Source organism: Rana temporaria, chromosome 2 (genome assembly GCF_905171775.1).
Source record: "Rana temporaria chromosome 2, aRanTem1.1, whole genome shotgun sequence".
Classification (NCBI taxonomy): Eukaryota; Metazoa; Chordata; class Amphibia; order Anura; family Ranidae; genus Rana; species Rana temporaria.
This window is the reverse complement of record NC_053490.1, coordinates 434,274,075-434,335,022: the sequence shown is the minus strand read 5'-3', so window position 1 is coordinate 434,335,022 and position 60,948 is coordinate 434,274,075. Positions and strand designations below refer to the sequence as shown.

The 60,948-nt window shown below is 42.7% G+C and overlaps 1 protein-coding gene across 2 annotated transcripts; it reads right to left on the bottom strand.

Annotated features, from left to right (window-relative positions):
• Positions 1-886: 886 nt before the first annotated feature.
• On the bottom strand, positions 887-55,852 carry NCBP3 (nuclear cap binding subunit 3). Of its 2 annotated transcripts, none has more exons than XM_040338348.1 (13): positions 55,462-55,851; positions 44,707-44,772; positions 43,144-43,249; positions 36,076-36,201; positions 23,469-23,588; positions 22,179-22,282; positions 18,706-18,814; positions 17,106-17,205; positions 16,830-16,927; positions 13,096-13,372; positions 7,089-7,261; positions 2,171-2,341; positions 887-1,320 (listed from the first exon to the last, which is right to left on the bottom strand). In XM_040338348.1, the coding sequence occupies exons 1-13, from the start codon at positions 55,675-55,677 to the stop codon at positions 1,085-1,087; spliced, it is 1,902 nt and encodes a 633-aa protein (XP_040194282.1). In that variant the 5' UTR covers positions 55,678-55,851; the 3' UTR covers positions 887-1,084. The 2 variants fall into 2 exon arrangements, with proteins under 2 accessions (XP_040194282.1, XP_040194283.1); XM_040338349.1 differs by having other exon boundaries at positions 888-1,320; positions 13,096-13,354; positions 55,462-55,852.
• Between the last annotated feature and the right edge of the window lie 5,096 nt (positions 55,853-60,948).

Here is a 60,948-nt window from a genome sequence, read left to right as displayed (position 1 = left end):
GAATATACATTAGGCCACACCCCCACCACTGCCCCCCCCCCCATACATCATGAGAAGTGAGGGGCACAGAAATAAGTTCCTGCCTGTGTAAAACCCATCCACCTGCTCCTCCCTCCTCTGTTTGCAGGTCTGTCCTCTGCTCTGTCACTGTGTGCAGACAGTTCAGCTGATGGCTCGTGAAGTGTAGCTGTCCTACATGGAGAGGATCCAATCATCACACTGCTCCATCCAACTCCACCAAGCCTGCAGCCTGTCCTGACTGAGCAGCTTCACACATCCCTTCTCTAGCCCCTCCCTCCTTGCTTGTGTGTTGTCTGTAAAGGAGGTGGGCGGGAAAAAAAGCAGACAAACACTGCTATACTACTGAATGAGCCAGAGAGCCCCCAGGAGAGTGTGAGTGTGTGCACTTCTCACCAACCCCCTCTATTCTCTCTCTCTTCCTAAACCCAGCTCAGCATAAAGAACATCTTTTAGAAAATCACCCTTTGCAGGGATAACGAAGTTGGCTCATTTCCAGGAGCACATATTCAGGGACAGTCTCTCCTCCTTTCTGTGTGCATGTTTACAACCTTTTCCTCCACTCTTCATCACTAAGGAGTAGCACAAAATCATTTGAAACAATGCATTTCCCTGTGCTGTGCAGAGCTGTACAGAGTACACTGATCTATGATATGCAATTTCTCTTCCTGCAGGCAGCCAGTGACTATCTTTGCAGCAAAGTGGACTGTGTTTTTAATTAAATTAAATGTTATTCATTAATGGCAATGTTCAGGCTGCATTTCATAGGCACTGGTAAATATTAAGGTACACCATTTGGTTCTGAATTTTTTGCGTCTTATGGTGCGAAAAATACGGTATATTAAAAAAAATAAAAAAAACACACTCATAATAACCAATACACATTGTTTAATCCCCAGTAACCCAACACATGAATTTCTGATAGGCTTGTTGAGAGCACTGCAGCCACTAATGGTGTCTCAACGTCGGTATAAAACAATTACTGTGTGAAAGGCAAGGGGCAGCACATTGTCAAGTTGCTGCCATGCTACTGGAAGCCATTGTCCCAAGATCTGTGGATCTGTCATCAGGAGTCAGTGTCCGAACCAGAACTGCTTTCCCGGCTAATTTCAATCTGTAAGGAAGGGAGGTTGTCCAAGCGGCTCTTCTTCTGTCGGATCTCTTCCTTCTCCTTTATTAAGGCTCCCCAGGCCTGCTGTAGTACAGAGTCGTCCTCTTCTGGGGCCGCACTGCTCTTTTCTTCCTTCTCTGCTGCTCGCTCCTTTTCTTTTGGTGCTGTTCCCAAACGATTCCATAAGCCCCCTAATCGAGCAGAAACAGGAAGAGTTATAAAATATATGTCTAACAAAGGACAAAACATTCCTAATTGTTCATTATTTTGCAATGTTTGATTAGGCGAATTTCTTATGACACTGACCAAAAGCATACTTGAATTGTAAAAGAAGACATTAAAAAAAAAAAAAACATGTTATACTCATCTGCTCTGTGCAGTGGTTTTGCACCATGATCTTTCTGCTCTTGGGTCCCCCGCTGAGCAAGCCGCTTGCTGTGGGGGCACATGTGCGTGCTCGCTCCTGACACGGCTCTGTGTCCATAAGAGACAGAGTGCGGTTCAGCCTCTCCCCCCACCTTATTGGCTGAGATGCAGGAGCCATTGGCTTCCGCTGCTGTCGATCAGCAGGAAGAGACCCGGGAGAGCCTCGGGTCTTGTGTACATCTCTGGATTGGGCTTAGGGTATTAGAGGGGGCTGAGGGGGAGCTGCACACTGAAGGTTTTTTACCATCATGCATAGAATACATTAAGGTAAAAAAAAATTCAGTCTTACCAACCACATAAAAAAACACACACACACACACACACACACACACACACACACACACACACACACACACACACGGTATTAGAAAAACCATTTTACCAGACCATTAATTTCAGCAAAAGATACCCAATGTGTGTTGTGCAATTGTTATTTATGTGCGTGTGTGCATCCTATGTACAAGAGTGTGTGCATGTTGGAATTTTTTTTTTTTTTTTATGTTAAAAATCTTTATTTTCTCTCAACTTGATTACAAGGTCTTTATGTTACAGCACTTTTCAGGTGCATGGTTGTCTCTTTGGAGACAGTCTATATTCTGGTAATGTGCAACTGACCTGTTTTCTTTTCCTTGGTGTCAGAATAAAGACCTTTTCCTTCCAATTGTTTTGGCAAACCCAGCCGACTATGCACGTCAGATACGGGTTCTCTGCGAGGTGTAGGAATGTGACTTGACACTTTTCTGACTTCTGGCGAATGTGGTCTTTTTCCAAGCCTCTGCCGCACATCTGCATAGGGGGGAAAAAAAGAAAAGTTATTAGGCCATACCTAAAAACTGTCAGTTTTTTTTTAAACTATTCAACACAGCCTTTTCTGACACTTTGCTTACATGTAACAACCAGCACTTTTTCTTATAGAAAATATCTTAGAATATTTATATCCACACTATATATATATATATATATATATATATATATATATTAATATATATATATATATATATATATATATATATATATATATATATTTATTACACACACACAGAGTTGTGCTCACAAGTTTACATACCCTTGGCCATTTTTCAGAGAACATGGATAACACAAACATTTTTCACTCATGGTTAGTGTTTTGCTGAAGCCATTTATTATCAATCAACTGTTTACTAAATCATAACAAAAACAACCCAAATGACACTGATCAAAAGTTTACATACCCTGGTGATTTTGGCCTGATAACATGCACACAAGTTGACACAAAGGTGTTTGAATGGCTATTACAAAGGTAACCATCCTCACCTGTGATCTGTTTGCTTGTAAATTAGTGTGTGTATACAAAAGTGTCTGCACTCCTGACAAACCCTTGCATCTTTCATCCAGTGCTGCACAGATGATTCTGAGTCATGGGGAAAGCAAAAGAATTGTCAAAGAATCTGCAGGAAAAGGTAGTTGAACTGTATAAAACAGGAAAGGGATATAAAAAGATATCCAAGGAATGGAGAATACCAATCATCAGTGTTCAAACTAATCAAGAAGTGGAAAATAAGGGGTTCTGTTGAAACCAAACCACGGTGAGGTAGACCAACCAAAATGTCAGCCACAACTGGCAGGAAAATTGTTCGGTATGCAAAGAAAACCCCACAAATAACTTCAGATGAAATACAAGACTCTCTGAAAATATATGGTGTGGCTGTTTCAAGATGCACAATATGCACAATAACGAGACACTTGAAGAAAGATGGGCTGCATGGCATTCGAGTCACCAGAAGAAAGCCATTACTACGCAAATGCCACAAAGTACCCTACTTACACTACGCAAAACAGCACAGACAACCCTCAAACCTTCTGGCATAAAGTCATTTGGAGTGATGAGACCAAAATTTTGCTTTTTGGCCAAAACCATAAATGCTTTATTTGGAGAGGAGTCAACAAGGCCTGTACTGAAAGGTACATCATTCCTACTGTAAAACACGGAGGTGGATCGCTGATGTTTTGGGGATGTGTGAGCTACAAAGGCACAGGAAATTTGGTCAAAATTGATGGCAAGATGAATGCAATGTTATCTAAAAATACTGGAGGAACATTTGCATTCATCAGCCATGAAGCTGCACATGGGACGTATTTGGACATTCCAACATGACAATGATCCAAAACACAAGGCCAAGTCGACCTGTCATTGGTTACAGCAGAATAAAGTGAAGGTTCTGGAGTGGTCATCTTAGTCTCCTGACCTCAATATCATTAACCACTTGGGATCCGCCTGCCGTCAATTGACGGCTACAGTGCGGATCCCAATTGCCAAACTGCCGTCAATTGACGTCCGCCCCTTAGGGCGGTCCCCGCGCGCGCTCCAGAGCGCGCTGCGGGGAAAATCTGTGTTGGCCGTGTCCCTCGGACACAGCCAATTACAGATCGCCGCGAACTGCCAATCAGAGTGGCCGTTCGCGAGGCGATCTGTGCGGCCAATGAGAGAGGATCTTATATGTAAACATATGAGATCATCTCTCATTGCCGTTTTACACAGAGACAGCGGTGCTGTCTCTGGAGAGGAGACCGATCTGTGTCTCTTGTACATAGAGACACAGATCGGTCACCCCCCCCAGTCACCCCCCCCTCCACCTACAGTTAGAACACTAAGCAGGGATACATTTAACCCCTTCCTCACCCCCTAGTGTTAACCCCTTCAATGCCAGTCACATTTATACTGTAATTAGTGCATATTTATAGCACTGATCGCAGTATAAATGTGAATGGCGCCAAAAATGTGTCCGATGTGTCCGCCATAACGTCGCAGTCCCATTAAAAATCGCAGATCGCCGCCATTTCTAGTAAAAAAAAATAATCAAAAAAAAAAAATTCTGTCCCCTATTTTGTAAGCGCTATAACTTTTGCGCAAACCAGTCGCTTATTGCGATTTTTTTTTTTTTTTTACCAAAAATATGTAGAAGAGTACGTATCGGCCTAAACTGAGAAAAAAAAATGTTTTTTTTTTTTTTAAACTGGGATATTTATTATAGCAAGAAGTAAAAAATATTGTATTTTTTTCAAAATTGTCTCACTTTTTTGTTTATAGCACAAAAAATAAAAAACGCACAGGCGATCAAATACCACCAAAAGAAAGCTCTACTTGTGGGGAAAAAAGGACGTCAATTTTGTTTGGGAGCCACGTCGCACGACCGCGCAATTGTTAGTTAAAGCGATGCAGTGCCGAAAGCTGAAATTTCACCTGGGCAGGAGGGGGGTATATGTGCCCAGTAAGCAAGTGGTTAATCCACTCTGGGGAGATCTCAAATGCACAGTTCATGCAAGACAGCCCAAGAAATTACAGGAACTGGAGGCTTTTTGCCAAGAGGAATGAATGGGCAGCTTTACCATCTGAGAAGATAAAAAGAGCCTCATCCACAAATACCACAAAAGACTTCAAACTGTCATTGATGTTAAAGGGAGAAATACACGGTATTAAGAACTGGGGTATGTAAACTTATGATCGAGGTCATTTGGGTAGTTGCTGTTTTTTACGATTTAAAAAGAGTAAACACAGTTGATTGATAATAAATGGCTTCAGCCAAACACTAACCATGAGTGAAAGAAAAGTTTTTGTGTTATTATACATATTCTCAGAAAAATGGCTAAGAAATCATAAATGCTGCCAGGATATGTAAACTTATGAGCACAACTGCATACTATATAAATATATACATACGCACATATATATTATACACACTACATATTTAAATGTTATTGTTTTTTTTTTTTTTTTTAAAAGCAGAGGCCTTAAAGAATAAATTGGTGGGTTTTGCAAAAAAATGCATTTTATTTTAAAATAAACTTTTTTGAATTTTAATGCAAAAACCCCCCCAAAGAATCCATAATAAAAATGTTGGTACAATATTAAAGGATGTTACGCCGATAGCAAACATGTCCTGCTTTAAAACTGTGCACGCCCGTGCAACAGCGACAAACATAAGAGGTCTGGTGCTGGAATTACTGCCCATGATCTGACGATCGTAGTAATACCTCACATCTCTGGGACAATCGCTGTTAGCGTGTGGGTAGGACCGACATGGGCTTTTGCAGAAAGCACAGGGGGGACAGGGGCACTTAATTATATATTTTTTTCAACTAAATTTTTATAGCTGTGACAACGAATGAAAACATCCCTTGTGACAGCAAAAGGCATGTGACAGATACTCTTTATGGAAAGATCTGGGGTCTACAAGACCCCAAATTCCCTGCTCTGCACTTAAAAGCATTTGAGCACACCAAGATCAGTAAAACCATGTTTCACCCAAAATAGGTGAAGGAACTTGGCCTTGAATATCAACCTCCTGTAATCCTCTGAGAAGGATTCCAAATGGTAGGGGGGAGGAACAGCATTCAAAGCCAGTCAGGGTTCTATCACTTTGCATAGTGTTGGCAATCTCCATTCCTGAATGTGCTTACAGAAGGGGAAGAGAACCTGATCAGTCTGTTGCTGTTCCCTCATTGCTTAACCATTTCCATACCGCGCCTATTCTGGCACTTTTCTCCTTCATGTAAAAATCATTTTTTTTTTTTACTAGAAAATTACTCAGAACCCCCAAACATATGAATTTTTTAGCAGACACCCTAGGAAATAAAGTTGCAACTTTTTATCTTGCACGGTATTTGCGCAACAATTGTGGGCGGGACTTGCGTGCGTGTTCGCTTCTGAGCGTGAGCTACTGTGGACAGGGACGTTTTATTAATTTTTTTTATATATTTAAATTAATTTTACTTAATTTTTTTCTGCACTTTTTTTGATCACTTTTATTCCTATTACAAGGAATGTAAACATCCCTTGTAATAGAAATAGTGTGTCACATGTCCTTTATGGAGAGATGCGGGGTCAACAAGACCCAACATCTCTCTCCTAGGCTGGAAAGCATGAGATCAGGAAAAACAATTCACTGATCTCATGCTTTCAGCCGCGATTGAGGCTTTGTTTACTTCTGGGTACTGGGGTGTGACGTCATAACGTCACGCCCAGGCTCCCGTCGGTCATAGAGATGACCGGTGACCATTTGGTCACTGGTCATCTCTATGCTCTTCATTCGGCGGCGGCAGATTCGTTTTCCGGGCCTCCGATGGCACGGGAGAGCCCGGAGAAGCACCGGATGGCGGCAGGAGGGGGGAATGTCCCATCCCGCCGCCGGTAAGAATGATCATGATTGCCACTATGATCGTTCTTATGGTGCGCAGAATCGCCGCCTGAAAAAAAAAAAAAAAAGGATATCTGAATGATGCCTGTAGCTGCAGGCATCATTCAGATATCCCCCACTGAAGTCCAGGCTGTCATATTACGTCCTACGGTACAGAAGTGGTTAGTCACAGGCTGGAGAGGGCTGGAAACCAAGCTACATTGCTTATCACAAGAGAAAACTGAGGTCGTCCATGATGTCGGTCAGCTCAGCCGAGACCACACAAGTGGATGAACAGAATTACAAATATTTTGGCAGGCACGCAAACATATATACTGTATAGTTTAACTGGATATTTAGTTAAATACTATTCTTAATACCAGATTTTGTTCCAGTTGCTGTCCCTGTGCCAGTTCCTGTTCCAGTCTGTCTGCTTGCTGTACTCTGCCTTTTCTCCTCAAGTAACAATCGGATATCTGCAGGCTTCTCAGAATGGGATTTACTACCAATACGATTTTTCACACTGCTTCCAGAGTCAGATCTCATTGAGTGCCTGGAAAACAAACAGATATTTGATTACTTACAGCTATGTTGGCCTAAACAACCCTACACGACAATACTATGGTACCTGAACAAACTACAGTGAGCTCTACGGCAACTCTGCTGTTTGTCAAAGTAACCCTATAGCCAGGCAATGCACAATGAATAGTATTCGATATATTGAATATAAATAGATGTATAATGTGATAGAATCTTGTTTTAATGTATATTTTTTGTATATGAGAAAAAGATTAATAACAAATAAATTGAAAATGAAGTAACCCTATAGCCTTATCTAACAGGTAAAATGAATAGCATTGTTCATTACCCAATATTACATGTCCTAAAGCCAGACAGAGACAGTTTGAATCTTGGCTGGTTTAAGAGGAACTGGCTGAGATTCAAGCCATGTATGGGAAGGTTGATTGTACCCAAGTTGATCAATTAACTTGGGTACAACCAGCCTGCCTGATTTTTACATGCAACTGATTATTGCCAGCAGCTGTTATGAGCCCTAAGCAAGTTAAGAGAAATTTGGGGGAAAAAAAGCTAAAAGCAAAAGTAGTGAGCTACTAATGTCAAGCATACAGTACAACAGCGCCAGAAAGTTTATTCAATTCACTTTATCAGAGTTCTCTGTATTTCTCCTGTCAGTTCACAAGCGACCACAAGCTATATGTACTCCCTGAATCCTGTTGTGTAGTTGCCATTCAAGCTTTCACAATCAGGACTAGATGGGATTGGTGACTGTAAGAACTTAATTTTGCTAAATTTTATATTAAGCCGTCTCTGTAGGGAAGACAGCTGAAATCTGCAGTGGGTGTTTAACTTTCTACTGCATCTAAAGCACGGGTCCTCAGATCACAGACAAAAATTAATGGGGTGGGATGGTGCACTGTTGCAATACCTGGATGAATAGAAGAAGTACTGAAGAGGAAGGCAACCCCCATTTTATGTATCAAATTTGAATTGTTTGTTTTGGCAGGGCTGTTAAAAAGACACATAGTCCCCAGCAGCGAGTTAAAACGCAACCAACTGGTTTCCCCCAGAGTATTATGGAATTGTGAACGGAGATGGGTTGACTGTCCTTTTTCCCCACAAATAGAGCTTTCTTTTAGTGGTATTTTATCATCTCTGCGCGTTATTTACTTTTTTTTTTTTAAATGCAGACAATTTTGAAAATATATATATTTTTTTACATGGTTATAAAACCTATCCAATAAATAAAAAAAAAAATGTCCTCATCAATTCAGGCCAATATGTATTCTGCTACATTATTTTTATGGCGAGTTGCATTTCTTTCAAACAGCCTTCTGTCCCCCCGCCCCACATATCTGACGCGTTTCGTGATTGGCTCACGTCTTCAGAGGGCCAGAAGACGTGAGCCAATCACGAAACACGTCAGCGCGTGGCTACGTGACGCATCGTTCACACAGGAATAGGCTGTACCCGGGACTCACCAGCTGGAGCTGTGCTGAGAAGTACAACAGTCTGAGTGAGCTACGGTTTTATCTTCTGATGTGCAAGTTTTAATCTTTTACCTTGTAAGCATATTTGTATTGCAGGGGATTATTTTTCAATTAAATACAGTTTTACACTATGTCCTGCCCCTCTGCTCTTTTCTATGACTGGTCATATAACATCATGCACTCATCCCATTGATCCAACATCCCCTGTGAGGTGTGCTCTGGACGCCGAGCTGAACTGGAGATAGGAGGCGAGAGGCTGGTGATCCATGATTGAGAGGAGATCGTAAGGCACTATATATCACTATCATCTGGTGAGTAGAAAACCAAGAGGGGGGCTGAGTCGTATAGGACTGCTTACTTGTCATACCAGGATTGATCAACATCACCTGTCAGCATTAAGGAATCAACTTTTTTACTAAAGACTGTATGCTGTTCAAACATCATTTAGGATTCCCTGAGGACTGCTTATGATCAATATTAATTTTATCTCTAATAATTGTATCACTAATTATTTTAGTTTGATGTTGGATTTATGGAACGTACCCCTTTGGATCACTGCATCATTCTCCAGCAGATTGTGGACTTTTGGTTCATTTGAATCTTATTGGTATTCATGTAGCGCTGTTAGTGTCTCTTTTGACACATTTTTTTCATTTAAAATGTACAATAGAAAACACCCAGCTTATCATATAGTAAGCTTGTGGCAATCTGGTTACACATTTAGGTTTTTCAGAAAATAAGCTCTGCATTAGGGACTCCTCTTTGCTAACATTTATTGACTTCAATGGGGAAACTCGCTTTGATATGCTAGTACTTCGGATTACGAGCATTCTGCTGGAACGGATTATGTTCGTAATCCAAGGTTCCACTGTAAATTTTTATGTTTAAATACACTTCAAATACATACCCTTTTCCCAAAGTATATGCATTTCATTCAATTCTGATATAGCCCTGCCAGATAACTGCAATACAGAAAAGTCAGGGTATCAGTCTGTTTTTCTGCAACAAGGTCTTGTCACGGCTCCCAGAAGAAAATGCAGCATACCAATCAGCCCCTCTCTCTGTCACTCCTATCATGTAATTGTTAGCACATGAACACACAATGGACTGGCTCCTTGTGCCGCTCTGCTCTCCACTCGCCCAGATTGAGCTCTGCAGTGCAGTGAACTGCAAATGACTGATGGCATGTCAAATTCAGATATTTACAACTGCATCCATTTGAAGATTAAATGCGGAGCTACCTTAATTTGTCTTTTTTCTGATTTCAGTTTTGGGCGAATATACAGCCCAATAAGTTTTTAAAGCATCACTTTTTTTGTGTTGCTGAAGCAATGACCAATGCACAGTACTGAAGGTCAAACCTCTACTGTCTGCAGGTCAACGTTGGAGATCAAAGGCCTTATAACATAAAACCAATGGTGAATGGGACTATTGATAAAAAGCTTGCAATGGAAAGGTAATTTACAGCAGTCCATCACAGGGGTCGATGTGGATGTTTCCCAGGTAGCATTGCTAAAGGCTTTATACTCATACTAAGCCTAAAATCAAACTCACTACAGCCATCAAGTTCAACAGTGACATCTGCTGGCCAGAGTGCACCATAACAATATAAGTAGTACAAGCCAAACTAAGGGAAACCTAAAAACTCTCCCTTGCACTGGAACTTTGCCCACACTACAGGACCACCTGCAGGTTTAGTCTAGGGCATGGTTTCTCAACTTCAGTCCTCAAGTACCACCAACAGGTCATGTTTTCAGGATTTCGCTCATATGAAATAGCTGTGGTAAATTGGATCCGACTTTGCCCTGCGACTTGAAGTTCGACATCCATGAACAGGGTTTCGACTTGGATGCCGACAATGACAGGCACTTTGTCTGGTATGAATCTTTAGTGGGAACTCCACACACAAAAAAAAAAAAACATGGACATGGGTTCCCCCTATAAGAGCATACCAGGCCCTTCGGTCCGGCATGGATTTTAAGCTTCTGGTATGGATTTTGGGGCAGACCCCACTCCGTTCTTCGGCGTGGGGTCTGCCATAACCGCTTGCCGACCGCCCACCGTGGTTTTACGGCGGCAGGTCGGCTGCGCAAAATCACGTAATATAACGTGATTTTGCATTGCGGCCACTAGGGGCGCTCGCTCCCTGCTCGCCCCTGGTGTGAGTGGCCGGCGGACGCGATCACTGCCGGGCACCCGCGATTGCTCGTTACAGAGCGAGAACTGGGAGCTGTGTGTGTAAACACACAGCTCCTGGTTCTTTCATGGGGAGAAATTACTGATCGTATGTTCATACAATATATGAACAGCAATCTAATTTCCCCTAGTCAGTCCCATCCCCCCTTCAGTTAGAACACAATGAGGGAACATAATGAACCCCTTGATCGCTCCCTAGTGTTAACCCCTTCCCCACCAGTGACATTTGTACAGTAATCAATGCATTTTTATAGCACTATAAAAATGCCAATGGTCCCAAAAATGTGTCAAAAGTGTCCGAAGTGTCTGCCATAAGGTCGCAGTACCGATAAAAATCGCTGATCGTCGACATTACTAGTAAAAAAAATACAAATTCCATAAACCTATCCCCTATTTTGTAGACGCTATAACTTTTGTGCAAACCAATCAATAAACGCTTATTTTTACGAAAAATATGAAGAATACGTATCGGCCTAAACTGAGAAAAAAATAGTTTATATATTTTTGGGGGATATTTATTATAGCAAAAAATTTGTGGGAAAAAAAAAGGATGCCAATTTTGTTTGGGAGCCACTTCGCACGACCGCGCAATTGTCAGTTAAATCAACGCAGTGCCGAATCGCAAAAAGTGGCCTGGTCATTGACCAGCAAAATGGTCCGGGGCTGAAGTGGTTTAAAATGCATACCAGAAGCTTATTTGTTTTTTGTTTGTTTTTTGGCATATGATTTGGTCTTCACATGACAAATTGCTCCAATATGAACCTAGGCTAAACCAAAATCTGGTCCACTAAAAACCGACAGATAGGGATCAGTCCCCCATCCTTTTAGCAGGTCGGATAGAAATTGACAAGCAGTCCACTTCAATCCAACCACCCAATAGAGAAGAGCGGGCTGTCTGCTCTGCATAGCGGAGTGGACACAAACATGTCTCCCGCCTACTCAGCAAGGGATTAGTGGTCAGATTCCTCGCTGACCAGGTGGATCTGCTTCCACCTGGAAGGGGGCTTACGGATCTGAAAGCAGCTCATGTTTATGCACTTGTGTGAACAGCTCCAGTGCAAACAATGCAGCTGCATGCAAATCTGAAATTTAAAAACACTTGTATATGTTTTTTTACAGCCGTGTGAATGAGGTTTTTTAAATATCTGGACGCTAGGTCAACCTTCAGGCCTCTTGCACATGGATATAAAAATGTAATGTCATTTATATTCAGGATCTTCTAGAAAGAAAGATCCTGAGTAAAATGATTTGTAAAGGCGTTGCGTTAAATGCATGAAAAACTTGTACACATTTGTTAAAACTCTTTATCCTCTTCTAGTTGCCAGTGTTGCAATATATGCATGCATACATGTAAAAAAATGTTTAACTCCGATATGTGCAAGATGCCATAAAGCTTTCTTTACCTTAGTGCACTCCTTCACTTACCTCATCCTTCGATTTTTATTTTAAATGTCCTCATTTCTTCTGAGAAATCCTCACTTCCTGTTCTTCTGTCTGTAACTCCACACAGAAATGCAAGGCTTTTTCCCTGGTGTGGAGTGTCGTGCTCGTCCCCTCCCTTGAGGGGGTGAGTAGGAGAGTCAGGACGCCCACGAACACAGTTTCTTTTCTCTATCTGCAACGTAGAGAGCGTCCTGACTCTCCTGCTTGCCCCCTCAAGAGAGGGGGCGAGCACGACACTCCACACCAGGGTGAAAGCCTTGCATTACTGTGTGGAGTACTGCACTAAGGTAAAGGAAGCTATTTAGGAAAAACATTTATCTTTACAACCCCTTTAAACTGAAGCCTAATCTGGTGATATGTTGCCTTCCCCGGTTCCTCCTGAAGGTATGGCTGAACTTCAGCTTTACCCTTTCATCTTGCACAAGTGTAGAGGCTCTTTCCTCTACTGAATTTGTTTACTGTGATTTTACTGTATATTGTTTGATTCTCACAGTGTGCATTAAAAGCTGTTGCACAGATAAGACCCTGTCCAGCATAATCTAACCTCTTTTCTCCACAGCTTGCTTGTCCCTCTGGCCCACCTCTTTCATTCGATTCCAGTTTTTAATTATGGAATCCAAGCATCACTGTTACCCTGGGTGTCTGCCATTTTCAGGAAACTATGTACAGCGCCTTGCTGAGCACTCCCATAATAAGTATCCAACAAGTACTGAACGGCACTTTCCATGGAGCAGCTTACCTGATAGTCTTCAGCTGTGATTCTACCTCATCAGCGTACATGGTCATCTTCATGCTTTTTTTTGGAGAGGGTGTAGAGATCATTTTCAGCTCCAAGTCATAGTCCATTTCATCAGAGTCTTCTGAAGTGCTGGCTGCAGAGCGCCGTGCCCCCTCCCTTTCTCTTTTAAAGGCTTGCAGTTCATCTCTGTATTCCACCACTACACGGTCATCCTCATCCATATCCTCTTCATCCTCCTCCTCCTCTTCTATTGGCTCCTCTGGAACATTCACCAGGCCTACATATCAGGCAAATATTCAACTCATCAGCAAACCACAGAGGCCAAAGGCCACTCACCCCTGTAACATTCCTACTAAATACACAGGTTCTAAAAGGGTAAAGCCCAACTCCAACCAATGCTTTTGTCTTTTGGATGGAGTGAGAATTAAGTCACATTCAGACAGTTGAATATGTACAGCTAGTTTGCTGCATTCAGAGGAGGTAAAAGGCCACACCTTGTGTTATGGCTGCATATAAACTGGATGATTCCCTGTAGCCAGTTAGTGTGCCGCCAAAACTCCAACCCTGGATGCACACTGGCTGGGTCCAGGGTTGGTATTTGCTTGCAATTGCTTTGAAGAGCAGTTACATGCCAACAGCAGCGGTTCCTGCCATTGAATTTTACAGAGTAAATAACCCAGAGTGCGCCTCTGGCTGTACATATTCGGCCATCTGAAAGTAGCCTTAGAATCTCAGGGTGAAGAGGTCAGCACTCCATGTAAATCATAGCTATTTTACTGCCAACAAGCAATCATTGTTTGGACCGGGTGCTGGCCCTCTTTGTCAAAGTGGGAGGACCTGCATGCCCCAGAAACGTACATTGGCGATTGGTGTTGGCAGTAAAAGAGTTAGAGCCTACATAGGGCGCTGCCCTTTTTTGTCAAATCTCTAGAAGTACCATCGCTGGACATGCACTGACACCCCCAAAGTTTTGAGGCAAGAAGTTTGTAACAAATCCCCCTTTGTCACAGGGGATTGTCTTTGTAGTTAAAATTGAAGACTAAATCAGAAATACCTGATATCTAGAATAATATTGTTATCAACACACATCAAACAGCCATACTCCAGTTTTTTTATTGCATCATGCGGTCAATAACTGGGATTCAATCAATAGAGTTTTCACACAATTAGGTGGACTGATTATGCCTGGACAAGTGACTAGGGCTCTAACCTGCTACTGTGAGGTGAAGAGACACCATCTAAAATCTTGATAGAGATATTTAAATTGTAACAAACTTACAATGGGGCGGGAGGTGCGGTGGCAGTAAAGTACCGCTATTTTTAGCGGCACTTTACTGCTAATTTCACGGCACTCTTTTCGCCCGCTAGTGGAGCGGTTTTACCACCCGCTAGCGTCCGAAAAAGGGTTAAAAAAAAAACACTGCAAAGCGACTCTACAGAGGCGCGTCACCAGCGGTATAGCCGCGGTGTCCAATTGCTTTCAATGGGCAGGAGCGGTGGAGGAGCGGTATACACAGCGCTCTTTCACCACTCCAAAGATGTGACTAGCGGGCCTTTTTTTCCGTCCTACCTTGGGCTTTCACACTGGAGAAACAGCAGCCGCTGTTTTGGGTCGGTTTGCAGGCACTATTTTTAGCGCAATAGCGCCTACAAACTGCCCCAGTGTGAAAGGGGTCTTAAATATACCATTAAAATATCAGTTTTAGAGTTAAAAAAAAAAATATTGACAGGAATTTTAAGCTGTCTTGCATCCTCTGCACACTTACTGTAGTCTCAAAGACTATTTAGCCATCCTCTGTACTACAAGTCAGTTAGTGCCTATGTTTTCGAAATCAAGACAGTGGGATGGATAGAGTAGTTTAGCAAAATAAAATTGGGCAGGGCTGACACCACTCAGTCCTCCAAATGCTGTGAGTTGAAGGGCTGAGTGTACTTCTTGCAGACCAACGTGTAAAACTTCTGTAAAAGTTAACCTGGAGTTAGGATTTAAGCACTCTAGCTGTTAACTATAGATGCATTTAAAATTAAGAAAGAACAAAACAAGGGGTAAGAACTAGCAAACTAAAATGTGCACAATGTTAGCTCCACTCTGTTCAGTCTAAGTGGAAAGGAGTATAGCAAGACAATTATGTAAATATCTTAATAGAAAAATATATAGTGTAGCGCAACATTCATAAATCCTAAAAATCAATACATATATCACTTCTAAAAAATGAATATTTAAATTATAAATCAAATAAAAGGGTAACGAAGTCCGGTATTAATAATGTAACGAAAGTCCATTGTTTATAATTAATGAAAAATAACACCAAAGCGTCTTCAATATAAAAATTCATACTTCTGTGCACATCCATCACCAGGTGAAGGATCTGCTCACCTCAAAAGGAACACACACACACACACACACACACATATACTCTATATTCCCCAAAGCTTTGATTCCACAGAGACAAGCTCCTTAATCCTCCGATTCTTCTGAAGTGCTCACACATCCACATACGATTCATAAACAATATAAAAGGCACAAGCATAGTGTACTCTGCTTAACATGTTTATTTGTTACCCCACACAGCAAAAAACAAGCTTTGACAGCGGTTAAAATGCATCAGTCACCTCACCACCTCGGCAGGAGATCGATGTGACGTCACAGGCTCGGCTCCTCCCTCCTAGACGCATTTCCCCCCCGTGATTGGGCTTTTTCAGTCTGACTAGGGGGGAGAAGCCGAGCCTATGACGTCATGCCGCTCTCCTGCCAAGGTGGAGAGGCGGCTGGTGACCGATACATTTTAGAGCTGTGAAAGCTTGTTTTTAGTAAGTGCATTTGCTGTGTGGGGGAACAAATAAACATGTTAAGCATTGTACACTATGATTTTGCCTTATATTTTTTATTAATCGTATGTGGATGTGTGAGCACTTCAGGAGGAATCAGAGGAGGAGACAATCCTGAGCAAACTGAGGATTAAGGAGCTGGTCTCTGTAGAATCAAAGCTCTGTGGAATATAGAGTACTGTATATGAATGTTTTTTTATTCCTTGGGGAGGTGAGCAGGTCTTTCATCTGGTGATTGATTTGCAAAGAATTTATGTTGAAGACACTTGGGTGTTTTCTTCCCCCCCATCCAATATAGACACTGGACTTTGGTTACATTGATACCGGACTTTGTTGATATACTTTTAGATAATTTACAATTTAAATATTCATTTTTTTTAGAGGTGATATATGTATTGATTTTTAGGATTTAGGAGTGTTGTGCTACACTATATGTTTTTGTATTAGGTTATGCATATTGGTGGGGGGGGGGGGAAATCACAGTTTTAGTGTCTTAGAACGCAACACACACTATTAGTATTTTAAATTTAATTTGTGGTAGTCATTAGTTGCACCGATTGTTTTTGGTTCACTTGATTATGTAAATATGACTTGCCACCAAACCTTCAGTTCTGCACCATACACTGCTGCATTTGGACTGCCTGTAGTGGCAAATCCCCCAGAATTTAAAGTAGACCCCTGTATCAGGCAAGTACAAGAGAAAGAACTGAACGATAGCCAAACCCAGAAATGCACAGGACATAAGAATTATTTGTAAAATGGTGGCTCACGAGTGCAAGATTTACAAATAGGGCTCTGTTTAGCTCCTCTCACTTAAGGCTAGTGACTGGATTTCCCTTTAATTTGAGGACCGATTTTTCTTTTTTTCCATTCCTGGCTACAGCAAATGTCAGTTCTGCTGTTACCTGAATGAAGGTGCTGGTATGCAGGGGCATCATCTCCAATAAATGTCCCTTTCTTCGTGACATCTCGCTGGACACGGCGAGAATTGTACCTTCTCTTCCTGTTGAAAAATTAAAGAGGCCCATTAAAATCAAGACTACCCACTATTTTTAGTAGATCTCTTAACAAAATGACTGAAAACCATTTAAATTAACTGCTCTATGACCAGAACTGCTAATTTGCATTTTTTGTATATGAAAGCGTTTGACTGGCAAATTGAAAAAAAGAATAACATTTACCAGGAGTTGCTAAGGATTCCTTTCATGCCACCATAGTTTGGATTTCCGTACTTCATGTAGTACTGACTTTTCCGTGACGCTCCAAGTTCTTTCTTGTCATCTAGTAAACCATAAAAAAAAAAAAAAAACTTTAAACAAAATCCAGTAAGGGCGCATTCACACTTGTGCAGAGACTGGCTTTTTCTGCACTAGAAAAATGCCAGTCTCTGCAACTGTTTTCTGGGAGTCCTGACAATAGAACGTATGCTGCAATTGTGTAGAAAAATGCAATATGTACTTTTTCTGCAACACCTTGCTTTTCTAAGCACCTCAGCTGGAAATGAAACAGTGCCTTGCACAAGACATCACCACCTAAAACCAGTCCAGCACAGAAAAATGGAATGGCTTCCTGTTCAAGCTGCACGATTCTGGATAAAACGAGAATCACGATTTTTACTTAGATCACAATTCTCTCACGATTCTCGTCGTAACATCTTTCAAATTATACAAAAAAAATTGGGCTAACTTTACTGTTTAGTTTTTTAATTCATTGAAGTGTATTTCTTACTAAAAAATTGCGTTTGAAAGACAGCTGCGCAAATACAGTGACAAAATATAACGAATATATTATATTCTCTAGGGTCTCTGGGGGGACAGATAAACGGAAGTTTCACCTTTAGGTGGAACTCCGCTTTAAAGGGTTTGCTAACCCACAATTTACTTTATATAATCCGCTCTGTCTTCTAATGATATGTCCCCATGTGCCTGATGTATTTAAAAAAGCCCTATATACACACACCTTATCCGAGTGCTGATCAGCGGTCAGCCGACGCGTCACATCTCTCCTTTCCCCCCGTCTCACAGATGCAGTGGGAGGGGCCGAGATTCCCCCGCTGAAGTGGAAGAGCAGGAGGGCCGGAGATACAGCACGTCAAGTGAACACTGATCAGCGCTCACAGATAAGGTCAAGTTAAAGTGAAGCAGTGCCAAATTGTAAAAAGTGCTCTGGTCAGGAAGGGGGTAAAATCTTCCTGAAGTGGTTAAATAAGTAGATAGAACGGTATAAGGCTCAGCTTGGCATGTCCTTTCTTGGCTTCCAGATTAATATAAGGGCCTCAGTCATGAAGCCAGATAGGGCACCAGTGTCAAAAGCTTTGAAGTAAATTTCATGCAAAAGGGAAGAGAGATGGCCACATAAAATGTTGTTCCATTCCGCTGGTAACCCATCCAGGCCAGGGGTCTTATAAGGAAGAAGGGAACCAATAGCTGTGGATATCTCATCTGGTGTAATAGGACCAGCCAGCATCTGTCCTTGAACTGGGGTTACAGAGAGAAGGGGAATTAACCCTGGATTGTCTTCATATAAAAGGTTTGTGAAAGTGTGCAAAAGCAGCATTGATCTGCAGAGGACTAGAAACCAACGATCCCACAGGGCCAATAACATCGGAGATAAAGGACTTGGGGGGGGGGGGGGGGTGGTTGTCTAAATGGAAAGCCAAGCAAAGGCTTTTCCATCTTTCTTACCACCATGTTCAGCTATCCAGGCAGATTAATCCTGAAAAAATCGCAGGGTATCAAACTAGAAACAAGAGCAAAAAGACAAGGGTATAGCACTGCTTACCTTTGTAAGCATATCTCATTTGCAACTGGTTTTCCTTGAACAATTTCATGGCGGGACGAAGATCATTTCTCATTAAAGACTCTTGTTCTGCCTCAGACAGAGTATCCATCTGCACATAAAAAAACAAAACAACGAGAATAAGCAAATAACCAAGATATTACAGAATCTGCGCTATATTAAGATTACCAATGTGATATGACACATATAAAATGCAATGTTTAATCTTCACTCATTCCAGTGCATAAATATTGTCAAATCCTTTAGTAAACCAGCCTATATCAGGAACCGTTTTCATGACCATCAGAGCCAATAAAGTGACAATAAAAAACCCTTGTTTGAAAGAACTACAAAACAAAAATCCTAAATATAAAATGTTACATTAAAAATTATGTGAAGGTTGCAAATGTACTACATTAGCATTTTATTTTAAATGTCAAAGATGGATCTACAACCCCATATCCAAAATACTGTGTAAAATCTACATAAAAACAGAATGCAATGATTTGCAAAATCTTAACCCATATTTATTCACAATAGAAAATATATCAAATGTTTAAACTGAGAAAAATGTATTTTAACCACTTAAGCCCCGGACCAATATGCAGCCTAAAGACCCAAGGTGTTTTTACAGTTCGGGACTGCGTCGCTTTAACAGACAATTGCGCGGTCGTGCGACGTGGCTCCCAAACAAAATTGGCGTCCTTTTTTCCCCACAAATAGAGCTTTCTTTTGGTGGTATTTGATCACATCTGCGGTTTTTAGTTTTTGCGCTATAAACAAAAATAGAGCGACAATTTTGAAAAAAAAGCAATATTTTTTACTTTTTGCTGTAATAAATATCCCCCAAAAACATATATAAAAACATTTTTTTTCCTCAGTTTAGGCCGATACGTATTCTTCTACCTATTTTTAGTAAAAAAAATCGCAATAAGCGTTTATCGATTGGTTTGCGCAAAATTTATAGTGTTTACAAAATAGGGGATAGTTTTATTGCATTTTTATTTTTTATTTTTTTTTTACTACTAATGGCGGCGATCAGCAATTTTTTTCGTGACTGCGACATTATGGCGGACACTTCGGACAATTTTGACACATTTTTGGGACAATTGTCATTTTCACAGCAAAAAATGCATTTAAATTGCATTCTTTATTGTGAAAATGACAGTTGCAGTTTGGGAGTTAACCACAGGTGGCGCTGTAGGAGTTAGGGTGCACCTAGTATGTGTTTACAACTGTTTGGGGGTGTGGCTGTAGGAATGACGTCATCGATCGTGTCTTCCCTATAAAGGGAATGACGCGATCGATGCGCCGCCATAGTGAAGGACGGGGAAGCCGTGTTTACACACGGCTCTCCTCGTTCTTCAGCTCCGGGGAGCGATCGCGACGGAGCGGCTATAAACAAATAGCCGCGCCGTGGTCCCGGATCGCTCCCCGAGCGGACCCGACCTCCGCATGTAGCGGGGGGGGTCCCGATCGGACCCCCCACCCGCTAATAGGCGAGGACGTACCTATACGCCCATGTGCCTGTACGTGCCATATTGTGGACGTATATGTACATGGGGTGGTCCTTAAGTGGTTAAGTGGTTGTAACCCAATAATAAATGATCCTAATTCTTTAACCACTTAAAAGGAGTTGTAAAGGAAAAATAGATAAAAATCCATCATATAATGTACCTCTAGTTTCGTTTTTGCATCTAGTTTCGTTTTTGCATGTTATCCTGCCTCTGTGCTAGACAGAGCCATAGAGCAGTGATGGTTTGGAAAACGAAACTAGAATCTCCCAGTACTGTGGTCATCAGGAAACAGACAACCAGGAAGTGTCCAGAACAGAGAAGAATTACAGCAACATCAGAGCAAAAACGAACAATGAGGACATGAAACCAGGACTGCAGTAAGGTAAAGGAAGCCATTTAGCTAAAAAAAAAATGTTTTTTTTTAGTGACCCTTTAAGGACCCCTTTATGCCGATACACATCGGCAGAAGGGCACAGGCACGTACCTGTACGTTGCCTGTAAGAGCCCAGCAGCGGGGTCGTGAGCGCACCGCTGGCGATGCGCTCGCGACCCGGTCCGAAGCTCCGTGCCCGCGGGACCCACGGACCCGATTGCCGCCGGTGTTCCGCGATTGGTCACAGGAGCTGAAAAACGGGGAGAGGCGTGTGTAAACTCACCTTCCCCGTTCTTCTGCGTGTCAGTGAGACTCATCTGTACCCTGATATAGGAAACGACGATCAGTGACGTCACGCCTACAGCCACGCCCCCCTACAGTAAGAATCAATCCCTTAGCGTCCCCTAGTGGTTAACTCCTTCATTGCCAGTGTAATTTTCACAGTAATCAGTGCATTTTTATAGCACTTTTCGCTGTGACAATGACAATGGTCCCAAAAGTGTCCGATGTGTCCGCCTTAATGTCGCAGTCACGTAAAAAAAAAAAAGATGATCGCCACCATTACTAGTAAAAAAAATAATAAAAATGCCATAAAACTATCCGCTATTTTGTAAACGTTGTAAATTTTGCGCAAACCAATCGATAAACGCTTATTGCAATTTTTTTTTTTACCAAAAATAGGTAGAAGAATACGTATCGGCCTAAACTGAGGAAAAAACTTTTTTTTATATCTTTTTTGGGGATATTATAGCAAAGAGTTAAAAATATTGCAAATCTGATTTGTATCTTAGTGCAGACCTGTGGGAAAATCAATAAGCCAATCACACAAGCATTAAATGATGTTTCTGGAGAGCGTTCTGTACACTGTGTGTACAGAATGCCTCCAGGTAGCCATATTGCATTTGACAGAAAATTACAGAGCTGCAGATTGAAAAGGAACATTCAATTACAATATGATTTGAGTTGTAATTGTACGCACCATATATTTTTTTTTGTCAATTTTTTCCCCCATAAGAGTGGAGCTACCATTTAAAGGCCCCTTTCACACGGTCATTGATCCGCCCCTTGAACCTCCGCTTGCTCAGCGGGGAACCTCCGCTTGCTCAGCGGCGGATGACAGGACGGTCCCCGCAATTTTTAGAAACATTTTTTCACAGATTGGCCATCTTTACTTCTGAAGCACTAGGACTCTCTTTACACCCAATCACGTTACTAACTTGCTGCCAATTAACCTATTTAAGCTGCAAAATGTTCTTCCAGCTCTTCCTTCCTCTGCCAGCTTTTTGTTGCCCTGACACCCAACTTTTTTGGGATGTGTTGCTGCCATCAATTAAAAATGTAATCTTAATTTTTTCTTAAAATGGTACGTTGTCTCAGTTTAAACATTTGAAATGTTTTCTTTTGTGAAAAAAATATGGGTTTATGAGATTTGAAAATCATTGCCTTCTGTTTTTATGTAGATTTTGCACAGCATCCCAACTTTTTTGGAATTGCAGTTGTACATCTAAAAATATCCCACCTCCAATTCACATTGCTTGTAAACAAAATCTAAAATGGTTGACCATCACTGAACACTCATCTCTTACTGTATTCAAGGTGATTTTGTTGGGCTCTTTTTCAGCATCACTAGGATTATCTTCATCCACTTCACCTTCTTCAGTTTCATCGCCAGAGCTGTCATTGAATCGATCTAGAAGGAGAGCAGGAAAACATTCACAGACTGCTTGGTCCTACAGCAGTATCAAGATTTTAAAGAGAACACCACCTTAGGATGGCCATTTATGGCACAATTTTTCTAACATCATGATTGTCCAGAGCATTTATGGCTGGGCAGACTTTAGAGCAGGAGTTAACAAGGTAGGAGACAATTCTGTGATGCAGATCTTTGGTCATGACTGAAAATCTCAGCAAGTAATTTAACCACCACCCGCCCTACAGTTACAGTGTGGGCTCACATTGTCGCTCCCTGCGGCAGGGATCTGTGATCGATGTGTCCTTCGGATCTCAGATCGGGGTAAAGAGCCAATCAACGTGTAAACAGGATTTGCCGGTTATGGGCAGTCCTCTCCTCACATTGAGGGCATGCGAGGAGAGCAGATAACCGGCAAATTCACACAGACATGTACACTGATAATCAGTGCACCCCAACAGTGCCCATCAGCACGCCGCCCCAACAGTGCCCATCAATGAAGGAGAAAAATTACATTTAGCGTGGGACCCCAGAGGAGGCGTTTTGGGGCTGCTCTGTGCAACAAAACCATTGCACAGAGCAGGCGAGTAGAACATGTTCATTATTTTAATAAAAAACAAATAACTTTTGTAACACTAACAGAGCTATATTATGGATCTTGCTGGGATGAGTAAATACAGGAGTCTATAAATACCATTTCTGGAAAGAAAAAAAAAAACACTCTAGGTTGTCTTCACTACTAGCCACATATCTAAAGGCCAAGAACAGGAATAAGCAACCTTGGCACTGCATCACTGGTAAAACTACAAATACCATCAAGCCTCTGCCTCTGGGTGACATGCCTTTGGCTGTGAGCCTTGCAATGCATCATGGGACTTTTAGTTCAGCACTAGACACTTGGTCATGATATCTATGGTGAGTTCAGCCGATCATCTCCTTCTGCAGAGAGCAAATTCCAAAAGCTTGGAATCTAGGTCTCCCTATAGGTGGTTAGGTGTTGTTTCTGAAGCAATACTTTATTCCAGAGAGAAATTTGACTTGTTGCACACTATCCACTCCAGATAATCTAGCATTATGTTCACATTTTATTTCATATATTGTGGTAAGATTATTAAGAAGTGGTATACCATTAAAAAAAAAAAACACACTATACCCAGTTTTTGAGCACACAAAGTAGACTGGTTACCTGCTTTGGATTTTGTAGAGGTGCTTTCTTCATCTTTTTTATCCTTCGTATCTACTGGCATAGTGGTCAGATTTAGCAGTGCACGAGCTGCAGTCACTTCATCAAGCCAGACCACATTGCCTACAAGAAAGATTTTTTCGAAATGAATACATTTGCGACAACAGTAAGCTTACACTATTTTGAGTGCAGTAAACAAAATTAAGGAAAAGTTAACTTTTACAAAAAGTGCGGGGCCGGTGCATTTGTAACATGTAAGGCAGGCCATACATGGTGCAAATACCTTTTCTTCAACCACAGGTTCCAGGAAAGACATTCACACAATTCTCCCATCAACACAGACCGTATTAAAGCGGAGGTCAACCTAAAAAAAAAAATTATATATATATATATATATATATATATATATATATATATATATATATATATATATATATATATATATATATATATATATATATATATATATATATATATATATATATATATATATATATATTTATATTTTTATATATATTTAAAGCCAGCAGCTACAAATACTGCAGCTGCTGACTTTTAATAAATGGACACTTACCTGTCAAGCAGGTAAACGATGTCAGCAGCCAAAGCTGTTCAATCGCTCGGCTCTCGTCTGCCCCCTGCCTCCATCCTCGGTGAGGGAATCAGGAAGTGAAGCGCTGCGGCTTCACTTCCCAGTTCCCTACTGAGCATGCGCGTCCTAACGGGTCCACGTTGTCTTCTGGGACCTGTGTGTTTCCCAGAAGACAGCAGGGGGGGGGAGGGGTGTAACCCAGCAAGAGTCTACGCCCAGAAGTTGGTGCAAATACCTGTATTATACAGATATCTGCACCCCCTCCCCCCTGAAAGGTGCCAAATGTGACTCCAGAGGGGGGAGGGTTCCAAAAAGCGGAGGTTCCATTTTTGTGTGGCCCTCTGCTTTAACAGGGGAATCAGCAATTATGTTCTCCCGCTGAAGGCAAGCGAGGGAAGCCATCCCCACATGCACCAATTTTTTTTACAATTAAACATTTGTGTGTTACCTTTGTAATCAGATATGTAAAATAATGTAATTTTCTCTTATGTGTAGACATTGTGCTTATTGATGTTTTATTGATCTTCATTCAATGCATGCCCATCAGTCTTCTCAAACAAATACAATCTCTAGTTGACTGTGTATTTTTTATTTTCAACTCCACGGTCAGTCTAGGAGGATTTTATCTGCAGGGTTTACCATATGGATAGCCCATAGCATAAAACCCCCTGAAAAATGTATGTATGAAATCACCAAAAAACAAACAAAAAAAACATACAAACAATTCACAAAATAAATCAAGAAATACAGTTGACCAAATTAGTAAATGCGTGAAAAATGACTGTCGGGCAAATACTGATATAGTAATTCACTACAGTTTTGCAAATTATGTCTCCAGGCTAAGAACCTGGCACTGTGCGGGAGTTGTGTCATTTCTATGCTGCCAAACATCATCGCCGAAGACTTACGAACCAGCAGAAGAATAGAGAATGGTAGCAACATGGAAAGTGGCAAGATTGGAGTGAGACTGGAGCAAATGTTGCATCATTACAGCAGGACACTTGCCCATTATGTCAAAAGCTCCAGTGTGTCCGAAAGTTCAGTTCAGCTTTAACTACTTCCCAATAATGAAACAATAGTCCTTACAAGCTCAACTCCCACCAAGTTTTTATTTATTTTTTCTTATACAGTGGGAAAGGGTAAAAGGCACTAAATTTCCATTGCTGTCTGACTCCATTGGACAAGACAGAAAGATGACAAATCTTCTCAAAACATGGCGGTAAAGTAGTAGTAAAGTAAAAAGTCTGACTTTACCCTACAGGTAAACAGCTCAAACTTGCGTTTAGTGAATACCAGCATCAGCTTGAGCCAATGACGCAATTCATGCATGCGCAGTGCTCTTTGCATGCAGACAACGAATGTGCCGTGGATACACAGAGCGCCATGACACAATGGCAGAGAAATCTACTTTTGTCAGTCCAAAAAAAAAAATCTTCAGAGAAGAGGTTCATCACCTAGATTCCTAGAACAATAGCAAAAACATTGAAGTCTCATGGAGTGGTGGGGTTATACGAGCGTGCCCTTATGGGCAAAGTTTTTGCCAGTGTCCAAGTACCGGACAGGAGCCAGCATATAACCATTGGTTTAGGAATAAAAGTACTGCGTCCTGCACTGTACAGTTAAAATATTAGTTATTAACACCAAGCATGTTAGGCTTTGTCCCTGAGAAGCACGATAGGAAATGCTGAAGCTATGGAGTCGAAACTGAGTCACCAAGATGGTTTTTGACTTAAAAAGGCAAACTTCTATAAGCCCCGCCTTACTGCTCTACTCCTTAAAGCAGAGGTCCACCGGTTAAAAAAAAAAAAACTGTAAAAGTCAGCAGCTACAAACATTGTAGCTGCTGACTTTTAATAAGCACACTTACCTGTCCAGGTTGCCTGCGATGTCAGCCGTCCGAGGCCGATCCGTCCCTCGGACCGGGGCCGCCTTCCTCACTAAGGGAAACAGGCAGTGAATCCTTTGCGGCTTCACTGCTCATTTCCTACTGCACATGCACAAGTCCCGTGGCGCTTTGTGAATGGGCACACCATCCTGTGTGTCCCAGAAGACAGCGCACCTCCATTTTTATTGTTTTTTTTTAGCCTTTTTGGCTATTTTTTTTTTTTTAGGGTGGACCTCCACTTTTATCCACCATTGCTATACCATGTTAACAGCAGGAGACATTTAAACCAGCACGGGAAGCTAGGAGCTGGCATGGGCAAAAATAAAAAGATTGTGTTGAAACTGCATCGTTGTACATAGTTAGGTTGAAAATAGACAAGTCCATCTAGTACAGTGGTTCTCAACCTGTCTAGTGATAACATTTCCCATGTTGTGGGGACCCCTAACAGTAAAATTATTTTCCTATCGTGGGTTGTCGGCACCCAAGGTAACACAAGTAATTTTCACCCCTAACCCACGGACATTTAGCACTCCGAGTCCCTTCCACTCGTACAATATTAGATCCCCTTATAGTACCATTTTAGAATGTACCACTCCCACTTTGTTCTCCTTTCTTTTCCTTTTATCTCTCTCTATCCCAATTTCTTGTTTGTTCTCCCCATCCCTCTCTAGAAGTCTTTCTTGTTCTTTCTCTCTCTTTTCTTTGTTCCTCCCCCTCTTTTCCTCTCCCTTCCATGTATTCTCTATTTTTATTCCTTCTCTTACTCCCTGGTGGGGAGAGTATGGAATCAGTGGCAGTGCTGGCGGGGAGTTGGCATTCAGTGGCACTGCTGGTGGGGGTTGGGATGAGTGGCAGTGCTGGTGGGGAGTTGGGATCAGCCAACTTAGGTGCTCTTGATCAAGGTCATCTGCTGATCTGAGAACTGTAGTGGGGACTCTAAAGGCAACTCTAATCACAGGTAGTGTTAGGCCCCTTTCACACGGGGCGGATCAGTGATGATCCGCTCCGCTTGCTCAGCGGGGATCGCTCCATTGATCCCAGCTGAGCCGGCGGATAACAGGGCGGTCCCTGCACACTGTGCAGGGGCAGCCCTGTCTTTTCTCCGCTCTCCCCTATGGGGGGGATCGGATGAACACGGGCCGTCTGTCCGTGTTCACCTGATCGACAGATAGAAAAGTAGGTTTTTCCTCCGTCACACTTTGGGAGATCGGAGCGGGTCGGATGTCAGCGGGCATGTCCCCGCTGACATCCGCGGCTCCATAGAGGAGCACGGAGCGCCTGTTCAGGTCCGCCTAAAAAACTGGCAGGTGGACCTGAACGGGCCACCCGTGTGAAAGAGCCCTTACTCACTGTGTCTCCAACTTTGTGGTTTCTCGTAGCAGTGTCACCTATGCTGAAATCAGCAGATAGGGTCTCCTCCAGCCCTTCCCACTTCACAAGTCAGCTGACCCCTAGTCCCTGCCTCCCAGCTATGCCGTGAACTGAATGGGCGGGCCAGGTTTTGGGTACCCCTGGCAAATCCTCATTTGACCCCCAAGGGGGTCCCAACCCCCAGGTTGAGGACCACTGATCTAGTATAACCAATATAAAAAATTTATATATATATATATATATATATATATATATATATATATATATATATATATATATATATATATATATATATATATATATATATATATATACATACATATACATACATATACATATACATATACACACACACACATACACACACATATATACATATATACATACACACACACAATCCCATATTCACCTACAGTTGATCCAGAGGAAGGCGAAAAACTCCAAAGCATGATCCAATTTGCTCCAGTAGGGGAAAAAAATCCTCCTGATCCCCGAGAGGCAATCAGATATTCCCCGGATCAACATATAATTAATTATAACTGCCTATAAACACTAGTACCCAGTTATATTATGTACACCTAGGAAAAAATTGAGGCCTTTTTTAAAAGCTATCTACTGAGCTGGCCAGAACCACCTCAAAGGGGAGTCTCTTCTACATTTTACAGCTCTTACTGTGTAGAAACCTTTCGGTATTTGGAGATTATTTTTTTATTTTTTTCAAATACTTTTTATTTCAACCGCCTAGTGCCGGTCCAGATTCTCGTAACAATCATATATACACACACACACATAACGGATATATTAAAGTTCTAAATCGATCATCACATCCTTCACAGCACCCTCCATGCACCCCTGAAGAGGATATCATGCCAGTGTTACAGCGAGCAGGGGGACCACCCCCATTCGCTGTATCTGGAATCGCCCTATCCATTTTCCATTTATAAAAAAAAAAAAAACAAGCAAAACAAAACCAAAAAAAAAAAAAGCATTTTAAAGGGGGGGGGGGGGAGAAGAAAGGGGGAAAAGGGAAAGGGAAGAGTAAGGGAAGGGGGTACCCTAGATAAGCAATGGATAGCTAGTTATTGGCAGTTTTAGTTGTAGTACCTATATATTTGACCTTCATGAGTTGAGCGAAATAAGACCTTCTTCAGAAAGAATAAAACATATTCCACTGACTCCATACCTCAGTACTTTTCTTGTTGGTTTTGTGCTAAAGGTGTAAGATCTTCCATCTTATTTATCTCTTCCACTTTATGGAGCCAGCATCCAACCGTAGGGGGCAATATATTTTTTTCACCTAAGTGGGATACATGCTTTGGCCGCGTTTACTAAATGTCATAAGATAAATTTCTTATATTTTGACAGGGATAATCGCAACATGTAGTAAAAAAAAAAATGGCTGGATCTTCTGGTATCCTATAGTCTCATTTTGATTAAATCTTTTTTCCTCTAGACAGAGTGCCCCCTGTGATGACCTTAAAGTGGATGTAAACCCTCACATACCCAGTGAAGTGAACAGCCTCAGATGTTACAAAGGGATGAAACAAATCTCCCTACATAAGATTTACATGCATATCTGCTGTCTTTAGCTTTATATATCCTTTAGAACAGTGGTCAACCCTGTCCTCAGGGCCCACTAACAGGCCAGGTTTGCAAGATGACTGAAAGACACAGGTGATCTCATTTGCTGCTCAGTGATTGCAGTATTCTTGTCTCCCCAAGGTAATACATAAAACTAGGGCTGTCCCGATACCACTTTTTTTTCCCCAAGTACTCGCCGATCCCGAATACAGATACTTTTTTTTAATGACATGTGACAATTTAATAATGGGCATGACAGGGGGCACTGACGGATGGATGGCACAGACAGGGGGCACTGACAGATGGTTGGCACAGACAGGGGGCACTGACGGATGGTTGGCACAGACAGGGGCCACTGACGGATGGTTGGCACAGACAGGGGGCACTGACGGATGGTTGGCACAGACAGGGGGCACTGACGGATGGTTGGCACAGACAGGGGGCACTGACGGATGGTTGGCACAGACAGGGGGCACTGACGGATGGTTGGCACAGACAGATGGATGGCTACTGACCACTGCTCTGTCCACTACACTATATATTGACCAATACCGACTTGTCTAAAACTACTCTAACCTCTCTCTCTGGCTGACAGTCTCATCTGCAGCTTGTGTGTTCCATCAGCCTGGAAGAGGTGAAGAGAGGGTGTCCGGAGAAGAGGGGGAGCCTGGAGGATGGAAAGACAGCATATCGGTCCGGAGGCTAGAAGGAGGGGGGACCAGCCACGCCTTGATCACGGATTGGCCAGCCCCGTCGGGATCACGGATAGCCCTGCCCCGCACATGACCATTCACAGGGCACAGGGACACAGGAACATTAGGGGGACGGATCCGGCAGTGACACACACTGCCTGGCGTCTTCCTAAAATGTATGCACCCGGCGCCGTCCACGCTACCCCACTGGCTCCGCCCCCTCTCTGTCCGCCAACTTCCAGGTATCGGATCAGGCATCGGGAGCATTTGTGCGAGTACAAGTACTCGCACAAATGCTCGGTATCGGGACAACCCTACATAAAACCTGGCCTGTTAGTGGGCCCTGAGGACAGGGTTGATGATCACTGCTTTAGAAAGTTCAAATCGCATTTTCCCTTCCTGTTCAGCACTGCAGTGAAGCCTGGGCATACAGCCAAGACAGCTGATTGGAGGAAAGCCACACACCCACTCTCCTCAGACTTTCAGAACAGTTTGTTGACTAGTTCAGGGCTCTGCTAATCTATTTATAGCACCCTACCCAACACAAAAAACTCAGGCTACTTTTATCTTAGTTGATGGTGAACTTGTCAGAATTGTTTAAGCTGATAACTGAAGAACAGAGCTGGAGAAAGCCACAAGATATAGTGCTTTGAAGAGAGATAAGAAAAACACTGCAGATACAGTGCCTTGCGAAAGTATTCGGCCCCCTTGAACTTTGCGACCTTTTGCCACATTTCAGGCTTCAAACAAAGATATAAAACACATTTTTTTTGAAGAATCAACAAGTGGGACACAATCATGAAGTGGAACGAAATTTATTGGATATTTCAAACTTTAACAAATAAAAAAACGGAAAAATTGGGCGTGCTAAATTAATCAGCCCCCTTAAGTTAATACTTTGTAGCGCCACCTTTTGCTGCAATTACAGCTGTAAGTCGCTTGGGGTATGTCTCCATCAGTTTTGCATATCGAGAGACTGAAATTTTTGCCCATTCCTCCTTGCAAAACAGCTCGAGCTCAGTGAGGTTGGATGGAGAGCGTTTGTGAACAGCAGTTTTCAGTTCTTTCCACAGATTGTCGATTGGATTCAGGTCTGGACTTTGACTTGGCCATTCTAACACCTGGATATGTTTATTTGTGAACCATTTGATTGTAGATTTTGCTTTATGTTTTGGATCATTGTCTTGTTGGAAGACAAATCTCCATCCCAGTCTCAGGTCTTTTGCAGACTCCATCAGGTTTTCTTGCAGAATGGTCCTGTATTTGGTTCCATCCATCTTCCCATCAATTTTAACCATCTTCCCTGTCCCTGCTGAAGAAAAGCAGGCCCAAACCATGATTCTGCCACCACCATGTTTGACAGTGGGGATGGTGTGTTCAGGGTGATGAGCCGTGTTGCTTTTACGCCAAACATAACGTTTTGCATTGTTGCCAAAAAGTTAGATTTTGGTTTCATCTGACCAGAGCACCTTTTTCCACATGTTTGGTGTGTTTTCCAGGTGGCTTGTGGCAAACTTTAAACGACACTTTTTATGGATATCTTTAAGAAATGGCTTTCTTCTTGCCACTCTTCCATAAAGGCCAGATTTGTGCAGTATATGACTGATTGTTGTCCTATGGACAGAGTCTCCCACCTCAGCTGTAGATCTCTGCAGTTCATCCAGAGTGATCATGGGCCTCTTGGCTGCATCTCTGATCAGTCTTCTCCTTGTATGAGCTGAAAGTTTAGAGGGACGGCCAGGTCTTCGTAGATTTACAGTGGTCCGATACTCCTTTCATTTCAATATTATCGGTTGCACAGTGCTCCTTGGGATGTTTAAAGCTTGGGAAATCTTTTTGTATCCAAATCCGGCTTTAAACTTCTCCACAACAGTATCTCAGACCTGCCTGGTGTGTTCCTTGTTCTTCATGATGCTCTCTGCGCTTTAAAACGGACCTCTATCACAGTGCAGGTGCATTTATACGGAGACTTGATTACACACAGATGGATTCTATTTATCATCATTAGTCATTTAGGTCAACATTGGATCATTCAGAGATCCTCACTGAACTTCTGGAGAGAGTTTGCTGCACTGAAAGTAAAGGGGCTGAATAATTTTGCACGCCCAATTTTTCAGTTTTTTACTTGTTAAAAAAGTTTTAAATATCCGATAAATTTCGTTCCACTTTATGATTGTGTCCCACTTGTTGATTCTTAAAAAAAACAAAAAAAAAAACTGTTTTATATCTTTATGTTTGAAGCCTGAAATGTGGCAAAAGGTTGCAAAGTTCAAGGGGGCCGAATACTTTCACAAGGCACTGTATGTGCCCAGCTCAAATTTCATGAATCGGATTTACATCCACTTTAAAAATGAATAACTTGACACCAAGCTCACTATATGGACCATCTATTTGTAAATGTTTATCATATGCCCCCCTTAATCTCCTCCTCGAGAGAATAAACTTAGTTCTTCTAATCTTTCCTCATAGCTGAGCTCCTCCATGCCTGTTATCAGTTTGGTTTCCCTTCTCTGCACTTTCTCCAGTTCCCCGGTATCCTTTTTGAGAACTGGTGCCCAAAACTGAACTGCATATACAGGTCATTCTCAAAAAATTAGCATATTGTGATAAAGTTCATTATTTTTTGTAATGTACTGATAAACATTAGACTTTCATATATTTTAGATTCATTACACACAACTGAAGTAGTTCAAGCCTTTTTATTGTTTTAATATTGATGATTTTGGCATACAGCTCATGAAAACCCAAAATTCCTATCTCAAAAAATTAGCATATTTCATCCGACCAATAAAAGAAAAGTGTTTTTAATAAAAAAAAGTCAACCTTCAAATAATTATGTTCAGTTATGCACTCAATACTTGGTCGGGAATCCTTTTGCAGAAAGGACTGCTTCAATGCTGCGTGGCATGGAGGCAATCAGCCTGTGGCACTGCTGAGGTGTTATGGAGGCCCAGGATGCTTCGGTAGTGGCCTTAAGCTCATCCAGAGTGTTGGGTCTTGCGTCTCTCAACTTTCTCTTCCCAATATCCCACAGATTCTCTATGGGGTTCAGGTCAGGAGAGTTGGCAGGCCAATTGAGCACAGTAATACCATGGTCAGTAAACCATTTACTAGTGGTTTTGGCACTGTGAGCAGGTGCCAGGTCGTGCTGAAAAATGAAATCTTCATCTCCATAAAGCTTTTCAGCAGATGGAAGCATGAAGTGCTCCAAAATCTCCTGATAGCTAGCTGCATTCACCCTGCCCTTGATAAAACACAGTGGACCAACACCAGCAGCTGACATGGCACCCCAGACCATCACTGACTGTGGGTACTTGACACTGGACTTCAGGCATTTTGGCATTTCCCTCTCCCCAGTCTTCCTCCAGACTCTGGCACCTTGATTACCGAATGACATGCAAAATTTGCTTTCATCCGAAAAAAAGTACTTTGGACCACTGAGCAACAGTCCAGTGTTGCTTCTCTGTAGCCCAGGTCAGGCGCTTCTGCCGCTGTTTCTGGTTCAAAAGTGGCTTGACCTGGGGAATGCGGCACCTGTAGCCCATTTCCTGCACACGCCTGTACACGGTGGCTCTGGATGTTTCTACTCCAGACTCAGTCCACTGCTTCCGCAGGTCCCCCAAGGTCTGGAATCGGTCCTTCTCCACAATCTTCCTCAGGGTCCGGTCACCTCTTCTGCAGCGTTTTCTGCCACACTTTTTCCTTCCCACAGACTTCCCACTGAGGTGCCTTGATACAGCACTCTGGGAACAGCCTATTCGTTCAGAAATTTCTTTCTGTGTCTTACCCTCTTGCTTGAGGGGGTCAATGATGGCCTTCTGGACAGCAGTCAGGTCGGCAGTCTTACCCATGATGGCGGTTTGGAGTAATGAACCAGGCTGGGAGTTTTTAAAAGCCTCAGGAATCTTTTGCAGGTGTTTAGAGTTAGTCGATTCAGATGATTAGGTTAAGAGCTCGTTTAGAGAACCTTTTCATGATATGCTAATTTTTTGAGATAGGAATTTTGGGTTTTCATGAGCTGTATGCCAAAATCATCAATATTAAAACAATAAAAGGCTTGAACTACTTCAGTTGTGTGTAATGAATCTAAAATATATGAAAGTCTAATGTTTATCAGTACATTACAGAAAATAATGAACTTTATCACAATATGCTAATTTTTTGAGAATGACCTGTATATTCCAGAGGTCTTACTAATAGTTTTTACAGGGGCAAAATGATATATCCCTCTCTCTGGAGTCCATACCTCTCAATACAAGAAAGGACTTTGCTCGCTTTGGAAACCGCAGCTTGGCATTGCATCATTTTTTTTAGCCATATTCTAACCATTTACAAACTGATCTTTCCAAGCCTGTAGACTTTACCTTACACATGAGGTGTATGTGGGGAACTGTGACAAACGTTTTTGCAAAATCCAAGTATACCACGTCCACAGACGCCCCTCTGTCCAGGGTTTTACTTCCCTCATAAAAAGAAATTAGGTTTGTTTGACAACTTCTCTCTTTCATGAATCCATGCTGTCTGTTGCTTAAAGTGGATGTAAACCAGGGGTCAAGTCCTGGGGGGAAAAAAAGTGTGGGAACTCCCACCCAAGACCCCCAAAAAAAAAAAAAAAAAATGATATGCTCATATGCATAATTACTAAACTGCATGTTTTTTTTTCTCGATCCACTGTACCTTAGTAATCCTTTATGTTACTGGCCGCTTCCTGTATATGGATTCATCGGGTAGTGTGCGGGTATTCCGTGACTTCCTCGATGCCGCAATGTCTTCTGGGAGCTTTTGTCATTGTTCACAGGAGACATTGCGGAGGTCTGCCGCGAGTTATCGCGGGATTTAGAAAGAACTTTAAGCAAGTTCTTTCTAAATCCCGCGATAACTGACAGTGACTCGAGCTGGGCATTGCCGCTTAGTGAAGGCTTGGCTCGGGCGGCTTGGCTGCTCTAGTCCTGCAAAGGGAACTGCGTTCCTGCTGTGAAAAAAGTGCAGAGACTCCATTCCCACGTGTTCCCGCAGAACTTGAGCCCTGATGTAAACCCAATTACATTTTTTTTTTTTAATTAAGGCTTGTACAATATAGGATTTAATTTCATCTGTGCCCAGTCTTGCCACGAAGAATTAATCCAGCTCTGCGCAATCCTCATCTTTTTTCAGCAAGATAAAAAACAACACAGAGAGATAGTAGTCAGTTCTTCCCCAGTGCTGTGACAGACAGCTCCTTTCCTTATCTCATGCACCAGCTTGGGATACACATTCTGTGTACTTCACAATTCACATCCCCCCCCCCTTTCTTCTCCAGCTCTCTCAGGATTGGCTGCCTTTCCTGGGTTTTGACTGGATGTTTCTCATCATAGGGTGTGATCCACAGATCAGTGTGAGGGGAGGAATTGCATGCATAGTGCAGTCATCTCACAGGACGGCCAGCAGAAGATACAGACAAGCGATTTGATTTAGGGGAGATGTATCTAATCAGAGCTGGGCAGAGGAGAAGCTCCAGTGATCAAATTGTTATGGTGCAGAGTGTGCGTCTGAGGTCACCTGATTACAGTTGCAACATTCATTTTGATCATCAGGATGTGTTTTGTGGGGGAGGGGTGGATGTCTCACTTTTCATAGATTACACCCAGTAAGGCTGAATGAGCTCCAAGCTTACAGCCTACCCATGCCACCTGACTGCTCCCACCAAGTCCTGGACAGTCAGAGATGATCGGTGCAGCTGGGACAGCTGTGAGCACCGATCTCCCTGCATGGCTTTTCATCAGCCACTTCTCTCTCTCTCCCGCGGCTTTCAGCTGAAAAACCATGCAGGGAGGTCGGTGCTCACAGCTGTCCCCCGCTGCACCGATCATCCCCAACCGTCACTGGACATCCATGTGTGCAGAAGTGACAGGGGACCGTGAGCGCGCTCTGCCTTTACCCAGAACGCGCTCTGCCTCTAATGTGCACGTTCTGGCCAAGAGGAGTGTAGAAGTGGGCGGGGGGTCTGCATAACGACTCCGCCCACCAAGCGCTGGATAACAGACCCGCCCACTGAATTCTGAGTTTTTGGGTGCACCAAACAGAGAAAGAGGAGATAATTGAAAGGTAAGGATACAATGCAGGAGGTATTTAGATCCTTATAGTTCACCACTATGGCAGTACTTTATAATTGATGAGTGTGGGTTTACATCCACTTCAAAATATTTTTTCAGCAAGAACTCATCTATGTGGTCTTTTAAACTCTTTAGCATCTTCCTAACAATAGAAGTAAAACAGGTCTAGTTACTTGCTAAAAACTTTGATCCCTTCTTAAATATGGGCACCACATTGACTCTACGCCAATCCAGTGGTTCGATTTCAGTCATTACCAAGTCTCTAAAAATTGTAAACAACGGCTTTGAAATGACAAAACCCAATTATTTTAGGATCCGCGATTTTAGGATTCATTTGTGTTCATTTTAACCAGTATCATAGTAAAACAAAAAGGTATAAAATGTGACATTGTCTTACAGGAAGTATCATCCAACCATTCGATGTAGCCTGGCGGATACTGCTTAAAGAAAGTAAATATGTCCTCTGTGCTCAGGTCATCCACACCCACGACATGTAGGGTTTCCAGGCGGAGTTTCGGGAGTGCTGAAAAATATTAAAAGTTATTCCTCACATCCTTTTAAAACCTATGGAAATGACAATGTTTAGAATGAATGTTATTCATGAAAAGCCATCTTCATTGTAACAAGAGCATCTTGTTACAAGCAGCCCTGGGGAATACACGGTGCTGAGCCCTGGCCTAGCAACAGGTATTCAAGGTGTTTGTCTAGCAAAACAAGCCTTCCCAAAGGAATCATTTACATAGGATTAAATTACCTGATGTGCTCCCATACGAGTGAATGCACATCATTTACATGAACAAAATGGTAACTATTTTGTTCATCCAATCTCATTTGTACTAAACAGACCAAAAGCTCAACCATAAAATGCAAGATTTACATGTAGTAAAAAAACTAAATTAAACCAAGTAATAACATTGAGTCAGTCAGTGATAAATGGACCTGGTGTTCTCTACACATTTTTCAGCAGGTGAGATAAAAGATTAGCCGAGTGGTCAAAAACGATAGCATGCCCTTTCCAAAGTTGCCCTGGGTTGAGGTCTTAATACGATTCCCAGCTTGTGGATGGCAAAGGATCACCAAAGGTAATGACCGAATAGACCCTGTGCAAAAAAGCGCAAAAAAAAAACTGTTGGCTGCCACAGCAGCACTGTTGAAAAAAACAAAAACCCCAAAAAATTATATTAAAAGCACCCAATAAAGATGGTCTATGAAATATAATGGAACCCCGTGTGTCAGATTCTTAGTAGCGGACACCAATTGGATTTTTTTTTGTTGAACACATAAAAACAAAGCAGAGATCTCTCACATTGATCAAGAAAAAGAGATTTTTAATACAGCTTACCTGTAAAATCTTTTTCTTGGAGTACATCACGGGACACAGAGCGGCATATTCATTACTATGTGGGTTATATGGAGTACCTTCAGGTGATGGACACTGGCAATCTCAAACAGGAAATGCCCCTCCCTATATAACCCCCTCCCATAGGAGGAGTACCTCAGTTTTGTAGCAAGCAGTATGCCTCCCAAAATGGTCCCCATAAGAGGGGTGGGAGCTCTGTGTCCCGTGATGTACTCCAAGAAAAAGATTTTACAGGTAAGCTGTATTAAAAATCTCTTTTTCTTTATCGTACATCACGGGACACAGAGCGGCATATTCATTACTATGTGGGATGTCCCAAAGCAATGCTTACAATGAGGGGAGGGAGAACATCTTCCAAAGACAAAAGGATTTAATTTAGAGATATACTCAAATCATAATAAATCCAACTTAGTTGAGAAAAAATAATTTTAACTCAAAAGGGAGCCCCCGGAATCCGAGGGTCTCAAACTGCAGCCTGCAGCACTGCCTGCCCAAAGGCTGTATCAGTATTCCTTCTTACGTCCAACTGGTAGAATTTTGTAAATGTGTGGACAGAAGACCAGGTTGCCGCCTTGCAAACTTGAGCCATAGAGATCTGGTGGTGTGCTGCCCAGGAGGCGCCCATGGCCCTAGTAGAATGAGCCTTTAATGATAACGGAGGAGGCAACCCCTTCAAGCCGTAGGCCTGAGTGATTAACTGTTTAATCCACCTCGAGATGGTGGATTTTGCAGCTGCCTGCCCCTTCTTGGGCCCATCCGGTAAAATGAACAACACACAACACATCTGTTTTCCGGATCTTCTCTGTAGCTTTAAGATAGGCCTTCATGGCCCTGACAATATCCAAGGTATGCAGCAACCCTTCCTTTCTGGAAGTAGGTTTAGGAAAGAAGGATGGTAATACCAAATCCTGGTTTAGATGAAAACTGGATATAACCTTCGGTAGGAAGGAAGGATGAGGGCGGAGAACGACCTTGTCCTTATGTAAAATAAGATATGGTTCCTTACAGGATAAGGCTGCCAGTTCCGATACTCTTCTGGCGGAAACTATGGCGACCAAAAACACTAACTTCCTTGTCAGTAAAACCAAAGGAATTTCAGCCAACGGCTCAAAAGGTTGTTTCTGTAAACTTGACAGAACAAGATTTAAATCCCACGGACAAAGCGGGGATTTAACTGGAGGATTAATACGCAAGACCCCTTGAAGGAAGGTCTTAACTAGCGAGTGGGTGGCCAGCGGCCGCTGAAACCACACTGACAAAGCTGAAATCTGTCCTTTGATTGTGCTTAATGCCAGTCCTTTATCCACTCCTAGCTGGAGAAAACGTAATACTCTATCGATGGTAAACTTGCGAGAAAGCCATCGCTTGGACTCACACCAGCCTACATAGGCCTTCCAGACCCTGTAATAAATCACCCTAGAGACCGGTTTACTGGCTCTGATTAGGGTAGAGATTACTTTCTGAGACAGACCTCTACCCCTGAGAATCAGGGATTCAGCCTCCAGGCCGTCAAATTTAGATGCCGTAAGGCAGGGTGGAGGATCGGACCTTGCGATAGCAGGTCTGGTCGTAGAGGAAGAGTCCAAGGGTCTCCCACTACCATCTTCAGGATTAGTGAATACCATGCCCTTCTGGGCCATGCTGGAGCTACCAGGATGACTGGTATGTGCTCCACCCTGATCCTGCGCAGCAGGCGGGGTAGTAACTGGAGCGGGGGAAATACATAAAGAAGTTTGAAGGTCCCTGTTCATCTTTTCCATTCTTTTTTCCATCTCCTTTAAGGAGGTGGACAGTATCTCGTCCGTGACCACCCTAGGGTTGGACTGACCCGTGCCAGCTCCAGCCCCAGATCCCTATTGATCACAGGTAGGCGACAGGTAGACCATGATCCTTCCTTGCCGACCCCTGGAACTTGGAAATTTACTGGTTACTCCTGAAGCTGCTGAAAGCCACCTTTCCCTCTCAACAGCATTAAGCGGGTGCAGAAGGAAAGGCGATTGGTTCAAGTAAATGCCACCCCCCTTTCTATCCCTGTTCATCTTTTCCATTCTTTTTTCCATCTCCTTTAAGGAGGTGGACAGTACCTCGTCCGTGACCACCCTAGGGTTGGACTGACCCGTGCCAGCTCCAGCCCCAGATCCCGATGGTCCAATCAAGGCTCCCTCTCGGGAAAGCAGCGGCATAACTTTGTCCGAGACCTCAGACTCTCTGGGGGAATCCCCACCTCTTGTACCCTCTGAACCAGATGCCATGGTACAATACCGAGGTACGCCCGCTAACTTATCGGTGTTTGGAACTATAAATAGTTATTGCCCAAAAACCCGTTTGGGGGATAAAAAATGCCTTCTTTCCCTTTAATGGTTCTCTTTTTTTTTTTTTTCAAACCCAAGAGAGAAAAAACATTCTGTCCCCCTTAGTAGTATTGCCAAAAAACTGCTGAGATAGAAAAGAACAGCCTAACTCTAGGCTCCAGGACAGTCTTATTGAAGACTGTAATATCTGTTTTGGCCACTGTGTGTCCTCGGCGCCCCGTGCTGCCGCTCTGCTCTCTTCCTTTCTCAGTTCCAGCATACACTGAGCTGGGAACAAATGGAAGGGCCGCCCCTTCCTTTAACATGCTGGCCCGCCCTTCCCCCCTCAGCTAACGGCGCGAAATTGCGCCCATATCACGGGGACGCGCGCGCGCGCCCGCCGGTGGGGTGGGGGGAAGGAGACCACACGAGGAGGCAGTTTGTCCTGTCTCCAGGCTAGGAGGAAGAACCGTGGCAGCAATCGCCTGGAGGCTTTGCAGGTAAGCACAGCTCTCTTTACACACCACACACACAGGCCTCTTTCTCAATGTTTACAATATTACCAGGGAGGTCACCTTTTATGGGGAATACACATAGAGCCATCCTATCTTTAAGATATGTGACTTACTTTGCCAGATGCAGCGCATAACTTTAGGCATGTCCCCTGTGAACCCCCCAGAAAAACCTGCTAAGAACCAAGTTCCGCAAGTTTCCCCTCATTTACCTGCTCCATGCCGCAGGACTTTGCAAAGCAAGAGGCCCAATCTTCCCCCATCTCCGTGGGGCATTGACCTTCAGGCCCTGGGTTCCAATGAAGGATCCACTGTCCTGGGCCCATATAGCACTCTGGCAACAGAAACATTAGGCCCCCAAAGGTTTCTAAGTTCTGGGCCCAGGGTCCAGCTCTCTAAAAAGAAAGCATTATGGGCTATACCCCTTTGGTTTGGGGTCCGGTTACTGACCACTTTAGCGCTGAGGCCTTTGGACAGAACCGGTTAGCCCACCTAATCCCAAGGATGTGGAGGCGAGCTAAACCATGACCAACACCCAAGACACTGGCGTAAAAAACTGAGGTACTCCTCCTATGGGAGGGGGTTATATAGGGAGGGGCATTTCCTGTTTGAGATTGCCAGTGTCCATCACCTAAAGGTACTCCATATAACCCACATAGTAATGAATATGCCGCTCTGTGTCCCGTGATGTACGATAAAGAAAATATCCCTCTGAACATTTGATTATGAAGCATATCCTGTCTATTAGCCAAAACAAGAAGTAGGAGACGATCCCTCTAAAGCGGAGGTCGGCAAGCTATTGATCACAGGTAGGCGACAGGTAGACCATGATCCTTCCTTGCCGACCCCTGGAACTTGGAAATTTACTGGTTACTCCTGAAGCTGCTGAAAGCCACCTTTCCCTCTCAACAGCATTAAGCGGGTGCAGAAGGAAAGGCGATTGGTTCAAGTAAATGCCACCCCCCTTTCTATCCCTGTTCCTTCTCTTTTGGCTGCCTGGTGCCTTGTGCGCTCCCCGTATAAACTGTGTTTACTATATTTCAATTTGCCAGTGAACAGGAAGCACCTCAGCACAGAGCACTTCCTATTCATTCACGGTCCAGAACAGCCAAGGCTGCAGAGAAAGGGCCTGGGGAAGGTTTGTTCTCAGTCCCTTTCTCCATCTCAAAAGTGAGACATCAAGGGTCTGTTTAGATCCCTGATATTTCACTAAAGACTGCAGCTGCAGAGATCAGCAGAGCTTTGTTTTAGCCAATGTACTGCTTTTTAGCACCATGCAAATATTTGAATGTCAAGAGCCTTATTCCATAGTAGGGAAGAGATAGAAAATGTGTTCTTTTTTTGTCAGCATCTGAGTGTCTACTGGGGAGATTCACTCCTGGCCACCATTATCACTGGGCCTGAAAGTGAGGGAAAACCCTAAATTTGGAGTTGCAATCCATAGTAAAGTAAACTTCCAATAGGGACGGCTTTTTACCGTGTCCAACAGGGGTTTTTCTCAATCAGACACAGAAGACCCAACATAAATAATGACATGGGTTTAGTAATTCTCTACTTAATCCAAAACAAAAAAGTTCTTTAGATATACTTGAACCTAAAGCTGCACGATTAATGGGTAAAAGATTGCAATTCGACTCCCCACACAATCTTAATCCAGCTTTTGTTCGATTCATGTAAAAAGTAGGGTTGCATTGATATTTGTGCAAATGCTGATACCTGAAACGGATACTTTTAGGCTCAGTTATTTCATCTGTTAGTTGTTCCCCTGCTGACAGCTGTCAAAAAAAATAAAGCAGCAGCCAATGTTAACAACATTGCTCAGCCCCTGAAAGACAGATAAAAAATAAACATTGCATCTTATCTGTCCTTCCGTTTATTCATTTAGGTTGCGTTCACAACTCCGTGTATCGATTTGTGGGTGGAATCTCTGCGATTAGCAATAGCAGAAAATCAATTTCAATAGCACCTCAAACAGTTTTATTTTACCACGATTCGGAAGGTGACAATCGTGGAAAAATCGCACAAACAGGATCGCAGGACGCCTGTCACCCAAAAGAGACGTCCCGCTATTCTATCTGCGCGATTTTACCACGATTGTCGCCCCAATACACCAAGATATGAATGGAGCCTTACAGATCAAAGGGATGAACTCTGCTCTGCAAATAAAGTCAGTTTAAGACCCCTTTCACACTGAAGCGAACGTAAACTGCTCATAAAAATTGTCAAGCGTTTTTGCAGCGTTTTTCAACCAAGCACTTTTGTTTCTCAAAAGAACCATTTTTGTGGCACTTTTGAAGCTCTTCCCATTCATTTCAAAGGACAGGGGCATTTTTGAGCGCACCAACCCAGTGTCAAAGCATCCATTGATATTAATGGGTTTTCAGGTGCTTTTTTTTAGCAGGAAAGTGCCGAAAAGCACCTCAGTGTGAAAGGGGTTTAAAGCAACCTTGTGACGTAAAAGAAAAAATATTTTTTTGTTTTTTATTAAATGGTTTCTTTGTTTATCTGCCTATTTTCCTGCCGATTTTTATTTACTTTTATTTTATAAACTTTTGTTTGCTTTGTTCATAAATATTTTTACACTTCTAAAATGTACACACGTTTCACACGGAGGCTGTTCCTTCAGAGCACATGCGCCAGTGATGTCATTGGCTGCATGCAGAGTAAATATCTCCTAAACGGTGCACGTTTAGGAGATATTTACATTACTTATAGGTTAGCCTTATTATAGGCTTACCTATAGGTAAAATTCAGTGATGGAAGTTTACTTCCACTTTAAGCATATATCCATAAGATATTTTGTCAATGCTCATAGGTGGATAAATTAAACTCCCGCTGCTTGCTTAACAGCTTAAGCAGCACAACATTTACTTTTAGTACCCTTCTAAGTTACTGAACCAAAATAAATTTGCAAGGCATAAGATTAGAGTTCACCTGTAGCATACTCCTTGTCTAAAAGCAGATACCACAACATGTTTGCTATTACCTTTATTAACCAGGAATTCCCTTCTGTGCTTTATATCTCCATCCAATGAGATTGCAAAAATTGTCAAACAATGGAATGGTAGCTAATCCATAAAGTTGTCTGAAGTCTGGTCCGAGGCAGAACTTACTACGGAGTACAGGGTCACTTTAAAGTAGTCAACTGGGGTTGCTAGTGCAAAGCAGCACTATAATCAAGTTTCGATAACACCATAGCTCTACAGGGAAACATCACGCTGGCTACATACACATGCAGCATGAATATGGAGTGCTGAATGCAAAGTGTACATTCACATACAAGTGTGAAGGAAATTATTTACCTTTTCTCATCATGTCTCTATCCAGTACGACATTCCTCTGATTGTCACTGACTTCTGCACGAAAATGAAACCTCTTTGCTCTCTGTTCTTTTTTCTCAATGGCTTCCTGTAGAAACGAAAAGCCATTTAAAATTAAGACTGCTTATGAACCAGACAATTCCACTGCTTAATGTGCCGTGTCATTTTCAGAGACAAATTTATATGCCAAGTCATAGCAGAAGAGTATACTTAAAAAAAAACAAAAAAACACAACACACACACACACACACACCTAAAACAAAGGTAATGTGCTAGGACTACTAAAGATGGTCAAATCATTAAAAAGCACAATGCTTTAGAAAGAGGCACAATGTATTACATTATATGAGGCTAATATACAGTAAACAGAATAATTCTGATATGCATTTGCCAAATCATAATACCGACAGGGATTCTATTAAACATAGTACAAATTACACGTTTTAGTAAAATGCTTTTAGAGTAAAAATCTATCCAAAGATAGTATTCTATTTAAGAGACATTATTTAGTTTTTTCAGCATGAAATGGAGCCAAGTTATGTAGCATGAGGCTGTATATTCTGCAATATTTAAATTTTTGGTAAACTCATTCGATGAATCCAAGCTTTTTTTTTGCGGGACCTCTGCTTTAAATCAAATCCACCCTGGATTGCAGCAAAGAAAAAAGAAAAAAAATTGCTCAATTCCCCCATCAACAGTGTCAGTGTTAATAGGGAAATCCCTCCCGCAAAGCTATTTTGTTGTCCTGGCTGGGATGGGTGTTGGCACAGAGAGCTGTCTGCCGGGAGAACACACAATGATTATTGCTAGCGGCTATAGCCACTGGCAATAATCGCGGCTGGCTGTACCTAGGTTGCTCAATCAACTTTAGTGCAATCAGCCTGCCCATACATGGTTCCAATCACTGCCGTTCCCTGCAGAACATATTTATTGTAAAGACAATGACATATTCATCATAAAAGACCAACATTTAAGGGGCCCGGAGTATCCCTTCATCAAGGTGACAGATTGTCCTTAAGAAGGCACCCCGCAAGGCCCCAAAAAGTCAGTATTCTTACGAATTGACTTAAAGGCTCCATGTACACGGAACGTTTTTACCACTGCTTCTGAACGATTTAACTTGACAGATAGTAAACTATGTTTAAAACGTCTGTTTTGCCATGTTTACATGCCGCGTTTAAAAAAAAAATATATATAACTTTTTTTATTTTAAATGGTCAAACACGCCTATAAATGAATTGCGGCTAAACGCAGGCTACCTGAAACATGTAAATCTTCTGCGTCTGAACCCATTTTTTGCTTTCAAAGAAACGCTGTTAAACGCAACTACCTAAAAACGTCAATAAATGAGACTGTGTACATGGTCACATAGGATAACATTGAATGAGTTTAGGGGCAGTTGAAAAAAAAGCATCCAACTGCCTCTGAACGTACGTTTAGCCTTATACTGAAGTTTGTCAGATTTAAAGATACAGCACATGAACCGTTTCAGTCGGCCAATATTTTTTGTAGAACCACTTTAAACATGCACAGTAAAAAGTTTACCTTGGAAGTGACATCAATGCCAGTGATAAAGGTCCCAGCTTTATTTTCATACCTCCTGATGTTATCCTATATGAAAAAAAAAAAAAAAAAATACCAAACTCAGATCACTTTGATGATTCATACAGTTATAAAGATCACAGGATATCAGTCTTATGGGAAGTTGAACCACTTCCTGATAAAACATCTCCCTGTACGACATACATGAATAAAACCACACTAATCACTCTGCATTCTGCCTATGCAAGACTACTGAAAAAATGATTCTGTAATATTGAAGCATTCACTTTTAGGTAGATGGTCATTAAAGCTGAACAAGACCATTACATGTTTGGGCTGTTTGACTTGTGATCTAGGCACCCCTGCCACACAGCTCACCTTAGACTTATAGGCAGACTGCAATACATTGCAGCAGCAAAGCCTAGGACCAGCCTCAGCTTGTAACTGGACAATGAATGAGAAGTAGTACCGCCAACCTCCTGTATTCTAAAGTGACATGAGGGTCAGCTGAAAGAAACATTAAAGTGCAATTCCAGCCTAAACCTAACTAGCATTAAAAATGCCCCCCCCCCCTCCCAACAGCTATGCAGACTAACCTGTGTAAGAAAGCTGCCTATACTTTTTACGCTCCGGTCCAGTCACATGATTCGACCCCCGTGTCAGCCAGTGGTGGCTGCAGGGGGAGGAGGGAGCACAGGCAACAGATGGGCCAAAAGAGCCTATGGGCGTCGTCACTGCTTCAGGATTTATCAACCGGCGTCAAACGCACTCTCCTCTCCCCTGCAGGAGCCGCATGCTGATCCAGGGGATACTATGACCAGAGTGGGCTACAAATAGATAACCATACACATCTTTTTTACACAGGTCAGCATCGGTGTTGGGGGGGGTTGGGAGGAGACATCTTTAAAGCGATTGTAAAGGTTTTTATTTTTTTAACAAACATTTTATACTTATGTGCAAATCTCTTCTGGGGTCCCCAGTCAGCGCTCTGGGCTGGCTCCTACTCCCTTCAGAGTGCCCCCATAGCAAGCCAGTCTTGTCTATTCACACAGTGAGGCTCAGCCCCACACAGTATTTGATTAAGAACAGGAGCCAGTGGATCACTCTGCTGCCTCCATGTCCTATGTGGAGAGCGAGCAGCTCTGCTTTTCTTGCGCACAGCACTGGATTGAGATTGAGCTCAGGTGAGTGAAGGGGGCTGGGGGTGAGCTGAGAATAAAAGGTTTAGCCTTTATAGACACTTTAAGACCATTTAGGTTTAAGCTGGAATTTCACTTTAATCACTTCAATACCAGGCACTTACACCCCCTTCCTGCCCAAATCAATTTTCAGATTTCAGCACTGTCGCTGTTTAAATGACAATCGCGCGGTCATGTTACATTGTACACAAACAACATTTTTCATTTTGTTACCACAAATAGAGCTTTATTTTGGTGGCATTTTATCACTGCTGTGGTTTTTATAATTTTGCTAAACAAATAAAAAAAAAATTGAAAGAAAGAAAAAAAAGTATTTTGTTTCCGTTATGAAATGTTGTAAATAAGTATGTTTTCTCCTTCTCTGATAAGGCAGCAGTGGTGGGCACTCAAAGGCTGCACTGATGGGTACTGAGTGCCACTGATAGGCAGCACTGCTGGCACTGGCAGGCATTGGGGATGGGCACCGATAGGCAGCTGCCTGGGCACTGATTGGCATTTTCCTGGTGGCATTTTCCTGGTGGTCTAGGTGGCATACCTGGTGGTCCAGAGTGGATGGCCAACCCTGGTGGTCCATTGCGGCATCCTGGTGGTCCTGGGCAGGCATCCAAGAGGGGGGGGGGTTTGCGCTGATAAAAAAATCAGCACAGACACCCCCCTGTCAGGAGAGCAGCTGATCGTCTCTCCTCGCGCCTGTCAGACGCGAGTGAGGAAAAGCCGATCAATGACTCTTCCTGTTCACATGGTGATCAGCTGTGACTGGACATGGCTGATCACATGGTAAAGAGCTTCTATTGGAGGCTCTTTACCAAGATCGGTGTAGTGGTGCATCAGACTGACACACCGCACCACCGATCGTCGCAGCCATTATCCTGCTGGACGTCATATGACATCCAGTCAGAATAACTGAGCCACTGCCCGGCCATCATTCTCCTATAGGCCGGGAAGAGGTTAAGCACTTCAGGAGACACAGGAAATCAACATTCCAGAAAGCGCCCGTTTTGAAAAGACACTTCAGGGAGGAAGATTCACAGCAGAGTGGCATTTAGCAGTGCAGGTGTGGGGAAAATGATTTACTTAAAAGGGGTTGTAAAAGGTAAAAATGTTTACCTTAAATAGCTTCCTTTACCTTAGTGCAGTCCTCCTTCTCTTACCTAATCATTCGATTTTGCTTTTAAATGTCCTTATTTCTTCTGAGAAAACCTCACTTCCTGTTCTTCTGCCTGTAACTACACACAGTAATGCAAGACTTTCTCCCTGGTGTGGAGTGTCGTGCTCGCCCCCTCCCTTGGACTACGGGAGAGCAGGAGTGTCAGGACACCCACTAACACACAGCTCCTGTCTATCTGCAAAGTAGAGAGTGTCCTGACTTGCCTGCTCGCCCCCTCAAGAGGCTTTCTCCACACCAGGGATAAAGCCTTGCATTACTGTGTGTAGTTACAGACAGAAGTACAGGAAGTGAGGATTTCTCAGAAGAAATAAGGACATTTAAAAGCAAAATCGAAGGATGAGGTAAGTGAAGGAGGACTGCACTAAGGTAAAGGATGCCATTTAGGGAAAAAAAAATCCTTTTCCTTCCACTTCGTGTGGGTCCATCACATTAAATCCCAATAAAATACATTTACGTTTTTAGTTTTATAACATGACAAAATTTGGAAAACTTCCAGGGGTGTGAATGCTTTTTCAGGGCAATATGTGTCAGAAATCTTCACTTGAATAGGCACCAGCTTGTAACTTGGGTAAACATGCATAAAATCATTACTGAGGTGTGAAGCCTCCTTCAGTTAAAAAAAAAAAAAAAGCCTCAACTCACTGAATGCAGTGCACTCTGCGATTGAAGGTGGTGTGGAAGAACCTTACAATCTTAAATTTTCCAATCAGAGTGCATTTACTGAAAAGCCATCAGCCTTGACCAAACTTGATTTCAAAATCCATGTAGAACAGAACGTTTCCCCACTTGGAAGATTTTTTTTTTGCTCTAGGGGCGGCCCGTTTTGGATTTGGCATATAAACCAGATTGTGTTCCTCGTTCCTTTCCCATAATACTTTTCGTGTTTTTCTCAATTCCGACTTGAACTGCGCAATGCAGTCTCGATAACAAGGTGAACCCTGGCAATGTGTACCTTTTATATATGCACTATAGCTGTTTATTTGTATATGTCGGTATTTCTCTCTTAATAGGTTTTGTTTGCCTAGGACTATATGTTTGGGGCCTTCCCCTATAATGTGGTGGCATTTTTTTTCTTTGATTTCCTTTTTACAGCAGATTGTATTTTGCTAAAAGTTCTAAAGAAAGATGATAAAAATTGACACGGCTGGGTGAAAAATTGACAGCTAAACGCTCACTACATCCGAGGAAGGGTCTGTTTAGGTCTTCAAGCATCTATAGATGCTGCTTGAATACAATAACGAGAGGTGCCAACTTCTCTACCCACGTAGCTGAATGAGAGACATCTAGCCATGTATGACTAGCTTTAGTGTCCACACTCCTTAATTTTTGTTCAGTTTCAAGCTGGATGGATCATGCAACAATCTTTTCAACTCCTGGACCAACTCAAAGATGGCTACAAATTACAGGAGTGTTTGGTAATTTCCTTGCGATTCAATTCCCCTGAGGCTCCTCTCTTGGCTTTCTGGGATTACACGTTTACAACTGTGGAACACGGAGACAAAAAAACAGCCAGACACTCCCAGCAAAAAACGTAATCTGGGAAAGGGATCAAACTTCTGCAATTCAGCCTCCTTTCTGAGATTAGCCAGGGGTATCTAGTGTTGCCCAGAGATGTCAGAATGTTGTTGGGCCTACCCAAATTGGATGATAGTCATCCTATGCATATGGGTGTAGACCACTTAAGAGTTACTAAACCCAGGATTCACTGTATCGGATCTCCCACAGTACACAGAACATGGAAATGCAATTCTTTTAGTAAATATAAACTGCTAAATACGAGGTGTACTGAATGGAAATTTTGGTGGCAAAACCAAAAATGCAGGATGCACTTGGCCCAAAACCGATTTTTTTTCAATAAAATATACATACAATATATATATATATATATATATATATATATATATATATATATATATATATATATATATATATATATATATATATATATATATATATATATATATATATATATATATATATATATATATATATATATATATATTAGTCTGCCATTATTGGCACGTTCAGCAAAAATTTTTTTTTATCCCTTTAACCACTTAAGGACCGGACCAATATGCTGCTACATGACCCAAGGGGTTTTTACAATTCGGCACTGCGTCGCTTTAACAGACAATTGCGTGGTCTTGCGACGTGGCTTCCAAACAACATTGGCGTCCTTTTTTCCCCACAAATAGAGCTTTCTTTTGGTGGTATTTGATCACCTCTGCGTTTTTTATTTTTTGCGCTAAAAACAAAAATAGAGCGACAATTTTGAAAAAAAAATGCAATATTTTTTACTTTTTGCTATAATAAATTTCCCCCAAAAATATATATAAAAAAAAAAATTCCTCCGTTTATGCCGATACGTATTCTTCTACCTATTTTTGGTAAAAAAAAAAAAAAAAATCGCAATAAGCGTTTATCGATTGGTTTGCGCAAAATCTATAGCGTTTACAAAATAGGGGATAGTTTTATTGTATTTTTATTATTTATTTTTTTACTACTAATGGCGGCGATCAGCAATTTTTTCCGTGACTGCGACATTATGGCGGACACTTTTGACACATTTTTGGGACCATTGTCATTTTCACAGCAAAAAATGCATTTAAATTGCATTGTTTATTGTGAAAATGACAGTTGCAGTTTGGGAGTTAACCACAGGGGGCGCTGTAGGAGTTAGGGTTCACCTAGTGTGTGTTTACAACTGTAGGGGGGTGTGGCTGTAGAACTGCGTCATCGATCGAGTCTCCCTATAAAAGGGATCACTCGATCGATGCAGCGCCACAGTGAAGCACGGGAAGCCGTGTTTACATACGGCTCTCCCCGTTCTTCAGCTCCGGGGAGCGATCGCGACGGGGTGGCTATAAACGAATAGCCGCGCCGTCGTCCCGGATCGCTCCCCGCAGGAATCCCGATCGGACCCCCGACCCACGTCTAGGCAGGGACGTACAGGTACGCCAATGTGCCTGTACGTACCATTCTGCCGACGTACATATACATGCGGCGGTCGGGAAGTGGTTAAATTCTATGCATGTCTTCACACGGGTCTGTTGTGCCTCCATTGTGGTGTTAAAAAAAGAACGCATCAATAACGCACACTTGTTATGGTTTTTGAGTCACGTGACCTATGAAAAACACACCATAAGCACAGTAAAATCGCAGCAAAATCATGTGGGTATTTCGGTGTCATTAACAGCAAAATGCCAATAACATCATTTTCATCTGCTATGTTTTGGCGGCTGAAATTTCGGTGCATCTCTACTAAATACCGTTTCTCAACAGCAGTTATATCAGTCTTGTGAATTCTATCGGTGTCTGGTTAAAGCTTGTAGGAGTTTTTATTCTACTCTGATTGATCTATAAGGATGCAGGACCCCTGACATGCTGTCTGGACAGTGCGGATTGGCCCTGTGCAGATCACATGCACCCTCCCAAGAAAAAAAATAAAATCTAGCAATACACAAACTGAGCATGTGCAGATTGCTCCCAAAGCTGTGTTTTATCGGGAGATTGACTGGGGACAGTAAAAGGGGAGAATCGGAGAAGACAGTATCAAACAGCATTTTACACAGTGTGTAAGATTAACCCCTTCCACAGCGAGTAAAACAAGCATGCTTTACTGCATATATAGGCGGATTTTACTGTTGTGTATTTAGTACACTTTAAAGACAACAAAACATATGAACTGATAAGAGGAGAGATATGTATGAAATAAAGTATTTTTGAAGATGCTGCTACAAATTTTATAAACTTGTAAACAGCAACTTGCTATATTCCTTATTAGTGATGATAAACAGAGCTGAAAGAAGTTCAACAGATAATTCTGTAGATAATCATAATTGAGTAAACAGTCAGCAGTTCAAAATTGGTAAATGACTGCTGCAGAGCAAACAACCATACAAAACATGCCAGACAAAATGTTCATGCTACTCAATGTTCTTAAAAACAAAAGGCAAGCCTGGTGTTGTCAAAAACTATGTAACGATCTTAGGATATTCAATGAAGAGCGTTACAAGATCTTAAGATGTGTTAAGTGTATCAAAAAAACAAAACAAAAAAAACACACACAACACAAGAGAACTTTCAGTTTAAATCATTACATTTAGGTAAAAGGATAATCATTACATACAAAGTGGGCTGTCATTACGTGTCCTTATGGCATCCTTATGGGAAATGCAGACTTCCCAATTGGATTTAGATATAACTATTACCAAATAAGTACAATTGTGCTCAAAAGTTTGCATACTCTGGCAACATTTTTAAAATTTTGGCATCGATACTGAAAATATGACCGATCATGAAAAACAAACGCTACTTTTATCAGGAAAAAAATAGCAATGAAGGAAAAAAGTGATATAGCATATACAACTGTGACATAAGCCATAATGTTATTGAAGGTTATTAAAAATGAACCTTTCTTTTCAATCTGCAGCTCTGTAATTTTCTGTAAAATACAATATGGCTACCAGGAGGCATTCTATACACAGAATGTTGTCAGAAAAGTGGAGTTACTCTTTAAAGTGCTAACCTCTTCTGGACTGGCCGCCGTAGTTTAACTGCGGCAGGTTTTCTCCCCTGGGCGAAACTACATTACCTCACTTCACCTTTGGGCCACTAGACCCGCCGGAGCGAGTGCCCAGCAGACTCGGATGACTGCCGGGCACCTGCGATCGCACGCGACAGAGCGACAACCTTGATCTGTGTGTGTAAACACACAGATCCTGGTTTTCTCAGGGAGGAGGACATATACTAAGTATGAACGCTGATCGATCTTTCCTCCTAGCAAGTCCCATCCCTCCACAGAACAGGTGCCAGGGAGGAGGCCTTAAAGCGGAAGTTCCACTTTTGGGCGGAACTCCACTTTAAAGACAGTTTGGCAATATCAGTCATATTTTCAACATCAATGCAAAAATGTTATGATATCTGCCTGGGTAAGCAAACTTTTGAACACAACTGTAAGTAAAGAAAACATATGCAATGGAGGAGAAAATAAATAAATAAGTTTCTTGTAAATTTTTTACACAACTCCATACCGTGTCAAACATCACTTAGCGTTTGTTATTCACAACAAAATGAGTGCCGTGCAATTGTTGACATCGGATCATTTACTAGTTATCCACCAAAGCCACCTGCCTGCAGCAGAACATACACAACCTCATCTTCCCATGAAAAGCAAATGAGCATACCTGCACCAATCAGGAAGCACAGAAGTAAAATAAAAACATGGAGTCTACATTTAGTCAGATTACTATAGATCAAAAGCCTATATAATTCTCCATATTTATACACCACAATAGAAAGAATTTGTTTACAGATGATAGGACCAGGAGAAGACAATTGCTGATTCCCGTCAGCACTGTGTGTTGATGGGAGGATTTGTGCAAATTACTTTCCATGCGTTCCGATGTGTCTTCACAGCCTATTTGTTTAAATGGGCTGAAAAATGCACTGGACCGTGAAATTAGTGTAAGCACTACTTTTTTTTTTTAAACAAATATATCAAACCGCATAGTACTATGGCACCATGCAATTTGGTGCCTGTAAACGCACTGCATTTGGGGTACCATTAAGAATCCACTGGCACCTGTGCACAAAATGTGCTTTCTCACACCACATTCTGGGTGTGAATTGGTCCTTAAAGTACAAACCCAGTTCCAAAAAAAGTTGGGATGCTGTGTAAAATCTACATAAAAACAGAATGCAATGACTTGCAAAACTCAAACCCATATTGCATTTACAATAAAAAACATTAAAACTGAGAAAATATACCACTTTAAGAAAAAAAATAAGATATTGTTGAAATTGATGGCAGCACATCTCAAAAACGTTGGGACAGGGCAAAAAAAAAAAAGCCGTACTAACAAGGAAGAACTAGAAGAAAATTTAACAACTACTTAACAGGTCAGTAACATTGGGTATACAAAGAGCATCTAAAGCCCCATACACACTATTATATTTTCTGCAGATTTTTGTATTCAGATTTACCAAAACCATATAGTGCGAGGACCTGCCTGATTGCATACAAAATTGAAACTCTTAAAGTGGTTGTAAACCCTTTACAACCACTTTATGCTACAGGTAAGCCTATAATAAGGCTTACCTGTAGATACCCAGGATATCTCCTAAACCTGCACAGGGTTTGACAAATTTGCTTGGAATCTAGGAGCCAGCTAAAAAAAGTTAGGAGCCAGAAAACAAGCCCAGTGTCGCCGAGCTTGCGCGCAGAAGCGAACGCATTTGTGAGTAGCACCCGCATATGTAAACGGTATGCAAACCACACGTGGTTTGAGCAATTCATAATGAGCTAGTATGCCTTTCTCTTGCAGGGTTGTTTTTTTTTTAGATTGGGTTTACAACCACTTTAAAGGTTTGACTTCATATTACATGGTTTGGGTAAAACTAAAGACAAAAATCTGCAGAAAATCTAATAGTGTGTATAGGGTCTTAGAGAGTCATAGTGTCTCATCAGCAGTTAGTCTTGTTAGTTGCAGTGTCTGTTTAAAGCTTGGAGTTTAAATTCTGATCTGTCCTATTGGGCTACAGGACCCCTGACCCTCTGTCTGGACAGTGCCGATTGGCCTTGTGCTGATCACATGCACTCTCCCATGAGAAAAAATAAATTATATATATATATATATATATATATATATATATATATATATATATATATATATATATATATACATACATATATACATATATATATACACACACACACACACACACACACACACACACACACACACACACACATATACACATATATATATATATATATATATATATATATATATATACACATACACACACCAAACTGAGCATGTGCAGAGTGACTCCAAAGGCTCTGTTTAATCAGATGGATTGGGAATAGTGGAAGATGGAGAGGATCAGAGAAGACAGGATCAAACAGCTTTTTAACACAATGCAGAGGATTAACCCCTTAGGTTCCACAGTGAGTATAACAAGCATGCTTTACTGTGTGTGCAGACTGATTTTACTATTGCTGATTTTGTAACACTAAGGCTAGATGCACACTGCTGCAAACAGATTGTGACCCGACTTTCAGTGCGATCATGTAGTGCAACTTTGAAGTGGTTTGTATATTCTATGGAGCCAAAATTGCACTGGAATTGCATCAAGGCAGCACAGGATCCTTTTCCAAAATTGCTGTGCTGAGTTGCATTGATGTGAACACCATTGAAAACTACGTGATTGCCATTGTCTTGCGATTCTGTGACTCAAGTCATGTCTGAAGGCTCACCAATATGAACGAAGCTTGAAACAAAGTAAGAAAAAAAAATCCCAAATTCTGGATTGTCCCAACAGTAATTTGAGGGGGGGGGGGGGGGCAAGATCTGACAAAGCATTGTCTTGAAGGGGTTGTAAAGGTAAAAAAAAAATCCTAAATAGCTTCCTTTACCTTAGTGCAGTCCTCCTTCACTTACCTCATCCTTCCATTTTGCTTTTAAATGTCCTTATTTCTTCTATAAAATCCTCACTTCCTGTTCTTCTCTCTGTAACTCCACACAGTAATGGGAGGCTTTCTCCCTGGTGTGGAGTGTTTCGCTCTCCCCCTCCCTTGGACTACAGGAAAGTCAGGACGCAGATAGAGAAAGGAGCTGTGTGTTAGTGGGTGTCCTGACTCTCCTGTAGTCCAAGGTAGGGGGCGAGCACGACACTCCACACCAGGGAGAAAGCCTCCCATTACTGTGTGGAGTTACAGACAGAAGAACGGGAAGTGAGGATTTCTCAGAAGAAATAAGGACATTTAAAAGCAAAATGGAAGGATGAGGTAAGTGAAGGAGGACTGCACTGAGGTAAAGGAAGCTATTTATGGGGGAAAAAAATAAATACAAATTGTACCTTTACAACCCCTTTAATTTGATTTCCTCACTTCCTGTTTTGGCTATCAGACAGGAAGTGAAGGACCCCCGCCCCCCAATGGGACACCTGACAGGGGTTATAACCCTCCCTTACAATATCTAAAATGAAAAATAAAATAAAAAAAGGTAAGGTTTGACTTTATAAATCACGTAATACATTTATTTGGATTCAGAAGTGTCCTATAGACGCATGTCTGTGAATAAGGCCCCCATCTCGCTGGGGACACAGCCCATAATGAGACCTGGCAGAGGCTGTAACCCAGAACTGCATATAGGTGGATGTGATATATGGAGGAGAGCTGAGCCCAGACATATGAGGGAGATCGGTGCACACAGCTGCTCTCCCCCTAGGGGGCAGACTAGAGGGGCTGCTATCCCTACTGAGGAGAGATGCCCCCCTTAGGCCAGGCACAGCTCTGCCTATGCCCAGTCATGGGGCTCACACTGCAGTGAATGGCCTGTGCAGAAGATGACCACAGACAGGCGACGTACCCCATCCCCCCCTCACCTCACACACCGACACCACCTCCCGGGGGGAGCTGCCTTCCTGTACGTCCTGAGGTACGTCCTGAGCGACGTCTTGAGCTGCCTCCTGAACGGCGTCCTGAATGGCGTCCGGAACGGCCTCTACTTCTCCCTCTTCTACCTCCATGGGCTCCGGCTCGTTCACAACTCCAGCCGCCGCCGACTTCACCAACACCCGGAGTCCCCGCACCGCCGCCATCTCATCGGCCAGACTTGGTGGGCGAGGCGAGCGATAGCACACAGACGTTCCGCCTTCCTCCCGGCGGTCATAGAGCGCGAGCTGCCCCGGCTAGACAGAACTCAGCACATGACCCGCAGGTGAAGGGGCGGCGGCGGCCATCTTGGTGGCGGAGTGGTGTCTGTGCGTCGCGACGTACGAGCGTCACGTGGTGCGCTGCTGTCAATTGCGGTGTTCTGTGGCGTGCTGGAGCTGAGGGAGTTGGAAGACTGCTGTGTCTGGGGATTTCCAGGGTGACCGAATAGTATCAATTCCCGAGGGATAAAGGGAAACTGACGTGAGGAAGGAAATTGTTGTTCTCCTTTTAGAAATGTTGGTCCCTTGACTAGTGAGCTGATACCATGGCTGTGGTATTTCCCTGGAACAAGTTTGGAACAACTGAATTGAAAACCATAATGTTGAGATGTGGGGGAGTAAAACCTGACACATCGCCCCCTAGAGGCCGTACACGTTAAAGCCGGTGTAGCATGGAGATTTGTAGCTCATGAAGATCGGTATCCCTGCCATCAACTGCGCATGTGCCGATTTTAGGCAATTGAAATGGAGCGCAGAGCTACTGCCGACAGTACACACCAGTGAAACTTCGGTCGGCATACAGGCTCTTTCCTTAAAGCGGATGTGCCATGGGAACAAAATATTAAAAGTCAGCAGCTACAAATACTGCAGCTGCTGACTTTTAATAATAGGACACTTACCTGTCCTGGAGTCCAGCGCCGATCGCAGCAGAGCACGAGCGATCGCTCGTCACTCTGCTGCTCCCCCCGCCATCCACGCTGAGGGAACCAGGAAGTGAAGCGCTGCGGCTTCACTGCCCGGTTCCCTACGGCGCATGCGCGAGTCGCGCTGCGCCCGCCGATTGGCTCACACGCTGTGTGCTGGGAGCCGAGTGTTCCCAGCACACAACGGGCGACAGACGGGATGTGACGGAATGCCCGTCTTTCGCCCGTATCGTGTGGCCGGAAGTGGGTGCAAATACCTGTCTTTAGACAGGTGTCTGCACCCCCCTCCCCCCTGAAAGGTGTCAAAAGTGACACCGGAGGGGGGGAGGGTTCCGATCAGCGGGACTCCACTTTAGGGTGGAGGACCGCTTTAACATCCCCGTGCATTGAAGGATGTTAAAAAAAGAGCCAGGAGGCCGAGCGAAGTGAGGCCGACTGGCCACTTTCCCCTAAGTCCACGTCGCCCCGAATGCCGGGTTCGCTGGTGTGTACTGTTGGAAATCCATTGCTCTGCGCTCGACTTCAATAGCCTGAAATCGGCACATGCGCAGTTGATGGCAGGGATACCGATCTTCATGAGCTACAGATCTGCATGCTACACCGGAATGCACTGTATCTGAGCACCACAAACCAAAAGCGCTATTTATAGTGTAAGTTCACCTTTACAGCACATCTGGACCCCCTTTACATATCACCCAGTCCAACTAAACTGGAGTTCAGCAATCACCCATTCTGATAGATCGTATCGCTGCTTTACCAGTCCAGGGATTTGAAATCCCAGTGGCTTTCTCTCTTCACCTGCGCTGACAGGATGGGCTACGTGGATTCTGATTGGTCAGTGCCGCCCAATTAGAATGCTCCTAAACGAGGTACGTTTAAAACATTAAGCCAAGGGGATTTCTAAGCCCCGGACAGGTGGGTGAGGAGACGCTTGAGAGGGGATATGATATCAATGTACAAATACCGTACTAGTGACCCTAGCATATGGGGGAAAAAAACGATTTAGTGAAAGGGAATTTAAAAAGACATAGCCATTCACTAAAGTTGGAAGAGAAGCAGTTTAACCTTAAAGCGGTGGTTCACCCTAAAATCCACTTTCTGTCACTAGATCCAGCATACTGCTGACATCTGCAGTATGCTGGATTTTTTATTTTTTTTTGTACTTATCGTTTTATCCGTATGTCTGCTCCGGCTCCGAGCGGCGTATCCTTCCGGGTATAGGCGTTCCTAAGTAAAGCGCAGTTGATTGACGGGCTTGGATAGCGCGTCACACCTTCCGGAAATAGCCGACGTGACTCTCGGCAATTTACGGCGCCTGCGCAGTCAGCTCTACACGGCAGGCGCCGTATAGCGCCGTAAGCAGCCGAGAGTCACGTCGGCTATTTCCGGAAGGTGTGACGCGCTATCCAAGCCCGTCAATCAACTGCGCTTTACTTAGGAACGCCCATTCCCCGACGGATTCCCCGCTCGAGCCGGAGCAGACATACGGATAAAACGATAAGTACAAAAAAAAGAAAAAAAAATCCAGCATACTGCAGATGTCAGCAGTATGCTGGATCTAGTGACAGAAAGTGGATTTTAGGGTGAACCACCGCTTTAAACTGCGTAGAGGGTTCTTTACTGTAATTCCCTGTACACACAGTCGGAATTTCCGATGGAAAAAGTCAGATGGGAGCTTTTCAAAGCCCAATGCCCAAAATTCCGATGGACTTAGATAGTTCTCAATTTTTCCGATGGAAAAAATCAGTTTGTATGCAATTCTGACGCACTAAAAACCATGCATGCTCAGAATCAAGTATGAGACGGGAGCGCTCGGTCTGGTAAAACTAACGTTCGTAATGGAGATAGCACATTCGTCACGCTGTAACGGACTGAAAAGCACAAGGCTGAAAAGCACAAATTGTCTCTCACCAAACTTTTACTAACACAAGTTCAGCAAAAGCATCCCAAAGGGTGGCGCTGTTGGAATTGAACTTCAGTTTTATACTGCCGTCATACGCGTTGTACGTCACTGGGTTTTTGACGGTCGGAATTAGGTGTGACCATGTGTATACAAGACAGCTTGAGCAGAATTCTGTCGGAAAAACCATCCGAGTTTACTCCGACCGAAAAAACGGTCGTGTGTACAGGATGTGTAAGAGCGGTAAAGATGTGGAATTATCTTCCACAAGCAGTAGTATTAGCAGGGAGCGTCGATAGTTTCAAAAAACTATTATATGGGCACCTCAATGACCACAACATACAGGGGTATACGATGTACTATTGACATAAGCACATAAACACACAAACATCATGGGTTGGACTGGTGTCTTTTTTCAACCTCGCCAACTCTGTAACTATGTGAAACTTATAGCCCTTTTGGGTTGAACATCGAATGGGACATTAATTGCTTCATTAATAACTGTTAGCTATTATGTCCCTGTTTATTTAATCTTTTATACCTTTCATTTTATATATTGTTTTTATAATTCTACCGTATAAACTACTAAAGTAAATAGTGGCGCTGTAAATAAACCAATAAATAAATTAACAATAACTGATGGAAAATAAATCACCCAGTGACAAGGGATAAATATCAAAAACAAAGTCCATTGACTAAACAAGTCCTTCAAATGTCCACTCAACAAATGAAGTTGCCTTGCAATCTCATGCTTGGCAAATTAGCATCAACCCATACAGGGTTAAATCATCCAACGATCTCCCATCCATATTGTTGATCCAATTGAAAGATCCACATATACAGTGCCTTTGCGAAAGTATTCGACCCCCTTGAACTTTGCAACCTTTTGCCACATTTCAGGCTTCAAACATAAAGATATAAACCTGTATTTTTTTTGAAGAATCAACAACAAGTGGGACACAATTATGAAGTGGAACGAAATTTATTGGATATTTCAAACTTTTTTAACAAATAAAAAACTGAAAAATTGGGCGTGAAAAATTATTCAGCCCCTTTACTTTCAGTGCAGCAAACTCTCTCCAGAAGTTCAGTGAGGATCTATGAATGATCCAATGTTGACCTAAATGACTAATGATGATAAATAGAATCCACCTGTGTGTAATCAAGTCTCCGTATAAATGCACCTGCACTGTGATAGTCTCAGAGGTCCGTTTAAAGCGCAGAGAGCATCATGAAGAACAAGGAACACACCAGGCAGGTCCGAGATACTGTTGTGGAGAAGTTTAAAGCCGGATTTTGATACAAAAAGATTTCCCAAGCTTTAAACATCCCAAGGAGCACTGTGCAAGCGATAATATTGAAATGGAAGGAGTATCAGACCACTGCAAATCTACGAAGACCTGGCCGTCCCTCTAAACTTTCAGCTCATACAAGGAGAAGACTGATCAGAGATGCAGCCAAGAGGCCCATGATCACTCTGGATGAACTGCAGAGATCTACAGCTGAGGTGGGAGACTCAGTCCATAGGACAACAATCAGTCGTATACTGCACAAATCTGGCCTTTATGGAAGAGTGGCAAGAAGAAAGCCATTTCCTAAAGATATCCATAAAAAGTGTAGTTTAAAGTTTGCCACAAGCCACCTGGGAGACACACCAAACATGTGGAAGAAGGTGCTCTGGTCAGATGAAACCAAAATCAAACTTTTTGGCAACAATGCAAAACGTTATGTTTGGCGTAAAAGCAACACAGCTCATCACCCTGAACGCACCATCCCCACTGTCAAACATGGTGGTGACAGCATCATGGTTTGGGCATGCTTTTCTTCAGCAGGGACAGGGAAGATGGTTAAAATTGATGGGAAGATGGATGGAGCCAAATACAGGACCATTCTGGAAGAAAACCCGATGGAGTCTGCAAAAGACCTGAGACTGGGACGGAGATTTATCTTCCAGCAAGACAATGATCCAAAAAAAAAGCAAAATCTACAATGGAATGGTTCACAAATAAACATATCCAGGTGTTAGAATGGCCAAGTCAAAGTCCAGACCTGAATCCAATCGAGAATCTGTGGAAAGAACTGAAAACTGCTGTTCACAAACGCTCTCCATCCAACCTCACTGAGCTCGAGCGGTTTTGCAAGGAGGAATGGGCAAAAATTTCAGTCTCTCGATGTGCAAAACTGATAGAGACATACCCCTAGCGACTTACAGCTGTAATCGCAGCAAAAGGTGGCGCTACATGCGCGCCGCTGTTTCGCTACTGCCATCTAGTGGGCAGACTTGCCCATGACATTGCCCCCCTCCAATGGGCAGCCTCAGGATGCCCAACTGGGCCAACTTAAGTGGGTGAGAGTCCTTAAAGGATTGAATCAGTCTTTCAGCTTGGATATTGCATTCAGGCTCCCATGCGTTCTCTTCAGGGCCATATCCCTTCCATTTTACCAGGAACTTGACTTGGTTACACCTTTTCCTGCAATCCAAGATGGACTCGACTTCGAACTTCTCCTCGCCATCAACCAGGATCGGTTCGGGAGGGTCGGTGCTTCGCCCAGGAAAGGGATCAGGCACATTAGATTTCAGAAGAGCAATGTGAAAAACCGGGTGAATGCGGA

Bases quoted from the DNA above. Each gene is read 5' to 3' on its own strand.
- NCBP3 (XM_040338348.1), bottom strand. From the start codon at position 55,677: ATGGCGGCGGTGCGGGGACTCCGGGTGTTGGTGAAGTCGGCGGCGGCT. The intron at 23,589-36,075 runs GTAAGACAATGT...TCTTTCTTGTAG, and splicing joins ATGGTTGGATGATACTTCCT to GCAATGTGGTCTGGCTTGAT. The intron at 1,321-2,170 runs GTCAGTTGCACA...CTGCTCGATTAG, and splicing joins CACCAAGGAAAAGAAAACAG to GGGGCTTATGGAATCGTTTG.